We start from the raw sequence: 72,089 nt of genomic DNA, 5'->3' as shown, positions 1-72,089 counted from the left end.
CAAAGCTTTTACAACCTTCACCAATTTGAGACTCAAGATTGATCCCAAATTAAAAGCACCATGTCAAGCTTCTCGACGTTTGTAAACTTATTTGTCCACTCTTTGAGACGATTTTCAAAGGAATCCATAATTTTTTATTTTTTTCTATGAAAAATAGGAGAGTTTTTGTGAAATAGAAGGAAGAGAGTTGGAGGCATTATTAGAATAAAACCTTCCCCAACGTCTCTGTTTATACTAAAAGTTGTTTCCTAATTTCCGTCAGAACTGACCAACTGGGGAAATGGCGTAGCACCTGCTGCGCCTCTTCGAAGGGTCGTAGACCTTGCAGCGCCTCTTCGAAGGGTCGCAGCTCTTGCTGTGCCTCTTCCCCAGAGGGATTTCTGTGATTTTCCGCTTTGGATCATTCCTTTATTTTGGCCATAATTTCCTATTCCTATAGGTTATTATTTTGGTAATTCCGTCAAATTATCAACTTTTATGTTTCCAAATCTTTGTCGGGCACGCTTTTCGAGACAAAATCGACATTCTCGCCAAAAGAGCACACTTACCCGTTTCATTTTATTTTATTTCACTCCTCATTTCACATTTTATTTCAAACTTAAACATTTCTTTTTTACATTTTTTAGGGGGTAGCCTTCCCTACCGTCCGGTCATTTTTGGGCACTTTTGTCATTTTCGCCCATTTCTGGGCATTTTTTCGCATTTTCCGGCCATTTTTCGCTAATTAAAGCCATGTGTACGTTATGTTTATGCGTATAAATTATGTGTAAATTTCGGCAGCATGACGGCGTAAACCGTCATCTACCAAACCTGTTTCTAAGCTAACCTGCATGAACAACATACAACCCAGCAGCAAAGGCACTCAGGCCTCTATATATACAACCAAAGTGCAACAAAGTACAACCAACTAGGGGCTTTCCCCAAAAACCGGTCCGAAAATACAAAACAAAGTCCGAAATGTTCAAAGTATATACAAGACGACAAAAAAAAAGGGGAAAGAGCAGCTACTCTTGGCCGGCACTCAACTCAGCTACGATTGCCTCGAGGGTGGCAATCTCAGCATCCCTGACCTCCAACTGAATCAGCAGGCAAGTTGTCTCCTCCTATGACCGCGCCAGCTCGCGCTCCAAGTCTCGCTCCCTCTGCAAGTGATAAATAAATGCCTCATTTCAATCATTTCATTCAACCATTTCAAACAAATGCGAGAAATTACAACAAAGCTCAAAGTAACGAGAATGGGAGGTTCAAACCTGTCGTCCTCGGCCACCAGCAAGTGCCTCAGCAGCCGTGGCCTGCGGCCGGTTTCCCACCCTCCACAACGCCACATGCTGAGATGGTGCCACCTGTAGTTCAATAAACAAAATATTTTTAATAAAATGAACAAATGTATTCTTATACAATAGCAAAAGTCAACCGAAACTAGGGCTTACCCTCTTAACCAAGTGCTGCCACTCCTCCAGGCCAGCATCGGTCACCTCCTCGCCGAAGTCACGGAGCTCGGAGATCGTCGTGTCAGTGTACTCAAAGGTCTCATGGTACGTTGGGGGCTCGAGGCCCGCCACCTCGATCTCCAGCAAAATTCAAATGAATTCTTTATTCGATGATCATTCGTCAGTTTATCAAGACAGTTCGAAAGAGGGGAAGTAGAATACTTACCATGATCGGCCAGTACGCCAGCCTCTGGCGAACAAATAAGTACTCCTCGCCAGGAAGGAGAAGAGAGTCACCACCAACACTCGCCAAATCAGCCTCCCTCTCAGCATCAGAAGGCTCCCTAGACATTGTCTGAGGAGGGTCGATGGGAACCGTGAAGGCGTCCCGAGAGCACTGACGAGTCAAACGCTCGCCCAGGTACCACAGTGGTCGTCCTCAGCAGCAACCGACTAGAGCTCCTAGGATGAAAGACCTCGGCCACGAAGGCCGGAGCGCCTGGGTAGTCCACCCAAGGCCTAGGCACCCACTAAAGACAAATAAACGAAGGGGTCATTCTTATGATCATTTCTGAAATCAATAAAGTAAATAAGGAGGAAAGTGATTAGAGAATACTTACGTCACTCAGCTTCAGGGCGTTCACGCCCTGTCAACAAACATCGTACAAGAGCGCTGACTCTTCCTACGACGCACCACGTAGTCCCTCACAACTGGGTAGGCCCTCGGCTCAGGCTTCGTCCTCTTGGGCGCGAAGCCCGGAAAGTAGGAGTACAGCCACGCCAGGAAAACAAGATAATCGATAATGATCTTTCAGAATTCAATAGCAAAGAAGAAGTGATGACCTTTCATGATACGAATTGAAGGTTCATACCTACAACAGCAGTTCTGGACCGACAGTAGCAGGAGAAGTCCCCTTCTCCATCAGCTCAGGACGGACCATGGCCCTCATGTAGCGAGTGAGGAGCGCAAAGCCCGGAGTAACCCAGTCCCAACGGCCTAGGTCACTCAGGTTAGAAAGGAACGAGAGAAGCTTCGTCGACAGCGTCTCCCCCTTCTCTCTGAGGTAGAGCGAAGACAAGAACCACCAGAGCCACAGACGAGCCCTCTACTCCGCAGTAGAAGTAGGAGGAGCCACCTTCCTCCCAACCATCGTCACCAACGCCGGGGTCCTACCCGCAAAGTAGTCCCTGACGTAGTTACTTGGCACTAACACGGGAACCGCGGCAGCACCCTCTGTCAGGTTCCAACCGATCAGCCGCCTGGCCTCAGCCGAGTCCACCCTCATTGCCGTCAACGGCCACACCACAGCCTCCTCTCCACACGGCAGACCAGAGATCATGCCGTAGTCCTCCAACGTGACCCCGACCTCCCCAAAAGGCATGTGAAAGATCGAAGTCGTATCCCAGTCCCGATCAAGGAAGGCTCGAATCAGGCAAAGGTTAGCCCGAAGCTTCCTTTCCTTGATCGCCCTCCACGCTCCCACCAAGGCTCCAAAGGCTCCTAGCTCGATGATGGCCCTCTCCTCCTCCGTCAAAGTTCCATAGGCCTCCATAATGTTGTGTAATCAGAGAAGGACCTCAAGTTCCCGGCCTCCTGTATCGATTCAAGAAAATGCTATCTTAGCACAAAGCAAATGAGAAATGGAATAAAGAAGGAAATTAGTAAAGAAATGGCAAGTCTAGTCTACCAAGCTCCTCGCCGTCCTGTAAGACAGGTGGCTCTCCGCTGCCCAAATGAGATGTCGACCATCCCATTTCTCAGCCCACTCTGGCGCCCCCGCTAGCTGGCGACCACCTCGTCCTACGTTGGCCCGCCTCGGGATCTCCTCGATGACCTCCTACTCGAAAAGCTCCTCGAACACCTCCTCAAGAGTAAGAGAAAGGTCGAAGTCGGTGTCTGGATCCATGGGAGCCCTCCCCGATTTAGAAGCCATGTCACCTGCAAAATTGGAGTAGATTAGGCTGCGTCAAATGACGACGAGCCTCGGTAATGGTGATTTCCAGCCCTTTCAAGCCTCGAAAACGGCCTTTTCTCGCTATCTTTGGCCGTTTCTTTCAAAACCTGGCCGCTCATGTGATAAATTGGGTCAAGACAAGTCTAAACTTGAGCCTAGTTATAGGTTTGAGTCGAAATTTTGGCAGAATTTCGCTATAACAACGATTATGCCCTAGAAAGTGTCCTGAAAAAGTCATCAAAAATCAAAAATCCGAAATGGTATGAAGTTTACCCATCACACAAGGATTCCAAAATCCCAATTTCATCAAAATTTGGCAATCCTAAGGCCATTTTCGAAGCGATTTTCGAAACAGCTGAGAAACCGTCTCAATTTCACTCAAATGCTCAATATTCAGCGAAAATTCAAAAAGACTACATGGTTATGTTCCTAATATTACCAATTATCCATTTCTAATGTCAATTTAACAAGACAAGTCCATTTGGGGGAAAAGCCCCAAATTTTCGAAATAATTGGGTGGAAAACCCTAATTGTTTCAATTCAATTCCAGCAAAATACGGATATTAAAGCAAGAATGAGACACATACCTCTATTAGTCATGATTAATGGGAGGTTTTGATCAAATTTTGACGGAATATCATTGGAATTTGGGAGAGTTTAGAGAGAATTTGTGTTTTGTTATAATGAATAAAACACGGGTTCTGTCGAGTTTTTACTCAGACAGGGACGAACCCAGAAAAGGATGCAGCAGGTGCTGCACCTCTTCCAAGAGTTTCAGCTCTTGCTGCGCCTCTTCCCCAGCTTCCCTCCAGCTCAATTTTCAAAAGTTTATTATAAGTTCGTTATTTGTGGGCCCGTCTTTGGCGCGCCTCTTCTTCAACACCATATATCACCCGTATTTCGAGCAGACTGTGAACTGTTGCAGTACTTTATTTTGAGCAGAATGTGAACTATCGCAGTACTTTATCTTCGAGCGGACTGTTAATCGTCGCAGTACTTCATCAAGCTCAGCAAGGATATTTCATCAGGACTTCGCTTGCAGCAACGAGCAGATTTTCAACGGTGTTTCAACACACCTTTATCGATACCCTATTTTACCAAGCTAGAGTTCATGACAACCGATTATACTTCTCGATTGATGGAGTTCGCTTGAGACCGACTCTAGCAGATTCCCCCAGCAGTTTCTACCGACGTTTTGATGTCCTCAATATTATTCGTCTTGAGAAAGAAGTCTCAGGTATGGTTTCTTCTTATGGCTGGTGAGCTTCCTTACGTAGTCTAATGGACTTTAATTGACCCTCCTCGACAGTCGACAATCTCTAAAATGTTTCCGATGACGGGTCATTGGCTCGGACCCCTTGAGCCGCCTCGCGTCGCCATAGTCGTCAAGTTGTAATCTTCGATTGACCTGATGGCTATACTTTGACTTTCGCCTTGTCCAAGCCTCAGTCAAAGTGGGGGCTCTGTAGATACCTCATTTCTGCACCTCCCGCAAACCACCCGGTGATGATTGGGCCGCATGTTTGGTATAGGAATGATTTATGGCAGTTCGTAAGTTTATCGTCAAGTGATAGCTCAAATACTTGTGTCTACCCCTTGGTTGTCATCTACGCGCCATTACGGTCCTTTTGACAGTAATTAGAGTTCATTTGGAGTCCGGGTCAAAAACCGCTTCGTTTTCTAATAAACTGTTTTAAAATGCCGAGTCGGAATTTTCTTGATTATTCCGGATATTGTTATTCCATGATTTTAATCTTTTTAAACTTTTGGTATAATATTTCCCGAAAATCATATTTTAAAGAATAAGGAAGTCGAGATCTACCGCAATTCCCTAAAAGAAACGCGGAAAATCTTTCTTCCGCAGGAGGAAACCTCCGAGGAAATGACGCACCACCTGCTGCGCCTCTTCGAAGGATCGCAACAGCTGTTGCGCCTCTTCCCCAGCTCTTTTCTGCGTATTTTCAAATGTTTTCGAGATTTATTTCCAAAGTTTTACCTTAACCCTAATTCCTCCGCGCGATTAGTATAAATAGGGACCTTCGTTCCTCATATTTCTCATGCGAGTGTCCACCCTTCTCTTCTCCCTTTGCATTCTAAGACCGTGCTCTAAGCTTATTGACGTCTAAGTGCTTGATCAATCGACCACGTAAGCTCAGATCCTTCTGAGTACCATTCACGTTTGCATAACCGACCAATTTTACCAACTCCACCTCAATTAATCAATCAATTTAATCTAAATCCTCTAACGAGGGCACTTTCAACATACATTCGAGTCGAGCAATCATTAATCGTAAACTTAGTTAATCTCGTGTCGTCAAACATGTAAGTCTGAGGGTGTAAATCCCATCTTTTATTATTGTACTTTATTATTGCATCAATTAATGTAAGGTTTACGTAAAAAATATGCTTAAAACCGATTTATAAAACCTTTTATCAAACCTATTTTTACGGATTAATAGCAGACAGACGTCGAGAAGAAACGCAGCAACAGCTGCGCCTCTTCGAAGAATCGCAGTATCTGTTGCGCCTCTTCCTGAGGCTGCCGCTGTGACACCCGCGAATTTCCCATTTTGACATTTAAAATTTATTAAACCGTTTGATTGCTTTATTTTATACTTTTGAATTATTCAATTTAAATAATTTTATTTAAAATACGATTTTTATAAAAGTAATATTTTAAAGCTCATTTATATAAAAATACGTATTTTTAAATTATATTCTTGAGGCATAATTTGTGTAAGAATAAATGTATACATATTTTTGGTCGGGTAATAATAAGAGTTACAGTAATAATAATAATTCCCGTCTTAACTTCCGTCTAGCTATAGATCGTCACATTTCACTTGTGAGACTAATCTTTTGTCGACCTATCTTGTAGCGAAAACACATCCACCTACTCTCTCACACCCTACCTCTAAATATCTCTTTTATATATTATTATATACTATCATTATATATTATTATTATTATTATTATTATTATTATTATTATTATTATTATTATTATTATTATTATTATTATTATTATTATTATTATTATTATTATTATTATTATTATTATTATTATTATTATTATTATTATTATTATTATTATTATTATTATTATTATTATTATTATTATTATTATTATTATTATTATTATTATTATGATTATTATGATTATTATTATTATTATTATTATTATTATTATTATGATTATTATTACTACTATTACTATTATTATTATTATTATTATTATTATTATTATTATATATTGTTATTATTATTATTATTATTATTTATTGTCCTTGTTGTACACCGTGACTCCCACCCCCTCATTTCTTCTTCTTCTTTTCTGAAAAACAACAACAATACGCAGCAGCAACAACAAAACAAACAAAGCCGTACAATCACCATTTTCGTCCCTTTCAAACCAAGATCCCTCCTCCATTTCTCAACCAACCTCCTTTATTTTTGTACCATTAGCTTCCTCGTCCCTTCCTCGTTCTTTTAAGGTAAGAAAGTCTTGATTTTGTAGTAGTTTCGAAAGTCGACGTCTTATGAAAGTATTCGTTTTCTAGCCTCTTTATCTCGTTTTCTTGCCCTTTAATGTAGGTTTCGAAGACCCGTGTTTGGTTAAAGGCTTGCTAGAGGATTTAAAGCGTTTCCCAGGTAACGGTGATAGGTTACTCGACAAAATGTCGGGAAACTCGCCCTTTCTTACTCGGTTTTTAACTTGTTTAACATAAAGTTTAAACCTTTATATGTTTCCTCATGTGTGAAATCGATTTTTTTATACTACTTGTGGTTAGCTTACCTTAGTGTTGTGTCTCACGGTTCAAGGCTCGAAAAATGATGGTTGCTAGTTTTCCTTCTAAGTAAACTATCCATATGTGTTTGCTGGGTTTTTTATGAGTTGTATATGCAAGAATTTAATGGTGTATATCCATGATTCGTCTATGCTATTACCCGTCCCCAAACTTGATTTAGTTCCGTATTAAAATGGGACCAAAATAGAGCTATTAAAGACGGTTTAGCTATGCTGTTTTCGTTCTCTGTTTGGGACGGGCAAGTCAGTCCTTCAGATTGGTTTTCTTGCTTGTTTTCCTCATATTATTGTTGTCACTTGTCTGCTCGATTTTCACCGCTTGGAAAACTCGGGTTTTGGCATGTTGGAGCTCGGTGTTATACCGTGTCTAGTGCTACCCGATTCTCTGTTTGGGACGATAAACCCAAGCCCTGCATAATCGAAATTTGGTGAGTTGTTACACGAATTATGGCCTGCAGTTTTCGTCTTGTATCACATCTTATTTCTCGTATTTGGGACTGTTTGTTTCTCGTATTTTGGTATGCAGTTGTCCTCCCTCTTGCGTTCCTCTTTGTTTACCGTAGAATTATTTTTGTGAATTACACTTTTTGGGACTCTTTACTACTTGTTGTTGGACCCATTATAAGTTGCATATTGGACTTGAATTCTTATGACCTTTGGACCTGAATTCGTACAACATTTGGACTTGAATTTCTATAACTTTTGGACTTGAATTCTTATAATATTTGGACTTGAATTCTTATAATATTTGGACTCGAATTCTTATAATATTTGGACCCGAATTCTTATATTATTTGGACTCGAATTCTTATATTATTTGGACCTGAATTCTTGTATTATTTGGGCTCATAAGTGAGTCATTGGGCTTGGTCATATTTTATTCCGTAAATTTCATATTTTGTAAATTATTCATTATCACACATATATTTTATTTAGTCGGCGTGATAAATTATAAAATGAAATGTTTATTTTATATAATACAAGTATGAGATATTTATTATAAGTACTTGTAAGAGTCATATTCTTGATAACGTCTTGTATTGTTCGGTTGTGTGAGTCCTGGTTCTACCAGATACTAGGAGTGAGCCAGAGGCCCTCTAGTTGCGATATGATTCGTCGAGAGTGATGTTCCCATCCGTACTTATGGTGATGCAGGCCATAAGTATGAATGTGACATTAATCATCCCGTCCCTGAGTCTCGGTTCTATCGAATACTAGGGGTGAGCCATAGGCCCTCTAGTTGCGACAAGGTCGTCGGGATTGATGTTCCCATTTGTACTTATGGTGAGATGCAACCATAAGTATGAATGTGACATTAATAATCCCGTTCTATGTACTTGTTTGTTGTGCTTGTTTGTTGTACTTGTTTGTTGTATTTGGCGATGTTTTAAAGGTAACCGCTGAGCCAGATACTTGTTTGTTGTGCCTCGGACATGTTTTAAAGGTAACCTCTGAGTCGGGCACTTTTTTTGTTGTATTTGGCCATGTTTTAAAGGTAACCGCTGAGCCAGATACTTGTTTGTTGTGCCTCGGACATGTTTTAAAGGTAACCTCTGAGTCGGGCACTTGTTTGTTGTGTTTGGCCATGATTTAAAGGTAACCGCTGAGCCAGATACTTGTTTGTTGTGTCTCGAACATGTTTTAAAGGTAACCTCTGAGTCGGACACTTGTTTGTTGTATTTGGCCATGTTTTAAAGGTAACCGCTGAGCCAGATACTTGTTTGTTGTACCCCGGACATGTTTTAAAGGTAACCTCTGAGTCGGGTACTTGTTTGTAGTATTTGGACATGTTTTAAAGGTAACCGCTGAGCCAAATACTTTATGTGTTGTGCCTCGAACATGTTTTAAAGGTAACCTCTGAGTCGGGCACTTGTTTATAGTATTTGGACATGTTTTAAAGGTCACCGCTGAGCCAGATACTTTAGAGGTCGTGCCTTGGACATGTTTTAAGGGTAACCGCTGAGCCAAGGTACTTAAGGACTTGTGTCTCGGACATGCTTTAAAGGTAGCCTCTGAGCCGGATGCTCTGCTTATTATGTGATGTTAGTAGTCCCATTTCATGTATTGTATGTTGTTTGGTTTTCAAAGTTGGATGTATCATATGCCTTATCTATGATTGACTACGCATGTTTTGAATGTTAGTCTCATGTTTGAGTGCTTGCATCAAATAGTTATATTCATGATGTTGTAATATGTTCTTGTTTATCTGTGTTTCGACATTTTGTGGCTGGGAGAACCTTGAGTTACTCCCCACTGACTGTGGCGTTCATGTTTACATGAATGACAGGTTGTGAAGACACTTACGTGGGGAAGACGTGTAGGCTAGCGAGAACTAAACCCTTGGACCTTAGTTTGCTAGTTTAGAAACCCTTTATTTGTTTCTTCGTGGGATATCTTTTCCCCACCTTCTAGACGTGGGTTGTAATAACCTAAGTTTGTCTATTGTAGTACTTGTTTCATTTCATTTTTGGCACCCGCGTGTTAATCATTAACTAGTAGTAAAATGTTTTAAAAATATCATAAATTTCCGCTTTAATTTATTAGTTATATTTTTCGCTTTATCGCGGGGTGTCACAGTTGGTATCAGAGCCTATGTTGCTCCCGACGCACACACGTGTACCCCAAATTTAAATGTGAATTTGACCTTGAATAATGAATGAGAGATGGGTAGACTTAAGGACCTTGTCTTTCTTGCCGAACATCTTTCTGCTAACTGCCACTATAATACTAGCTCTTATTTTAGATGAGTACACATCTATGCACTCGACTGACAAGGAGAGGGCTAAGCCCGTGGTTCGCCCCTTGTTTGGGCAAGTTTCCAACATGCCGAGTGTTACAATTCGTCTCCCGGGGGCAGGGACCCGCCTTTTCAAATCTCACCTCTTAAACTAAGGTGGTAGTCTGTAGTGTGTTTGCTTTTTGTTAGGTCCTAACATGTTTGTTGATTGTCATTTAATAATTGTTGTGCCCTTTGATCAATGACCGTAAACCTACCAATGCGGTGATCAAGATTTGGTGCCTATTGTCGGGAATTGAAGATTTGTTCAACCTTTGAAGAATGCTTTTACTTCCTCGAAGATATTTCTCATTCCTTGTGTACCTTGCCTTATTCTTCATCTCTTGGTGCTTATCCTTCTTCTAAACTCTCTTCTATTTACCTTGAAAGCTACTCTTATACCCCTAACTTGTCCTTTGTTCCTTATTTATCCTCCTTTTACGCCTTTTGATGATACTCCTTCTTTTGAGGAATGTTGACCTTGGTTGGAAAATTTGACTTTTGAGGAGATTGTTTGTGTTTGACCCGTAACCCGGTTTCGAGAAGTTGTGATGTTGAAAGGACTTAGGTAGTGTGGTGAGACATACTTGGTGACTCTTATACCTAATTCCTTGGTAGAGTGAGTATAATTAATCGGTGGAATTCTGTGTGTTAAGTGTGAGTTGCCTATGATACTAAGATTATGGAACTTGCCTTGTTTATACTTTGAAGTTTGAGTTGAGCTTGAGGTTAGCATAGTCGGTATACTTTTGTGAGTGTTGTGATGATTACATAAGAATCATGTTAGGCAAGAGTTGTTGTTAGTTTTGGAATCACATTTAGACATTTTCTTGGCGATAATGAGGATTAGTAGCCAGATGTCCTTGGGATGATAGAATGTGTAAAGGAACTTTTGAATTTGGATTTTTGATTGATGGTTTACCATTTTGAGAAACTTATAGATGACACCAGTTGGATATGAGTATAGCTTTGTTGGAAACTTTGACTTTGATCTTGTGGAAGTTGTTTGTGGATATTTGAGGATTTGGAGTGATGAGATTACACTCATATTGGAGTACCTTGTTTCATGGAATAGATTAGGATGAAGTAACATGAGTGATTTGAGGAAATTCTTGGGAGTGTTGTGATTATAAGTTTTGTTACTAGGAAGTTTTCAGAATCGTTTGGGATGATGTTGTTGTTTGAGGTTTAAGTACTTGGCGTTTCCTCCTTGTCCAATTCCCTTCTCCTTGACCATAAGTGTTACCGTTCGTACCACTCTTTCTCGCTTCATCATGCTCCTCCTTTAGGTTTGGTACTCGTAATATGTGAAACTCTATCTTTGACATCCTTGTAAATTTGACTTCAATTCTTACCATATAAAGTTATCATAGCTCTCTTGTTGGTTAAGTTTGAACCCTCTTAACGTACTTTGGTTTTATGCTATCTAAGTTACATTCGTTTTTGTACAATTTCTAAACATTTCAAGGTACCAGTTTTGATCCGTTGTTAAAAGTTTATGTTACTTTTGCAAAACCTTACCTATTTAAAAATTTGAAAATGAAAATTTGATTTAATTCCATATTTATTCCTTGAGTATAGACTTCTTTATCATGATTTTAATGGCTAAACCCGAGATTTCTTTAAATTTTACCCAATTTATGTTAACTTTGATCTATTTTTGACTTCTTTGCCAAGTATCAATTTACATTTTCAGGAATTAGATTCCCTTTTGACTTTAAAAGTGAAACTTTTATCTCCAACCTGGCTTTTGCAAAAGGAAATTTGAAGTAGATAATCTTTTTCTTCTGATTTTGACGTTGATCGGATGTTAGAACTCGTTATTGGAGACGTTTTATAGCTTGTTCTACGCTTGTCGGCGAATGATTTATGTTTTAAATTCGTCTTTGACTTGGAAAGTGAGCGTTCTTGTGTGCAGGACAAGAGCAATTTCGTTCCATGAATGAGACTTATACTTTTGAAAACTCTCCGTTAATGTTTTTGAAAGTGTGTTGATTTTGATTCATACAAATGATTTGCCTTTCGACTTGGTTCCGTCGGAAAATTTTATTTGAAACTTTTGAAAGAATTTTTGGTTATTACGATAAGTAACCTTTAAAATGTTTTGGTTACCGATTCCAATTCCAGTTTTATTTTTATAACCTTTCATTTCTACTTTCAAGTTTTGAGGACGAAACTTTTTAAAAGATGGGGTGATGGTAACACCCGCGAATTTCCCATTTTGACATTTAAAATTTATTAAACCGTTTGATTGCTTTATTTTATACTTTTGAATTATTCAATTTAAATAATTTTATTTAAAATACGATTTTTATAAAAGTAATATTTTAAAGCTCATTTATATAAAAATACGTATTTTTAAATTATATTCTTGAGGCATAATTTGTGTAAGAATAAATGTATACATATTTTTGGTCGGGTAATAATAAGAGTGACAGTAATAATAATAATTCCCGTCTTAACTTCCGTTTAGCTATAGACCGCCACATTTTCACTTGTGAGACTAATCTTTTCTCGACCTATCTTATAGCGACAACACATCCACCTACCCTTTCACACCCTTCCTCTAAATATCTTTTATATATTATTATATACTATCATTATATATTATTATTATTATTTTTATTATTATTATTATTATTATTATTATTATTATTATTATTATTATTATTATTATTATTATTATTATTATTATTATTATTATTATTATTAACATTATTATTATTATTATTATTATTATTATTATTATTATATATTATTATTATTATTTATTGTCCTTGTTGTACACCCTGACCCCCACGCCCTCATTTCTTCTTCTTCTTCTTTTCTGAAAAACAACAACAACACGCAGCAGCAACAACAAAACAAACAGAGCCGTACCATCACCATTTTCGTCCCTTTCAAACCAAGATCCCTCCTCCATTTCTCAACCAAACTCCATTATTTTTGTACCATTACCTTCCTCGTCCCTTCCTCGTTCTTTTAAGGTAAGAAAGTCTTGATTTTGTAGCACTACTACAAATCCAGGCAACTACAAATCCCCTTTAACAACGATTATTCACGAAAATCACAATAGACGTTGTAGAATGTATGGTGCGAATTTTACTAAAATTAATTACAACGGGTATGGTTATATAACCGTTGTTATAAGTTTTAACAATGGGTCACACGTGCACAACCGTTGTTAATAATTTGGCGCAAAATTGACGCAAAGTTAGTGAAAAGTAATCACAACGGTTACTTTTGAAACCCGTTGTTAAAACTTATTTGACAACGGTTGTTGTTTTACAACCGTTGTTAAAACGTTTTAACAACGGTTTTTGTTTAATAACCGTTGTCAATACTTTCCATACTATAAACCATACAAACACAAATCAGCTACAGCCACAAAACAACCTTAATACACAAACACAAACACAGACAAACACAAACACAAACACAAACACAAAACACACACTTTCTCATCGTCTCTTTCTCTCTTTCTCATCGTCGCTTTATCTTCTCGCCGTCACTGTTGATTCTATCGTCTCTTACTTTCTCTAATTATCAGGTAAATCTCGCCGTCACTCTTGGTTTCATCGTCTTTCATCGTCATTATTTTCTTTTTCTAATTATTTCATTTGCATGTATGTGTTTTTATCGATCATTATATTATTTCTTTAAGTATTATTCGCTTAATTAGCTAGAAAAACAAATGAAATAAACTAAAACAAAGAAGAAGCAAGATGATAGAGAGGAATGCGTGATAAACATAATATATATATATATATATATATATATATATATATATATATATATATATATAAATACATAAAGTAAAAGAAAAATTACATTAATAAAAATGCAATTCTTATATTTTCATAGAGAGTCTTATTCTCTTCTATGATATCCGTCCTCTCCTCCTTTGCTATTTGGAGGTTCCGTTCAGCAGTTGCTATATCGTCATATAGCCGCAATCGCTCGCTTTGCTCTGTCAAGCCATCTTTTTTGGCATCCTTCAGTACGGATCGAGCATCCACAAGGTAGCTCCTGAAACTTTCCTCAATGTGGAGCAACCGGCGGATGAAACTGTTGTTGTTCTCGATCATAGTAAGAGTCTTAAGGATGATATCATTCATTTTGTTGATGGAGTTTTTAGTTTGTTTGAAAGATTAATTAGGGTTTATTTGGAGTTTGTTTTAGCAGTTAGGGTTTGAAGATGTATAGTGAGATAATGGAATGTTAGTTGAGATAATGCATGTATTTATACTAAGCAATGTGTGGTTTGAGTTGTTTTTTAATTAATATATATGTTAGAAAGTTGTGCCATAATCATCATCATATCTCTCTCTGCTGCTTCAAATCTTATTATAACCCTTCTCATTCCATATTGTCCATTCATATGCACATGGATGGCAGTAATAATGCATGCATTGGAATTTAACGGGCCGTAATTATGCATGCATCTAGTAATATATAATTTGATTTTTTTTTATTTTTTAAAAACAAACAACAATGGTTATTTATAAACAACCCGTTGTCTTTAGTTATAACAACGGTTTTGTATTTTACAACCCGTTGTTATAACTTTCCCCCCAAAATTGAGTCACACTTTCCACAACGGGTTTTATACTTAAAACCGTTGTTAATTGTTTTATCAACAGGTTCCTTAAGAAAACCAACCGTTGTTAAAACCTTTTACAACGGACGCTTTAACAACGTCCGCTTTTTTATATAACAACGGTTTTTAACCGTTGTTATAGCCTGTATTTGTAGTAGTGTAGTAGTTTCGAAAGTTGCATTCTTATGAAAGTATTCGTTTTCTAGCCTCTTTATCTCGTTTGTTTTCTTGCCCTTTAATGAAGGTTTCGAAGACCCGTGTTTGGTTAAAGGTTTGCTTGAGGATTTAAAGCATTTCCCAGGTAACGGTGATAGGTTACTCGACAAAATGTCGGGAAACTCGCCCTTTCTTACTCGGTTTTTAACTTTTTTAACATAAAGTTTAAACCTTTATATGTTTCCTCATGTGTGAAATCGATTTTTTTTATACTACTTGTGGTTAGCTTACCTGAGTGTTGTGTCTCACGGTTTAAGTCTCGAAAAATAATGGTTGCTAGTTTTCCTTCAAAGTAAATTATCCATATGTGTTTGCTGGGTTTTTTCTGAGTTGTATATGCAAGAATTTAATGGTGTGTATCTGTAATACCCTATATTTTTATATTATTAGGAAATTACTTCCGCAACATATGTTAATATTATTACTTGATGACACCTATTCAATATGTATTTCATAACATATAGTGGGGTAGCCTTTATTTATTTATTTATTTATTTTATATATAATTAGGAAGTTCCTTATTGTTGTAGTGATAAAATAACGTAAAGGTATACCTCATAGGATAATAATAATAATAATAATAATAATAATAATAATAATAATAATAATAATAATAATAATAATAATAATAATAATAATAATAATAATAATAATAATAATAATAATAATAATAATAATAATAATAATAATAATAATAATAATAATAATAATAATAATAATTTTGTGGTGCCCACACATCTATATTCTATAAATAGTACTCATAGTAAATAATCACCTACCCTTCGTACCTCCGTGTCCTTGTTTGAAAAGAAAGAAGAGAGAGAGAGAGAGAGAGAAAGAGAGAGCGGCGGCAACGTGTATTAGCGTGATAGCGGGACAGGTCACACGACACCACCGTCTATTCTTCATCGTTCTTTTGTCCATCGTCATCATCCTCTAGACGAGTTAAGGTAAGCATATGATTTTGTTCATTACAACAATTGATATGAGACCGTTTTAAATCGAAATTTCTTAGCTTTGTTCCTATAAGCATTTCGGATAGGATAAGTAGATGTCGGGCTGTCGGGTATTCGGAAATTAGGAGTTACATGGTGGTCTTGTATGAGGAGTCTGTTAGCGGGTTTAGAGTTGTCTAGCGGATGCGTGCTTGTTGTGGGTTTAAAGAGGGTGCCGTAAGCTCTGTTTATTGCGGTTCGATGGACGTTCGTCGAGACCGTGCATCATGTATAAGTCGAATTATTGCACAAAATTAATGTAGCCCGTTAGTATGAGGTCGGGTCTTATAATGGTAGTAATTTATGGCTAATTCATGGTTGTCGCGGCGATGCCGTAGGCTACTCTGTTTTGGAACAAAGGGTTGCCCGTACTGTTGTCCGTGGGGTTTGTGTGTGGTGCAGTTGGGTTGCTTAACTGGTGTTTAGTTGTTGCAATGTAGTCGGGTTTTGACGTGGTGTTGCGGGAGAACAAGGGTCGGGCGTGTATGTCGTGGGTGTCATATTGTTTATGTAGGTTCTAGGCGTGATAAGTATGTATGGGTGGTGTAGTGGTCTGACTTGAGCATGAAGTTAGTAGTTGCTAATCAATTACACATATTCCGTATAATTTAACGAATGATTAGGAAGTGGGTTTTGGTTTGTAGTCAGATTTGATTATTCTAACTAGTGATTTGATAGTAGATTAATAGAAAAATTAATAGTAGATTTAATTGTATAAGTTACATAGTGATTGTATGTATCGTGTGTTGTAGGCAAACAACGTTTTTGTAGAAGATCACTATTAAACTGGTGGGCGCGGATTTGTGAAAAGGTAGGGATTATCCTACTCAACTTATATTTATGTGATTGTAAATTGTTTATATATATGTGGTTGATTTATTTATTGAGATTGTGATTACGAATATGGAATTGAGAAGATGGGGTTGGGTTGTTTATGAATATTGGTGATTATTGTATTTTGATTGAAGGGACCGAACTGCTAGTCCTTGTGAGTTATTTGTTGAAGGGACCGATATACCGCTAGTCCTTGGTTATTATTTGAAGGGACCGATATACCGCTAGTCCTTGGTTATTATTTGAAGGAACCGGTATGAGCAACCGCTAGTCCTTGTAGCGTCAGTTGATCACTGGCCGCCCCTCAGAGTCTCTTCTCTAGTAGGCTCACTACTGGGGAGATGTGCACATTCGGAGCTGAGGAAGCGTTAAGACGGAGTTTGGGAGGAGTAGAGGTGATTGGAGTATAACACAGATGGTTGAAGGTTATGGGTGTTACCATAACATGCGATTATTTTGGCTGAGTTGGATATATTATTATTGTGCGTTGTTTAGTTAGTCCCTACTCAACCTCGTGGTTGACCGTGTATTCGTGAACACCTGTGATGAACCATAATGGAGAGCAGATTTGACAGGTACTAAAGATTAGCTGACTTGGGAGCTATGGGATGCGTGAGGACATGGCCAGTCTACCTAGAAGTCTAGACAACATAGAAGATTTTTTCACTTTATTTATTTTCCGCTGCGAGTTGTATTTATCTTATATTAAGTTTAGTTGGATAATTTGTAATAAACATGTAATCATTTAAGTTTTAATTTAAAGTACTTTGGTATTGTTGTACTTTGTTATTCACTACCTCGGGAAACCGAGATGGTAACAGTCCTATTTATTTGGGAATGTCTAGCTAAAGGCTCGTGAATAAATGGGGGTGTTACAAAGTGGTATCAGAGCAAAACGATCCTCAGGCCTAACCAATGAACATAATATTGAACATAGGATGTGTCTAATAAAATGAACCCGGATAGATACTGTTAGGAGCCCACTTAAGGCTTGGGATGAGTTAGGGGCCCCCTCACACCAAACTTATGGCCCTTTCAGTTTCGAACCGGTTCCCTTGAGAGAAATCAGAGTGGGATAATTTAAAATGAATATTGTTTATTTTGTCGTAGGAGTTTTGGTTGCCTTGTTTGGATATTGTTTTCATTGATAACTGAGGTTACGGGACGTAACCTTTATTTTAAGGAGAGTGAAACGGATGAAATGAGGAGTTGATGTTGAATTGTTTTGATCATGAGCATGATAACAATTATAAATTGATATTGAATTTGTGGTTGGATGTTGTGTGATATTAGAATCATGTCTAGTGATATGCGGTTTTGTGAATCCCAAAGCCATGTTATTTACAATATATTATGAAATGATTAAAGTTGTGATATAAATGATTTAGAGTAGATACTAGTCGTGTGTGAAATTTTATCGACCAAATTGTGTTGATATAGGAGTAGGAGGGTGTTAATAAGGGCTTGTGACCTAGTAGAAAGGAACCTAGAGCTGAACTTTATTCCGTCAGATTTTACCCCTAATTGATTTAGTTGCTATTTGACCTCCGTTCATCATACAAGGTTGAAATATTTATGAGTGATAACCCAATGAGTTATCTTTCTAATGTCGTTGGTCTCGTGTTAAAAAGTTTTATGGTTTGAGAGAAATAAATAATTTAGTGGACAGTGGTCAGAATGTTCCTGTGCAGTTATGTTTTCGACAAACAATTTTGTAAAATTTCTCATTTAATACCTACATAATCTTTTTGCTTAATTCCAACTCCACTGTTTAAAATATTAAATTATATGTCCAAATTGATAAGGCACGTTGCAAGGTAAATTAATGACAATTAATAGTGATTTTTACAAATTGACTTTAGTTTTTGACAAATTGCTGATCGGTTTTTGTTTGGACCAACTGGATTGTAAAAATCTTTATAAAATGGTTGAATGAGATTTCGGTTTTATACTTTTTCTCATGGTTTGATAATTTCTTATATTTTCTGGAAAGTATAAAAACTCAATGTAGAATGTAACGGTTATTTAATGGTGATTTTTGAAAGTTACAGCTTTACTTTGATTTCCGAAAAAATGCGAGTTTACCATAAGTTTAATATAAATGTTTTGTCGATTCCTAACCTATGGTAATTGGGAGGTAGCAGTGATGATAGGAGGACCTAAAGAGGGGTGAGAAAGGATAGAATTGAACAAACCTTGTTTTGTAAGTATAGAATATTTAAAAATGTTGAGCCATCTTTACTCGGGTAGAAACTTACGTTGTCTTGTTTTTCTTTTATAGAACCATGCCTCCAAAGAGATCTACACCTACACCCTCTACCATGTCCCAAGAGAAGATAGACCGTTTGATATCTATGAATGAGGCTTTGACTGCGGCACTAAAGGCTAAGGGGTCAGTTCAGGATCCAGCAAAGATGAGTGCTAATATTGCAAGACACAACCCGATGAAATATGACGAATTAGGTGAACCATCTTTACTTGGGGATTGGCATAGGGAGTTTGATAACCTTTTTGAGTTGCTGGGTTGTCCTGCGGAGTTGCAAGTAGATCCAGCTGCTTATTATTTGAGAGGAAAAGCAGGTTTGTGGTGAAATCGTAGTAAAGAGGTCTTAAGGGAAGCTTGAAGGGAGAGTGAGGAACCTTTTATCACTTGGAAGGGTTTTAAGGAGACTATGAGAGCTGTATTTGTACCATAACATATTAGGAGTAAGATGAGAGCTGAATTTGATTCTTTCAAGATGACTGAGGAGATGACAGTAGAAACTTATTATAATAGGTTTATGGAATTGCGTAATATGTGTCCGATTTAAACTTCGGTGAAGAGATGTTAGCATTAAGGTTTGAAAAAGGATTAACAACCACTATTAAGAAGAGGCTTGCAATGGTCAACCAAGTACCATGGATGATGTTTATCGGCGAGCCGGACATGCTTTGAGAGGATCGATATGTTTGAAGGAGGAGAAGAAGGAGAAGGGGGAGAAAAGAAAGAATGGGTGTAATGGTGAAATGAGTGGGAGCGGTAAGAAAAAGGGAGGTGATAATAAATCTCGAATTAGCTCACCAGGAAGGTTTGGGAATGAAGGGGAAACGCGTCAGGGCACTAGTTGGAACCGTGGGTCGGAGGTTAGGATATATAATTTTAGGGTGTGTGGGAATAATCATCCAGGTAAGGAATGTGAGGGGAAGTTAGTGAAGTGTTATGCATGTAACCGGATGGGGCACCGAGCATATGAATGTAGGAGTACTCGAGGAATGACAATGGGAGTCAGGGAAGAATCATCAAACTAGTATGTCAGGGTATAGGAGCAACCCGAGAAATTTCAGTAACAACTATGCTAATCAGAGTCGCAACAACCAAGGAAATGAGGGTGACCGGAACAATGATGGGAAGTCAGCAGCTACTACAGTGCAAAGGGGGAAGGAATACCTAGTTATCAAGTGACTTAGAATTTTTTTTTTTTTTTTTAATAATATTATTTAGGCATTTTCTTTATTTTGGTAGCACCTTAATAATTATTTAATGAGAAACTTCGGGACGAAGTTTGTTCTTAGGAGGGTATAATGTAATATTCCTAAGTTTTATTATGTGTGTTTAGACTATGTGTGTTAATTGTGATACGTTAGATTTATCCTGAGTAAAAATGATGGCAAATTTATTGGAATTTATGGTGTACTTTGAGTAGTGTGGGGTGAACTTCGGGACGAAGTTCATTTTAAGGGGGAAAGACTGTAATACCCTATATTTTTATATTATTAGGAAATTACTTCCGCAACATATGTTAATTTTATTACTTGATGACACCTATTCAATATGTATTTCATAACATATAGTGGGGTAGCCTTTATTTATTTATTTATTTATTTTATATATAATTAGGAAGTTCCTTATTGTTGTAGTGATAAAATAACGTAAAGGTACACCTCATAGGATAATAATAATAATAATAATAATAATAATAATAATAATAATAATAATAATAATAATAATAATAATAATAATAATAATAATAATAATAATAATAATAATAATAATAATAATAATAATAATAATAATAATAATAATAATAATAATAATAATAATAATAATAATAATAATAATAATAAAAATAATAATAATAATAATAATAATAATAATTTTGTGGTGCCCACACATCTATATTCTATAAATAGTACTCATAGTAAATAATAACCTACCCTTCGTACCTCCGTGTCCTTGTTTGAAAAGAAAGAAGAGAGAGAGAGAAAGAGAGAGCGGCGGCAACGTGTATTAGCGTGATAGCGGGACAGGTCACACGACACCACCGTCTATTCTTCATCGTTCTTTTGTCCATCGTCATCATCCTCTAGACGAGTTAAGGTAAGCATATGATTTTGTTTATTACAAAAATTGATATGAGACCGTTTTAAATAGAAATTTCTTAGCTTTGTTCCTGTAAGCATATCGGATAGGATAAGTAGATGTCGGGCTGTCGGGTATTCGGAAATTAGGAGTTACATGGTGGTCTTGTATGAGGAGTCTGTTAGCGGTTTAGAGTTGTCTAGCGGATGCGTGCTTGTTGTGGGTTTAAAGGGGGTGCCGTGAGCTCTATTTATTGCGGTTCGATGGACGTTCGTCGAGACCGTGCATCATGTATAAGTCGAATTATTGCACAAAATTAATGTAGCACGTTAGTATGAGGTCGGGTCTTATAATGGTAGTAATTTATGGCTAATTCATGGTTGTCGCGGCGATGCCGTAGGCTACTCTGTTTTGGAACAAAGGGTTGCCCGTACTGTTGTCCGTGGGGTTTGTGTGTGGTGCAGTTGGGTTGCTTAACTGGTGTTTAGTTGTTGCAATGTAGTCGGGTTTTGACGTGGTGTTGCGGGAGAACAAGGGTCGGGCGTGGATGTCGTGGGTGGCATGTTGTTTATGTAGGTTCTAGGCGTGATAAGTATGTATGGGTGGTGTAGTGGTCTGACTTGAGCATGAAGTTAGTAGTTGCTAATCAATTACACATATTCCGTATAATTTAACGAATGATTAGGAAGTGGGTTTTGGTTTGTAGTCAGATTTGATTATTCTAACTAGTGATTTGATAGCAGATTAATAGAAAAATTAATAGTAGATTTAATTGTATAAGTTACATAGTGATTGTATGTATCGTGTGTTGTAGGCAAACAACGTTTTTGTAGAAGATCACTATTAAACTTGTGGGCGCGGATTTGTGAAAAGGTAGGGATTATCCTACTCAACTTATATTTATGTGATTGTAAATTGTTTATATATATGTGGTTGATTTATTTATTGAGATTGTGATTACGAATATGGAATTGAGAAGATGGGGTTGGGACCGAACTGCTAGTACTTGTGAGTTATTTGTTGAAGGGACCGATATACCGCTAGTCCTTGGTTATTATTTGAAGGGACCGATATACCGCTAGTCCTTGGTTATTATTTGAAGGGACCGGTCTGAGCAACCGCTAGTCCTTGTGGCGTCAGTTGATCACTGGCCGCTCCTCAGAGTCTCTTCTCTAGTAGGCTCACTACTGGGGAGATGTGCATATTCGGAGCTGAGGAAGCGTTAAGACGGAGTTTGGGAGGAGTAGAGGTGATTGGAGTATAGCACAGATGGTTGAAGGTTATGGGTGTTATCATAACATGCGATTATTTTGGCTGAGTTGGATATATTATTATTGTGCGTTGTTTAGTTAGTCCCTACTCAATCTCGTGGTTGACCGTGTATTCGTGAACACCTGTGATGAACCATAATGGAGAGCAGATTTGACAGGTACTAAAGATTAGCTGACTTGGGAGCTATGGGATGCGTGAGGACATGGCCAGTCTACCTAGAAGTCTAGACCACATAGACGATTTTATCACTTTATTTATTTTCCGCTGCGAGTTGTATTTATCTTATATTAAGTTTAGTTGGATAATTTGTAATAATAATGTAATCATTTAAGTTTTAATTTGAAGTACTTTGGTATTGTTGTACTTTGTTATTCACTACCTCGGGAAACCGAGATGGTAACAGTCCTATTTATTTGGGAATGTCTAGCTAAAGGCTCCTGAATAAATGGGGGTGTTACAGTATCCATGACTCATCTATGCTCTTACCCGTCCCCAACCTTGGTTTAGTTCCGTATTAAAATGGGGCCAAAATAGAGCTATTAAAGACGGTTTAGCTATGCTGTTTTCGTTCTCTGTTTGGGACGGGCAAGTCAGTCCTTCAGATTGGTTTTCTTGCTTGTTATCCTCATATTATTGTTGTCACTTGTCTGCTAAATTTTCACCGCTTGGAAAACTCGGGTTTTGGACTGTTGGAGCTCGGTGTTATACCGTGTCTAGTGCTACCCGATTCTCTGTTTGGGACAACAAACCCAAGCCCTGCATAATGGAAATTTGGTGACTTGTTACACGAATTATAGCCTGCAGTTTTCGTCTTGTATCACATCCTATTTCTCGTATTTGGGACTAGTTGTTTCTCGTATTTTGGTATGCAGTTGTCCTCCCTCTTGCGTTCCTCTTTGTTTACCGTAGAATTATTTTTGTGAATTACACTTTTTGGGACTCTTTACTACATGTTGTTGGACCTATTATAAGTTTCATATTGGACTTGAATTCTTATGAGTTTTGGACTTGAATTCGTACAACATTTGGACTTGAATTCCTATTACTTTTGGACTTGAATTCTTATAATATTTGGACTTGAATTCTTATAATATTTGGACTTGAATTCTTATAATATTTGGACTCGAATTCTTATAATATTTGGACCCGAATTCTTATATTATTTGGACTCAAATTCTTATATTATTTGGACCCGAATTCTTGAATTATTTGGGCTCATAAGTGAGTCATTGGGCTTGGTCATATTTTATTCCGTAAATTTCATATAACATAAGTTATTCATTATCACTCATTATATCTTATTTAATCGACATGATAAATTATAAAATGAAATGTTTATTTTATATAATACAAGTATGAGATATTTATTATAAGTACTTGTAAGAGTCATATTCTTGATAACGTCTTGTATTGTTCGGTTGTGTGAGTCCTGGTTCTATCGGATACTAGGGGTGAGCCAGAGGCCCTCTAGTTGCGATATGATTCGTCGGGAGTGATGTTCCCATCCGTACTTATGGTGATGCAGGCCATAAGTATGAATGTGACATTAATCATCCCGTCCCTGAGTCTCGGTGCTATCGGATACTAGGGGTGAGCCATAGGCCCTCTAGTTGCGACAAGGTCGTTGGGATTGATGTTCCAATCTGTACTTATGGTGAGATGCAAGCCATAAGTGTGAATGTGACATTAATAATCCCGTTCTATGTGCTTGTTTGTTGTGCTTGTTTGTTTACTTGTTTGTCGTATTTGGCGATGTTTTAAAGGTAACCGCTGAGCCAGATACTTGTTTCTTGTGCCTCGGACATGTTTTAAAGGTAACCTCTGAGTCGGGCACTTGTTTGTTGTATTTGGCCATGTTTTAAAGGTAACCGCTGAGCCAGATACTTGTTTGTTGTGCCTCGGACATGTTTTAAAGGTAACCTCTAAGTCGGGCACTTATTTGTTGTATTTGGCCATGTTTTAAAAGTAACCGCTAAGCCAGATACTTGATTGTTGTGTCTCGGACATGTTTTAAAGGTAACCACTGAGTCGGACACTTGTTTGTTGTATTTGGCCATGTTTTAAAGGTAACCGATGAGCCATATACTTGTTTGTTGTACCTCGGACATGTTTTAAAGGTAACCTCTGAGTCGGGTACTTGTTTGTAGTATTTGGACATGTTTTAAAGGTAACCGCTGAGCCAGATACTTTATGTGTTGTGCCTCGGACATGTTTTAAAGGTAACCTCTGAGTCGGGCACTTGTTTGTAGTATTTGGACATGTTTTAAAGGTAACCGCTGAGCCAGATACTTTAGAGGTCGTGCCTTGGACATGTTTTAAAGGTAACCGTTGAGCCAAGGTACTTAAGGACTTGTGTCTCGGACATGCTTTAAAGGTAGCCTCTGAGCCGGATGCTTTGCTTATTATGTGATGTTAGTAGTCCCATTTCATGTATTGTATGTTGTTTCGTTTTCAAAGTTTGATGTATCCTATGCCTTATCTATGATTCTCTACGCATGTTTTGAATGTGAGTCTCATGTTTGAGTGCTTGCATCAAATAGTTATATTCATGATGTTGTAATATGTTCTTGTTTATCTGTGTTTCGACATTTTGTGGCTGGGAGAACCTTGAATTACTCCCCACTGACTGTGGCATTCATGTTTACATGAATGACAGGTTGTGAAGACACTTACGTGGGGAAGACGTGTGGGCTAGCGAGAACTAAACCCATGGACCTTAGTTTGCTAGTTTAGAAACCCTTTATTTGTTTCTTCATGGGATATCTTTTCCCCGCCTTCTAGACGTGGGTTGTAATAACCTAAGTTTGTCTATTGTAGTACTTGTTTCATTTCATTTTTGGCACCCGCGTGTTAATCTTTAACTAGTAGTAAAAAGTTATAAAAATATCATAAATTTCCGCTTTAATTTATTAGTTATATTTTCCGCTTTATCGCGGGGTGTCACAGCCGCAGTTCCTGGTTTTCTTCTTCTTCCTCCGTCCTCTGTTAATTCGTCCTTTGTTTTCTTTTTCTTATTTCCTTTTTATTCATTCACATGTAATAATTATAATTCGTTGTTCTTAATAATTTACCTTTAAATTTCGACTTAAATCCCTCATAGTCAATATTTGCGGGGTTTCGTCATTAAAATCAAACCCAGTTTTTGGAGATTCGATTTGTTTATATCAAATCTCTGAAATTCGACTTTTGTATATGTTTTTGTCTGTTTATCACAACCTTCTTAATAGGTTGACCTAAATAAACCTAATAATTTTGCCTAATTAGTTATAATTCGCTCATAATTCGTTTTAATTCGTCTAAATTCATTCTTATTAGTTTAAATTCGTTTTAATTCGCTTTTACGACCCATTCACATGTAAATAACCTGCTAAATCACTTTCATCCAAGTTAAATATCAATAATCAATCGTTAAATCCATCAACGAACATTAACAATCGCAGTTCTGACTTCACAGCCAGAACTCACCTCAGGAACAGACGTAGTGACCACTGCGCCTCTTCCAAGAGACGCAGCATTCCTGCGTCTGTTCCGGGTTGAGCTCTGTCTCTAAACTTCCGTTCTTGCTTTGACCTAATTCGTTAATTATGTATTAATTGGCTATTAATCCTAATATCACCTAGAACCTGTCCGTGTTTTCTAACCTAGTTTATTTCCTCTTTCTTTTCTCAAATTATCCGTCTTAAATATATTTTTGACTTAAATCAATTAATCCGTTGTAATTTATTGTAGTTTTAATTATCGCAATTTATTTATTGTATCTTTTTTGTATGGTTTATTTATTTGTTCTCACATGTAATTAATTTTAAACCCTACTTCGACATTAATGAGTGCTAAATTACATGTTCACCGAATTAGTTAATTCACATGCTAGGATTAATCTATTGTTTGTTGCACTACATACATATAATCGACGACATATCGAGTATGAATAACTTCCCTAATCATTAGTAGAGGCCTCTATTGAGGTGGGCGGGATTAGGTGTTCAGTAAAAGGACTTCCTAATACGTACCCTTATCCCTTACTCCAGATCTCTATGAACATCCTCTTAGATATCAATAATCTCATTAGTTTACATATTCATATATGAAATAATTTATTTAGTCATAAAATAAATACAAGATCTTATGCATGCAAACTTAATAAAAAGAGATGGAAAAATCGATTTCTCACCATCTTATTTTCGGCCATTTGGGCACCAACAAGATCTCCTTCGTGTTAGTTCTTGAGCTTTCCAACAATGGATGAACAAGGTTCAAATTAGAACCTCTCCCAAAAGCATATACCCAAGGAATACTCTTAATAACCAATACTATTATGAACTAGTTATAATATTAGTCTTTACTATTAATTTTCTTACACTAGAAAATATAAGGTAAAATAGTGAATGAAAATTAGAGGAATCCATTTGGTTCCTCATAGTGGAAAACCGGTGGGAGGGTGGTAGAGGGGAGCCAATGCATGATGCTTATTTTCTTTCCAAGAAAATAGGTTTGAATGGCTACAATTAGGTGAGTAATCATTTTGTTTTTAGTCATTTAAAATATAAAAACACAACCCCACTATTCCCTTCAAAAAATCGGTTATCCCATAAAATGGTAGTCCATTTTATTTTTGTCATTTGTCAATTGTGACACATGTGACATGTTACATGACATGTTACATTATAATGCATTTTTAACATATTAAAAATCATCATATTAATTAAATATGTCACATACAAAAATAATTGGTAATTCACAATTACTTGTACCAAAATGGGTCATACAATTATAAACTACAACAACTTGTATTTATAATAAATTATTCATTCTGTTTCAATTGTTTCGTAAACAATAATTTTATCCAAGTAATAAAAAAATTCGATTACTCTGACCGTATCTAATTTAATCGAATTACAATAAGACACGTTAACTTTACTCACAAAATCATCTGTCAATTTTAAGCAATTTTAATTAACTCGTATCGGCATACGATTAATTAAATAATCAATTAAGAGTATTTTCCTATAGGTATGACCTAAGGAGATCAACTGATCACCACCGTCGCACGACAGTAATGTCAAACTCTAGTCAGCCAATCATTATCGATATGTGTGGACCAGTAGACTGTAAAATACTACATCCCACATGTATTCTTAAAATGAGATTTAAACATGTGATCATTATGATCGACAGTTGTGATCTCATTATTGTCGGAGGACACTTATTCCAACAATCTCCCACATGTCTTTGATAAGTGTGGGTCACCAATTCTCTTGTCCTATTAATATCTCCCACTCAATGCAAGGTGTCTTTCAGGTCGTACTTGCAAGTGATCATATCGAGAGTGGTTTTCTCGATCTGGAGAATAACTGATTGACCAGAATTATCTACCATAGATACCTTCCGAGCGTGGACATGCATTTCCAGTTCATTACTCCTCGAGTGGCCCTGAGATATTGTTTTAACCCTAACAAGGGGTGGACAATTCCTATCGCACTATCCCCTTCTACTAGCCACAACCATCATAACCCAAAATATGCCCATTTGACCCCATTTACGAAGGTAGTAGTAACATAAATCAAAGTTAATCAGAAATTGTGCCACCTTAGGTGAACAGTCTTTAGTCAAAGAATCGACTCATTAGAATACTATAGTAGCTCTCGCCACGACCAGGCTAGATAAATTTGCCAGAACTCTATAAGCGGTCATTAGCCCGACATAGTGTTCCTAATAGTCTGCCTATGTGATCGACTAGTCGTTCTCATATGACTCTATGGCACTTGAACTTGCCATCAATCGCATCACATTCTAGTCACTTTGAGACGTCACCTCATACAAGTGACTATGGGCGATTACTATGTCAATTTAGTTCACGTTAATGGGGTTCAATCTTGTCTCCACAACCCATTTGAATATGACAAAGTAATGGAAAAATAAAAGACAAATGTAATTATGCATATGAGCAAATAAAACAACTCTTTTATTTCATATCAAAATCTAACATAAAACTGGCATGCGTTTAAGTCCCATGGACGCAACATGTCCATCATGCTTAGCCTGCGATAAAGGCTTGGTGAGCGGATCAGCTATGTTATCATCCGTTCCAACCTTACATATCGCAATTTCCTTTCTTTTAATGAAATCTCTAATTACATGATATTTTCTAAGTACATGTCTAGATCTATTACTGGACTTTGGCTCTTTGCCTTGGAAGATCGTCCCACTATTATCACAATAGAGAGTGATGGGATCATTGGAGGTAGGTACTACTCTTAGACCTTCCGTGAATTGCCTGATCTATACGACTTCCTTGGCGCCTTCGATGCTTTGCAATGTACTCAGCCTCCGTTGTTGAATCCGCAGTCACAGCTTCCTTGAAGCTTCTCCAGCTAACAGCACCACCATTGAGCATGAAAACAAAACCAGCTTGTGATTTCATGTCATCTCAATCCATTTGAAAACTTGAGTCCGTGTAACCATTAACACGGAGCTCGGTGTCTCCTCCAAATACTAAAATAGAATCCTTAGTTCTTCTCAAGTACTTAAGGATGTTCTTGATGGCTATCCAATGACTCTCATTTGGATTTCCTTGATATCTACTCGTCATGCTCAAGGCATACGAGACATCAGAACGTGTGCATATCATGGCGTACATGATTGATCCAACAGCAGAAGCATAAGGGATCAACTTCATGCGTTCAACATCATGGGGTTCGGTGGGCGATTGAGACTTGCTCAATATTGTCCCACTTACCATAGGTACCAATCCCCTTTTGGATTTGTCCATGCTGAAACGTGGAAGAATCTTATTAACATAAGATTCTTGACTTAGTGCCAATATCCTCTTGGCTCTATCTCTTTGGATCCGGATACCTAATATGCGTTGTGACTCTCCTAAATCCTTCATTTAGAAGTGGTTACCTAACCACTTGTTAACCGAAGACACCATCGGAATGTCATTTCCAATGAGTAGTATGTCATCGACATACAAGATTAGGAACACAACATTGCTCCCACTAAATTTCGTGTATAAACATGGTTCCTCAACACTTCGAGTGAAACCATTATCTTTTATCACATGATCGAATCGATGATTCCAACTTCTTGATGCTTGCTTAAGTCCATAAATGGATCTCTTAAGTTTGCATACTTTGTTAGGATTTTTAGAATCAACAAAACCTTCGGGTTTTATCATGTACACCTCCTCTTCTAAATTCCCATTTAGAAAAGCGGTTTTGACATCCATTTGCCATATTTTATAATCATGAAATGCGGCCATCACTAACAAAATCCGTATGGATCTTAGCATGGCTACGGGGGCGAAGGTTTCATCATAATGAAGACCTTGGACTTGGGTAAATCCTTTTGCCACTAGCCTAGCTTTGTAGACATCATCATGTCCTTCTATGCCATTCTTGACCTTGAAAATCCATTTGCATTGAAGAGGTCTTGCCCCTTTAGGCAAATCCACCAACTTCCAAACTTGGTTTTAATGCATAGAATCCATCTCGGATTTCATGGCTTCAAGCCATAAGGAGGAATTGGGACTAGAGATTGCGGCTTTGTAGGTGGCGGGCTCATCACATTCTAAAAGTAACACATCGAGTGTTCCATCTTCTTCGATAAGTCCCACATATCGATCGGGATGACAAGTAACTCGGCCCGTTCTTCTAAGTGGAGGAGGGACAACCGCGCTAGACGACGAAGGAACATCATCTTGCGTCTCTACCTCGGTTTGTGGCTCTTGAACTTCATCAAGTTCAAAATTTCTCCCACTCTGTCTCTTAGAAATAAATTCTTATTCTAAGAAGATAGCCTCGCAAGACACAAACACTTTGTTTTCTTGAGGTTTGTAGAAGTAATATCCTCGCGAGGTGACGGGGTAACCTACAAAGATGCATTTTTCGGATCTTAGGGCAAGCTTGTTATCGGTCTTTGCCTTGACGTAAGCATCACATCCACAAATCTCCATATAGGATATATTAGGAAGCCTTCCTGTCCACATCTTATATGGAGTCTTTTCGGTTGTTTTGGTGGGACTATTATTCAAAGATCTAATTGCGGTATGGATTGCAAATCCCCAAAACACGTTTGGTAGCTCGTTTTGACTCATCATTGATCGAACCATATCAAGTAGGGTTCGATTTCTCCTTTCGACAACACCATTGAGGAGTTGTGTTCCGGGTGGAGATAGTTGTGATATTATGCCACAACCTTTCAAGTGTGAATCGAATTCATGGCTAAGATATTCTCCACCACGATCGGATCGTAGTGCTTTTATCCTTTTGTTCAATTGGTTCTCTACCTCATTTTGAAATTCCTTGAATTTCTCAAAATTTTCACTCTTATGCTTCATTAAATAGATATACCCATATCTACTCAAGTCGTCGGTGAAGGTTATGAAGTAGTCATAATTTCCTCGAGCAGTGATACTCATTGGTCCACACACATCGGTATGTATGAGTCCCAATAGTTCACTAGCTCGTGTTCCTTTACCGCTAAAAGGATTACGAGTCATCTTGCCAAGAAGGCAATATTCGCATGTTCCATATCATTGATAATCAAATGGTGTAATCACATTAGTCGAAATTAATCTTTTGATGCGATTCTCGTTTATGTGACCTAATCGACAATGCCAAATGAACGATTAAATTTGGATCACTTGATTTGAGTTTCTTTGATTGAATGTTGTAGATGTCATTAGTTGGATTCGAGGTTTCTAAAATGTAAATTCCATTAATGGAAGGAGCTTGGCCTATAACCAAGTCGTTCCTAGAAATAATACAACGATTGTTTTTAATGACAAAATAAAAACCGTCCATGTCTAACATGGCGATTGTAATAATGTTTTTAGAAAGTATAGGCACATAAAAACAATTATGTAAATACAACTCAAATCCATTAGGCAAACCCAATACATAAGTTCCTTTGGATTCGGCCGCTACTCGAGCTCCATTTCCAAGGCGCAGATCCACATCTCCTTTGCTAACCCTCTTCACGTCTCTTAACCCCTGTAAATTATTACAAAGGTGAGAACCACAACCGGTATCCAGTACCCATGTCGTAGTGGAAGTATAATTTACATTAATAACATAAATTTCCTTAGGAATTTTACCTTTTGGAACGATGATTCCTTCCCTTATATTTCGCAAATATATGGGACAATTCCTAAGCCAATGTCCCATGCCATAGCAATAATGACACTCATCTTCAACTTGCTTGAAGTTTTTCCCTTTCTTTCCCTTCTTCTTGTACCTTTTGCCCTTAGAAGCAAGAGCTTGATTGCTTGAGCTCCCACTAGTTTTGGCATCTTTCTCTTCCAAAGATAAAGATACTATAGATTTTATAAGGCGGTCTTCCTGAGATTGGCTCACAAGAGATCTTGTAGTACTAGGTGGTCTAGAAGAAGTGATGAAGTTTTTGTTTCCATCCGAACCTATCCCAAAATGAAGTTCTCTAGTGGTGTCGAAATCATTGTTGAAGCAAACGTCGTCAAAAACATTATGGCAAGACTCAATAGTTATCGGTGTAGTAGCGTTCGATGGATTCATTGTAATGAACTACAAGTATGGAGGAAAAGGAAATATTAACATTTGTCTTTTTAATCATACTTGTAAATAATTTAACAAGATATGAGCATTTATATAGTGACCTCTACCCAACTATTATAAATGATTCCATGATCCAAATTCATATTAACTTGGGCACGGTGTAGCCGATTCATCCCTTATCAATATAACTCCGTGGATTAACTCTTTAATCGATTCTACTTTTAGAACTCTTGGTCGATAAAATTACATTAATATTTATCTTTAGCCCAAAACACATCCGGCTATGGTCGAGAATACTTCCGTTAAATTCAATCCAAATTTCGAATAAATGTGTCCATGATCCAAATCCACATCAACTTGGGCACGGTAGGGCCGATTCATCCCTTATCAACATGAATTCGGTGGATAGACATTTATCACCCACTTCCCCTACGTAACAAGGTTTGTACCCCGGTAGGGCCGAGTGCACTCCCTCATGAAATAGGTTTTCATGGTTTCTACTTTTTGGTAAGGCTAAGTCTCAATTGTTTATTATAGCGAGAAGTCATGTCAATTTATTATCTATCACGTTTTAAGTGAACTAAAGCGGTGAACTACGATAATTGTAATTGACACGGTCGATAAACTCGATTTAAAAATGCATGTTTAGTTATGGCGATTTAGCGATGCATGCAACATATAAATAAAATGCAAAGCATAAAAATAAAATCCTAGTATGACCTTCCTAAAATAGTAAATCTAATAAACTATTACAAATTCGGAAACGAACTCCTTTGGTCCCTTGAACTTCGGTCTTGGCACGCATCTCGAGGTAACACCGTCTTGATGGACCGCTTTCTCGAATGGTACCGTCTTCAAGGAACTCCGGAATAATTAAATTACAAAATGAATTACATAATTTCCTATTATACATTTGTAATTAAAAATAAAAATAAATCTATTAAATTACAAAACGGTGATACGAGATCACAATAATTACAACCGAATCGATATTCCCATACATTTCGGGTAATACCAAATAAAACTAAGGCCATACTAAGTAAAATTACATAATTCAAAAATTACATAAAATTAAAATGACATTCATAAATAAAATGCAGCATTATAATATGTATGAACATGCTTAATTTTATGCTAAATCGCCATTAAAGAGCCAATATCGTATATTAATTGGTTTTTATGGATTTGTGTGATTATAACTTATTAAAATCACAATAATTACATAAATTCATATTTATGTACAACTTAATTACCCTAACCATCTTAGGAATCAAAACTTAGTCTTCACTAATATTTTGACAATAAATAAACTTGATTTCTTAATATTGTTCATAAATGGACCCAAAAATACAAAATTGTGCTATAAACTTCAAATTAAATTATAAAAATTTCAAATAATTTCGAAATTTGAAATTTAAACTCACGAACATTCTGGAAAAATACCATGACACTCATAATGTTCAAAAACTTAGGTTAAAAATTTCGAAAATATATCGAGGTAAAACAATGTTGCGGTTTATCGGTTTTAACAAATATGACCATAAAAATATGAGAAAAATTATTTTCATCAACTTTTCACTTTTAGATCTGAAATATATGATAAAATGCAACATGTGACGTTTTTCCTTTAGTCATGAAGTATGTTTTAGCATTATTTCTAATTATAGTCACTATTTATCTGATTTTTCATCAAAAATTCATAAATCATGCAAAAAGACTTCATTATAGCCAAATATTTTACACACATTTTGTAAAATTGCATGTGACAACATACTAAATTTCCATGACCAGATTCGAAATATAACTCATATTAACCTATTTACCCTTTTAAATACGATTTTAAATTATAAAATTCATATTTCGAGCAAAAGAACTTTTTTTATCATGAAAATTTACAGGCCATCAGTAGATACTATATGTGAAAACATATCCAAAAACCACTGAAAAATTCAAAGTTTAGCTATTTTTTGTCCAAAAATGACATTTTTATCTTAAAAATAACATTTTAATGCCAATAATATATAAAATGAACAATAAAATCCATAAATAAACCAAAATGTCCTAAAAATCACTTAGGACCAGAAAATTTTAACTTGATAAGTTATTTTTAGGTTTATCTTCATAAATCCAAATTAATTAGTTTTGTATGTTAATCTTATAACTCGGAAAAACCATAAACCGATTAGCATGCAAACAACCTAAGGCTCATGATACCGCTTGTTAGAAATAAATAATTTCATTAGTTTACATATTCATATATGAAATAATTTATTTAGTCATAAAATAAATACAAGATCTTATGCATGCAAACTTAATAAAAAGAGATGGAAAAATCGATTTCTCACCATCTTATTTTCGGCCATTTGGGTACCAACAACATCTCCTTCTTGCTAGTTCTTGAGCTTTCCAACAATGGATGAACAAGGTTCAAATTAGAACCTCTCCCAAAAGCATATACCCAAGGAATACTCTTAATAACCAATACTATTATGAACTAGTAATAATATTAGTCTTTACTTAAAAATGACACAAAAATAATTTGTAATTGCTCTTCAATAATTCGGTTTAAGAGGGAGTATTTGTGATGTTTTATTTCTCTAAGATTTTCACAAATTGTAGAGAGAATTAATTTTCTTACACTAGAAAATATAAGGTAAAGTAATGAATGAAAATTAGAGGAATCCATTTGGTTCCTCATAGTGGAAAACCGGTGGGAGGGTGGTGGAGGGGAGCCAATGCATGATGCTCATTTTCTTCCCAAGAAAATAGGTTTGCATGGCTACAATTAGGTGAGTAATCTTTTTGTTTTTAGTCGTTAAAAATATAAAAACACAACCCCACTATTCCCTTCAAAAAAACCGGTTATCCCATAAAATGGTAGTCCATTTTATTTTTGTCATTTGTCAATTGTGACACATGTGACATGTTACATGACATGTTACATTATAATGCATTTTTAACATATTAAAAATCATCATATTAATTAAATATGTCACATACAAAAATAATTGGTAATTCACAATTACTTGTACCAAAATGGGTCATACAATTTGAAACTACAACAACTTGTATTTATAATAAATAATTCATTTTGTTTCAATTGTTTCGTAAACAATAATTTTATCCAAGTAATAAAACAATTCAATTACTCAGACCGTATCTAATTTAATCGAATTACAATAAGACACGTTAACTATACTCACAAAATCATCCGTCAATTTTAAGCAATTTTAATTAACTCGTATCGGCATACGATTAATTAAATAATCAATTAAGAGTATTTCCCTACATGTATGACCTAAGGGGATCAACTGATCACCACCGTCGCACAACAGTAATGTCAAACTCTAGTCAGCCAATCATTACCGATATGTGTGGACCAGTTGACTGTAAAATATTACATCCCACATGTATTCTTAAAATGAGATTTAAAAATGTGATCATTATGATCGACAGTTTTGATCGCATTATTGTCGGAGGACACTTATTCCAACACATCCATGTTCATTGGCATCCACGAGAGTCATTCTAGGCATATAATGCTAAGGGTAACAAGTTCTTGGAGTCTATGTCCTTACTTTGTGTCTTGACATGACGCGAAGTATTCGAACGGTTTCCAATTTTCCACAATAAATAGGATTAGTGTCCACAACATCAAACTCCGGTCTTGTAAAACACTTCACGCATTGACTTATGATCAAATACGGAAAGCTCTTTGTTGGAGTAGTGTCCTCCACAATAAGTGCGTTTACATATTAAATCTCGTAAAAGGAATATCAGGGATTTATCTTTTTATTTGTCAGTTGGTCATCGTTAATTGGTAATGATTGGCTGACTAGAGTTTGACATTACCGTCGTGTGACGGTGGTGATCAGCTGATCCCTTTAGGTCACACCTATAGGATGACGCCCAAAAGAATGAATTAATTGTTTGTATGAGATACAAGATAATTAATTTCTTGTATTATTTGACTTTTAATTAGTCGCGTAAATGTATTATTTGATGACGGGTTACGAACTCGGGACAAGGGGATTTGTTATTTAATTATGTGATATTTAAATAATTATTTACCGATTAAATTGTAAAATCGTTTTAAATAAATTTTAAAACAAAAAATTTTCACTTGCATGTCATTTTTGGTGTAATACCAGAATGTTCATGTCCTTGAAATTAAATTTTTCAGAAATTTTATAATTAAATGGAATTTGTTTTTCATAATAATTGTGAATTGTTATGTCTTTTGGTCATAATTTATGTTTTATTCCCATATTAATTCAAAATAATTAGTGAGAATAATTATTTTGACATTAGACCAGATTAGTATCATTAGCATATCTTAAAATTGTTTTAAGAATTGATTATGAATTTTTATTGGTAAAAATTCCGTCAAAGCAAGCTCAAATGATTGTTGTTGGTGAGTTAGACGATTGGCCATGACATATTTTCATAATGCATTTTATTATTCATTTAGATGAATGGTTTTTAGCATTATAATTATGTAATTTTTCCTAATATGGTCATAGGTAGAAGTTGGTATTTACCGTAATGTAAGGGAATATCGACTTGTTTTGTAATTAATTGCGATTTCGTATCACCTAATTTGTAATTAATTAATAGTTTTATTTTAATTTTATTACAAATTGTAGAATAAGATATTGTTATGTAATTTAATTATTAGTAGTTATATGAAGAATCTAAAGACGGAGTTTTCATGAAGACGGTGTTTTCGGAAAGGCGTTCTGAAATCCTAAAGAAGAAGGTCATTTTTATGAAAATTCAAGGGACCAAGGAGTTGGTTTCCGAAGTGTAATAATTTAAGTTAATTAGATTAACTAGGTGGCCATATTAGGACTTGTTTTTTTTTTTTTTTGTAATTTTTATATGCATTCATGTCAAATCGTCATTACATGTTTTATTTTGTTGTTATCAAATTAATCGTCTAGCAGTCACCAATTTTGTTCACTTAATAGTGATAGACATTTTGATTGATAAGATCTCTCACATTTGTTTAAAATTAAGATTAAGCCTTACCAAATAATAGCACCTATGAATCCCTTCTTCATTAGAGGTAAGTTCGTATCACCGAGGTACACTCTTTTTACGGTGGGTAAGTAAGGTAATAAAATTTATTACGCGTGAAAATTGGTTGGACTCAATGGAATAAATATGGGTTGAATCGGTCCATCGTGCCCATATTTATTTCTGGGGCTAAAAGATAGATTTTAAGAAAATCCGTCAGCCAAGAGTTCTAGTAGTAGAATCAGTCAAAATGTTGACTCGCCAAATTTATAAAAATATGGGTTGAATCGGTCCACCGTGCCCGTGTTACTATAAAATTGGATCTTGGAATCCTTTATATAATTCAGTGGGAGATCATTATATAAACGGGAACTTATTAAAAATGTTTCACAAGTTAAAATATTTAAGACGATAAATGTTAATATTTCCTTTTATTTCCTTTATAGTAATCACGATGGCTTCGACTAATCAAACCGTCACTATAGCTAGAGATTCATGGCTACGTTCTTTTATGGACAAATATGTTTTAAAAGCCGACGATAGTAATTTTAAAGATTGGTAAGAACAACTACAATTAGCTGCCGCAGATGATGGCAAATTACGCTACCTTGTTGATCCCTCTCCCCCTTCACCTGGTACTAGGGCCACTGCCGATGTAAGGGAGGCTTTTTCAAATTATCAAAAGGAATCCGCTGCAATTAAAAATGATTTGATTTTTTCAATGGATCCTGCTTTACAAAGGCAATGTGTCAAGTTTCGTGATGCACATGAAGTATTCTCGAGGCTTTCAACTATGTTTTCTCAAGCCCCGAGAATAATTCAATATGACACCGCAGTTCGTTTCTTTGAGGCTACTCTCAAAGATGGTCAACCTGTAAGTTCACACGTACTTAAAATGATTGAGTACGTGGAAACTTTAGAGGGGTTGGGATGTAAGATCCCCGATGAACTAGTGGTGGACCGAGTGCTCCACTCTCTCTCTCTCTCTCACGTCAAAGGGTTTACCCAATTTAGGGTAAGTTATAATATGACGAACATGAGAAAGAGTTTACATGAGCTCCATTCTCTGCTTGTGCAATCAGAGAAGGACATGGGATTGAGTGGGAGTATAAGGAAAGATGTGCTTGCAATTAATGTGAAGGGGAAGAAGTAATTTAAGAGGAAAGCAGGTAAGAAGCTCGTTCAGGTGGAGGGCAAAGGTAAAGCTATTGTGAGTTGCTCTACCAAGCCTAAACCTATAAAGGGTAATCCTCTAAAAGATACTTGTAATTATTGTAATAACAAGGGACATTGGAGGCGTAATTGTACGAAATACTTAAATGACATCAAAGCTGGCATTGTGAAGCCAACATATAATTTCTCAACCGAATCTTTTATGATAGAGATAAATTATGCTTCAAATACAACTTGGGTATTAGATACTGGTTGTGGTTCTCATTTGTGCAATCATTTGCAGGGCCTAAAAAGCATAAGAAAGCTAAACAAGGGTGATGTTAATCTCCGAATGGGTAACGGGTCTAAAGTAGCTGCCATCTCAGTAGGAACTTATGTACTTAATTTAGCTTCGGGGTTGCAGTTGTATCTTAATAATTATTATTTTTTACCAACATTGTCTTGAAATATAATATAAGTATCTGTGTTAGACACAGAAGGTTTTTCTTTTGTAATTAAAGAAAAAAGTACATACTTTTTCCCTTAATGGGATTGTATATAGCAACACTATTTCAATCAATGGTATTTATATTCTAGATAGTTGCAACGATGTTTATCATTTATATAATAAAAGAATCAAAACAGGTGATCCTGAGAAATCTTATTTATGGCATTGTCGATTAGGACACATTAACGAGAAATACATTAAAAGACTAGTGTCGACTAGTATTATTAAACCTTTTGATTTCGAATCATTTGGTATATGCGAATCTTGTCTTTTTGGCAAGATGACTCGTTCACCTTTTCTAGGAAAAGGATCTCGAGCTGGTGAGTTGTTGGGTTTAATACACACCGATGTGTGTGGTCCAATGATAGTCACTGCTAGAGGTAATTATGACTATTTCATTACATTTACCGATGACATGAGTAGATATGGGTATATCTACTTAATGAGGTATAAAAGTGAAGCTTTTGATAAGTTTGAAGAGTTTCAGAATGAAGTAGAAAACCAATTAAATAAGAAGATTAAAGCATCACGATCAGATCGTGGTGGGGAGTATTTAAGAAATGGCTTTAGATATCACCTTAAAGACTGTGGTATTGTATCCCAGTTAACTCCTCCTGGCACACCACAGTTGAATGGTGTGGCTGAAAGGAGGAATCTAACTTTATTAGATATGGTCCGATCAATGATGAGTCAAAGAGAGTTATCTAAGTCATTCTGGGTTTTGCCATTTCATCTGCTATACGCTCACTTAATCAAAGTCCCACTAAAGCAACTGACAAAACTCCATATGAGATATGGAAAGGGAAAGTCCCGAATTTGCGATACTGAAAGTATGGGGTTGTGATGCTTATGTCAAGAGCAAGTCGGACGATAAGCTTGCACCTCGTTCTGAAAAATGTATTTTTGTAGGCTACCCTAAGGAAACTTGTGGATATTACTTCTACACAACAGTAACGAGAACAAAGTGTTTGTGGCTCGTGAAGCTGTCTTTCTAGAAAAAGAGTTTATTTCTAGAAGACAGAGTGGGAGAAAATTTGAACTTGATGAAGTTCAAGAGCCACAAACTGATGTGACAGTACAGAAAGATGTTCCTTCTACATCTGAATCATTTATTGTTCCTTCTGAACCTAGGAGGTCAGAGAGGGTTAGTCGCCAGCCTGATAGATACCTTGGTGTTATCGAGGAAGATGGTGACTATGAGGTTTTACTTTTGGAAAGTGATGAACCCAAGACCTACAAAGCAGCTGTTACGAGTTCTGACTCTAAGCTATGGCTCGAGGGCATGCAATTCGAAATGGATTCCATGTACGATAATCAGGTATAGGACCTGGTTGACTTACCTAAAGATGTTCGACCTCTTCAGTGTAAGTGGATATTCAAGATTAAAATCAGCATGGATGGACATAAAGATGTCTACAAAGCTAGATTATTGGCAAACGGTTTCACCCAGGTTCATGGTTTACATTATGATGAAACGTTTGCACCAGTTTCTATGCTTAGATCTATTTGGATAATGTTAGCGATTGCTGCATTCAATGTTTATGAGATATGGCAAATGGATGTCAAAACCGCTTTTCTGAACGGGTTTCTAGAAGAGGAAGTGTTCATGACACAACCTGAAGGTTTTGTGGATCCTAAAAATCCTAACAAAGTATGCAAACTTAAGAGATCCATTTATGGTCTTAAGCAAGCGTCAAGGAGTTGGAATCATTGTTTTGATCATGTTATCAAACAGAATGGTTTTTCTCGAAGTGTTGAGGAACCATGTTTATACAAGAAGTTTAGTGGGAGTAAAGTTGTTTTCTTACTTCTTTATATGGACGACATATTACTCATTGGGAATGACGTAGATATGCTTGCTTCTGTTAAGAAGTGGTTAGGAAATCACTTCCAAATGAATGATTTGGGAGAAGCTCAGCGCATCTTCGGTATCCGGATCTATAGGGATAGATCCAAAAGGATATTAGCATTGAGTCAAGAAGCCTATATCGATAAGATTCTTGACCGATTCAATATGAAAAACTCCAAGAGAGGTTTTCTACCTATGGGCAGTGGGATCACTTTGAGTAAGTCACAGTGTCCTACTGAGCCTAAGGATATTAAACGCATGAAATCGATTCCCTATGCTTCCGCTGTTGGATCGATCATGTATGCTATGATGTGTTCTCGTCCTGACGTCTAGTATGCTTTGAGTATAACGAGTCGTTTTCAGAAAACTCCAGGTGAGAGTCACTAGATAGCCGTCAAGAATATTCTAAAGTACTTGAGAAGGACTAAAGATTCATTCTTAGTGTTTGGAGGAGAATCTGAATTACGTATAAGAGGTTATACGGATGCCAGTTTCCAAACCGATAGGGACGATTTGAAATCCCAAGCTAGTTTTGTCTTTTTGTTGAACGGAGGGGCGGTTTGCTGGAGAAGTTTTAAAGAGTCTGTGACTGCTGATTCTACAACGGAAGCTGAGTACATTGCAGCTTCCGAAGCTGCAAAGGAAGCTGTTTGGATTAGGCAATTTTTAGAGGGACTAAAAGTAGTTCCAACCGCCGAGGATCCTATCACTTTGTATTGTGATAACAGTGGGGCTATTTTTCAAGCAAAAGAGCCCAAGTCTAGTAACAAGTCTAGACACGTACTTAGGAAATTTCATGTAATTAGAGATTTAATCAAAAGGAAAGAAATTACAGTCTGTAAGGTTCGGACATCTAACAACATAGCTGATCTTTTAACCAAGCCATTGTCTCAAGCTAAACATAATATTCATGTAGTTTCGATGGGGTTGAGACGAATGCCAGAACTGTTGTAAATTATATGATATGTAATAATTAAGATATTGTATTTATTATTTCATATATGATAATTACATTTATCGTTGTATGCAGTTTTATATCTGAATTTTAAATACTTTGTTTTTTTATCCAAATAGGTTGTAGTGACAATTTTGAACTCTATTAAAGTGACATGGATTAACATTGTATTTTGTCCCTAGTTACTTAATAAGGTGACGTCATAGAGTGACTAGATTATAAGGCGATGGATGACAAGTTCGACTGTCATATGGTCATAGTGATGGCTGATCGATTACATAGGCAGATTGTGAGACAATTTGTCGGACAGTGACTGTTTATAGAGTCCTTTTGTTGATAGGTGTGGCGGGGATTTCTATTTATTCCTTCGAGTCAATTCTTTAGACTGGTGACTATTTGTCTGAGTTGGTGCGGTTTTCCGTTGGCTTTGGTTTTTGTTCTAGGTCATGCAGTACAAGGAGGCCGATGAGCATTTACTGGGTCATTGTGATCTATATCGAACGAAGAAGATAGGTCAACGGGATTGTCCATTTATTTCATATTTTATCTCAAGTTCACTCGAGGAGAGGTGACTGGAAATGCGTGGCCACGCTCGGATGAGATCTATAGTAGATTATCCGGTTAGACAGTCATTCTCCTGATCAAGGAAACAACTTTATGATATGATCATATGTAAGAACGACCTGAAAGACATCTTGCATTGAGTGGGAGATATTATTGGACAAGAGAATTGGTAACGCACACTTGTGTCGGACAAGTGGGAGATTGTTGGAGTAGTGTCCTCCACAATAAGTGCGTTTACATATTAAATCTCGTAAAAGGAATGTCAGGGATTTATCTTTTTATTTGTCAGCTCGTCATCGTTAATCGGTAATGATTGTCTGACTAGAGTTTGACATTACTGTCGTGTGACAGCGGTGATCAACTAGTCCCTTTTAATTAGTATGAGATACAAGATAATTAATTCATTGTATTATTTGACTTTTAATTAGTCGCGTAAATGTATTATTTGATGACGGGTTACGAACTCGGGAGAAGGAGATTTGATATTTAATTATGTGATATTTAAATAATAAATTTATAAATTTGAATTTATTTGTTAATTGTTAATTAATAAATATTATACGATATGTGTATATGTTTTGAGGTGGAATTAATTAGCTATTTAATTTTACAAGAGGTTGTAAAATTAGCTAAGTGGGATAATATTGACACATTGTATTTTGATAAAATGGTCTTATGATTACTAAATGGTTAAGTAGTCATTGGTAGTTAATTTGTATTATTTAAGTGTTAAATAATTAAATTAATATTTAATTATGTAAGATAATTAAATATAAGATTTATAAGCATTTGTGGGGCAAATGTCGAAAACCGAAATGGACCCAATTGAGTCCACTATAACCGGTTTTTTGAGGAGTGAACAAATGTTCACTAAGTGGATTTTTCCACTTCTTTTTGTCTCCCATTTTTGCCTATAAATACCCACCTATTCACACCATTTCATTATTTGAAAAAATTTGAAGAAAATTTGGTCTTAAATAGGAGGCTTGGTCGGTCCATATACATCTCCTAGAGACTAATTTTTCTTTTTATTTTGTTCATCTTGTTCATATTAAAACACATAAAAATACTAACTAGTAATATTATCAAAGTAATAATATTAATTAGTACATCAAATATACAAATTACAAGGTTACTACTACTATTATGTAGTTAGTAATTTTAGTAGTATTTTGGGTTGAATCTTGGGTGCCACCTTAGGAGATTACCTATCTTGGTAATTTTGGTGTATTTGGCATCCACATTCATATAGCTCAATAACTACAAAGGTAGGAGACCTTTGTAGTGCCCTTATTTGCCTTAAACCATTGTAAGGAATTTTTGTCTTAAGATGGTTTTATACCATCTCTTTTATTTTTGACTATGCAGGCCTGTAGATTTAGACCACCTAAAATTAATTTATAATTTTGATATCATAAGATGAGTATTAATTTTGTTTAAATAACTAACACTCTTCACATCACCAAACTTCCCGAACCAATCGCCATGAACAAAGCCAGGGTAAATGCCTTTTGGCTGGCGATGCTAGGGATAAGAATAGTAAGAACACCAACATTCCTCATCCCGTCCTTCGGAACGTGATTCGCCACATAAACACAAATTACCTTGTGCAAACCGAACCCGCAAAAATGTCCGTATCAAATTTGCAATGTTTGTGGACAATGACTCCGTAAGGGAGTGAGGTCCCAGATTGGGCCAATTTATTTGTTGAGGGATGTTTGGGGCTTCAAAAGAATCCCACGGACACCATTTATATTGGTGGAATGATTGAAAAGTTAGTTTGTGAGTTGGAGGTCCCCCTTATGGAGGGCACTTCAGCACTTGTGGGTGATATTTTGATGGATACCGGATGCTATGAGAGAACGGGTAAGATTGAGGTTGTGAAAAAACACCCCCTCCAAGTCATATGGAAAATGGGTGGAGGCTTTAAGGCTAAGCGGTACATGTACCTTCCCCGACCCCATAACTCTCCTTTAGGGTGGGGAATAGCCTTTGATTTCTACATGCCCCCGGATGACGACATTGCCTCTTTGTGGATTGACCGAGAATATCTTGACCCGGAAGCGGGGGTGCAAGAGGGTGAAGGTGGGGTGGAAACGTAACACCCCCATACACCAAGGTGCCTTACCAAGGCCACCTAATGCATGAAAGTGCTACCATCTCGGTTACCCCAGGCAATGTGTATCAAAAGGGACCATAAAAGAAAGTACTTTATTATATAAGTTTAAAGCGATACATAACCAAAACCAAAACTGTGTGGACATGGGCCACCCGCGCGTTGTTTGGTTTTTGAGGCGGCGACACTTATCCCATGGAACCTTGGTTTGCCAAAGCACGCCATGGGCCGTTACCGATTTGTGAGGCATTGAAACCGGTGAAAGGTTGAATAAGCCTGCATTTCTGGAGTCGCCACCAATATATTGTGGAAAAAATTGGAAACCGTTCGAATACCACGTGCCAAGTCAAGACACAAAGTAATGACATGAACACTAAGAACTCGTTACCCTTAGCATTCTATATCTAGAATGACTCTCAAGATGCCAATGGACACGGATGTCCAAAGATAACTGGAATAAGGGGTGAGGGTACGTATTAGGAAGTTCTTTAATTCGAACACCTAATCCCGCCTGCCTCGATAGCGGCCTCTACTAATGATTAGGGAAATTGTTCATATTTGATATGTCGTCGATGTAATGCATGCAATGCAACAAACATGGAATAATCCTAGCATGTGAAATTAGACTATGTCGGTTAACACGTGTTTTAGCAAACAATTTGGTCGAAGTAAATGTTAGATTCAATACATATGAATGCCATACAATTAAATCCTAGATAATAATAATGAAAACTAAATTAGAATTATTAAAATTACAAAAATTACAAGCTTTATTTGATCTACATCAAAAGTACGCTAAAAGACGGGATTTCGTAGATGAGAATAAAAGAAAAATAAAATTAGAATTAAAATATGAAAACACGTCAGATTAGAGGTGATAATACGAATAATAGTTGATTTAAACCGTAATTAGGAGCTACATCAAAGCGAGAAAGAGTTCAGAGGCAGAAACCAACCCAGAATAGGCGCAGCATCTGCTGCGTCCTCTGGAAGACGCGCAACACTTTATGCGTCTGTTCTCAAGCGGGGGCTGGTTGTGAAGTTAGAATCGCAACACCGTTATCGTTCGTTGATACATTTAAGATGAATTGTCTATATTTAGACTCGGATTGAAGTGTTTTAACCAATTATATATTTCTGGATAAGTCATAAAACGAATTAAAATGAGAAATAACAGCGGTTTACATGTTTATGATGATACGATGAACTCGTGTCAGAAATACAAAAAGGCAAAACTTGAGGTTAAATTAAGACGAAACTAGACAAATAAGATTCGGAAGAAAACTTATGAATCAAATTAGGATTCCAGAACCTCGACATGAACAAGCCGAAACCCCAAAGAATCAATTTGAATTAAGACGGCGAAAACCCGCAAGTACTTAATTACTCGGGATAAAGGACGAATTAAGCATTGTAATTAAAGGGAGTTATTTAAATATGATTTTTGTACTGAAATAACAAAAAGAACGAAGAAACATGAAAGAATAAGAAAAGGAGGAAACTTGCAGGAATTCGAGGAAGAAGAAGAAGAGCAGGAGCAATAGGCAGGCTCCGGAAGAGGTGCAGCAAGGCTGCGATCCTTCCTGAAGGCACAACTGCCGCTGCGTTTCTTCTCGACGTCTGACCTCTGCTGTTTCGTAAAAATGGCTTTAAAAGGTGGATTTTGAATCGGTTTTCGAACGGGCTCTCGATATAGATTTACATTAATTGATACAAAATAAAAGTACAATAATAAAATGGGATTTACACCCTCAGACTTACATGTTTGATGAAATGAGATTGACTAAACTTATCGTTTAAGTGATTGCTCGACTCGAATATGCGTGGAAAGTGCCCTCATTAGAGGATTTAGTACATTGATTAAAGGTGAAGTTGGTCAAATTGGTCGGTCTATGCAACGTGACTGGGACTCAGAATGATCTGAGCTTACGTGGTCGATTGATCAATCACGTCGGCGTCAAAAGGAAATAGCGTAGTCTAGAATGCAAAGAGAGAGAAAGAAGGGGCGGAACAATCGTGTGCCAAATATGGAGGCCGGAGGCCTCTATTTATACTAAACATGTGGAAGAGTTTAGGAATGACACGGATATGGAAACAAATCTCGAAAATATTCTTAAAAATGCGAAAAGAGGGCTGGAGAAGAGTCGCAGCCACTACTGTGATTCTTCGAAGAGGCGCAACATTTGCTCCGTCGTTTCCCCGGCCCAGAAGTTTCATCCTCTACAAGAAAGATTTCCGCGTTTTATTATGGAATTTCGGTAGATTCACACTTCCTTATTCCATGAAATACAATATTAAGGTAGATATTTACTTAAAATATTAATTTTAATTAGGAATAAATATCTAGAGAATTCTAGAACATTCCGGAATATTCGTACTCGGCATTCAAACGGTTTTAGAAAATGAAGCGGTTTTTGACCCGGACTCCAAATGAACTATAATTACTGTCAAAATTACCGTATCGGTGCGTAGATGAGGTGTTGACTCGATTATTTGAGGTATCACTTAACGATGAACTTACGGACTGTCATAAATCGTTCCGCGTATCAAACATGCGGCCCAATCATCACTGGGTGGTTGGCGGGAGGTGTAGAAATGAGGTATCTACAGAGCCTCCACTTTGACTGAGGCTTGGGCAAGGCGAAAGACAAAGTATAGTCATCAGGTCAATCGAATATTACAACCTGACGACTATGGCGACGCGAGGCGGCTAAAGGGGTCTGAACCAAGGACCTGTCGTCGGGAACATTTTAGAGTCTGTCGACTATCGCGGAGGATCGTTTAAAGTCTATTAGACTATGTAAGGAAGCTCGCCAGCCATAAGAAGAAACCATACCTGAGACATCCCTGGGTGAAGGATTCGAAGGTACTCTTCGGAGAATTTTATCTTAAACTCCGTGAGGAAGAATCATACGTTGAGTCGACAACGGCTTGCCCTTGGCACCGCTGAGGAGAAAGTAATAGATCAACAGCGACGTGTCCTTGGCATCATTGAGGAAAAGTGTTTGATCGACAATGGCGCGTCCTTGGCATCGCAAAGGAGAAAATTCGCTCGAGTTGTCGAAAGCGAAATTCCGATAAAGAGGAGAAGGCCATGAACTGTATTTAATGATCATGAATTCTCGCTGGGGAACCAAAATGTCGTGGTTGTCTGTAGTCTGTTGATAATAAAATGCCGATTCAGACGAAGAGAACGCCAAAAAGGAGCCATATGTTCAAGATAAGATGTCGGGGAAGAGGCGCATGAAGCCCGGGCCCACAAATAACGAACTTATAATGAATTTCAACGAACCTCGCTGGAGAATCACTTAGGAAAAGGCGGGGCAACAACTGCGACCTTTGGAAGAGGCGCAACAGGTGTTGCGTCTTCTCCCGAGCTCCCCCTTGTCTGGGTAAAAACCTGACTTAATGTCGTGTTTATTTGGCGTGGATTAAAACTCGTCGTCAAAAGCTACCAACCAAAACAATATTTATAACTTCATAAACTACTCTTGTAAAGAGGTAAGTAAAGGTCGGATCCTAAGGGACGGGTATTGATGTAGGATTCTCAATTGTAAATAGCTATCTCTTAGGGTGTCACAATTTGGGTTGAGATGATGTGTAATCTAAACTAATCAACAAAATGAAAGTAAATTAATGAAAACAAAGCAAAGTAATTAAAGGGGTTTGTAAACAAATGATTAAAGGCACTAGGGTGTCATGGGTTCATAGGGGATTCATGGGAGTTGATCATACGAACATGTTTTCAACTAGATGCAAGCACTTATTGGTGTCATGGGATCGAATTATTGTATATCTTACAATCCCCAAGAAGGTTTGGGTCCCGGAGCCGAGTCGTCTAGACTGTACAACACCTACAAGTCGACTTAATACTTTCTATTCAACTTTATGCATGGTCTAATAAGATTCGAGTTGGTTTATATCTTACAAGCCTCATTGAAGAGATAAGAGATGGGTAAAAAATGAAAGGATTCATAGGCTTGCATTTCATCAGACATAACATGTGCATAAGTTGAAATCACAACAAGCAAGCAAAGTAATTATGAAAACATATTAGATTAAGCATAGATCAATCCCCATGTTTGTTTCCCCTAATTCCCCATTAACCCTAGCTAAAGAACTACTCACTCATGATCAAGTTTAGCATGCTAATAAGGTTGTCAATTATACTAAGAAAGCAAAACATGATGAATAAATGAAAGTGATTAACAATAATTAAACAAGGGTAAAGCGGAATTATACCTATGAAGATGATTCCCAATAATAAAGGAAAGAATAATAGAAGTAATTGTTGATTGATGGAGGGTTGTCAATCCTCCAAATAAACCCAAATAATCTTCTAATTACCCAAATAAAAGGAAGTGCAATAGAGAAATTAAGGAAAGATTAAGATATGATTAATATTGAGAATTGTATTACAACTAAATTAAGACTAATTTAAGAGTATTAAGAGATGATTAAGAGAGCATAAGAGTCCATGCTAATATAGGTAGTAAAAGGGGGTATTTATACTAAAGATTAGGTACAAGGATTAGGGTTACTAAGGGCTTAAATGACTATTAAGACCCTAAGAAAACTTGAGGAAATGCTACTCCCGAGGGAAATGCGCGGATCCTCCTTGCTAGTCCTGCCTTGATCCGCTCGTCCCGTGCTGGGGCACGGGCTGTTCTGACTTGGGATCCGTTCGGATCAGGGGAGGGGACGCTCGGATCATGCTTCACAGTTCGCTCGTCCTAGGTACAAGCCGCTCGAATCCTGGTGTTCTGGCACGCGCGGATCGTGCTCGGGCCGCTCGTATCCTTGGGCAGAGTGCTTCCCATGTTTGGCTCCTCAACAATCCGCAAGGATTATGTTGGGGATGCAAGGATCCTTTCATCATGGCCCATTTCACTTTATTTATCAACTTAGGCCTCTAATGTTGGTCTTCTCTTTGATGCTTGGTCATTAGATGCGATCCATTTAGCTCCATTTCTCCTCATAAATGCAAGGTTAGCAATCCTTTCCTACTAAGGAGACAAAACCTCAAAATATGCAAAATGGGAAACTAAAGATAGTAAATGACCCAAATAAGTGCTATAAAGCATAGGAACGAGGTTAATTCGGGGACTAAATGTGCTCAAATATGAGTCACATCAAACATCCCCAAACCGAACCTTTGCTCGTCCCGAGTAAAGAGGTGACTAAAACTAGGACCTTTATTTAAACTAGCCTACTAATATAACCAATATGAGACAATTAGCGGGTCTCACTCCGCCCCTTCAACTCACAACAAGACAACCATGAGGTAGGATGCCTTCTTGCAAGGCAAGGTGGGGCTTGCCAAAATGGCGATACATCCAAGCATTAAGCACACAAAAGCAAGTAATGGATGCATCTACAAAAATGAATATCTACTTTCCTCATCTAAGTGGCGGAAATTATCTACAAGGGAAACGATCTAGAGGTACACACTCCATTATAGATATGGTTTCTTCAAGCTACTAAGCCTAGGAGGATACTAATAAATCACCTACATGTTGTGTCAAGCTAGGGTACCTTTGTTTTCAATCGTTAAATGCTTTTGTCAAGAGTATACTCCTTATGGTGTTAGAAACACTGTAGGATCGTGGAATTCCCTTTCTTGCCTAGACAAGAAGAAGGATCGTCCCCTCTCTACCATGCACAATTTATATTTATGAGAGGAAATATGTATCTTATTGTAATGTGATTAAATAAGATTCAATTTAGTGAATTAATATGTTAATTTACTAAATTATGTTGAGGTTTTATAAACATTTCGAGGTAGAGGTAATTAGTTATTTACATTTTGATGTGACCATTATTTGAACATATTTAGTCCCAAAATTAGCCTCGTTCCTATGCTTTTTAGTGCATATTTGGGTCATTTACTATCTTTAGTCCTTTGTTTTGCATATTCTTTGAGGTTTTGTTTCCTTGGTAGGAGAGGAGTGAAAACCTTGCATTTTCATGGAAAAATAGAGCTAAATTGATCGAATCTAATGACCAAGCATCAAAGAGAAGACAAGACTAGAAGGCCTTTTGTACATATTATAATAGATGGGCTATGATGAAGAAATCCTTGCATCCCCGACTAAATCCCGGAGGATTATTGGAAGAAGAGAGGAAGAAAAAGAAGAAAAAGAAAAGCAGTGAGGAGATCCGCTCGTCCAGCATAGAAAGACGCCCGTCCAGGACTCCAAAGATCCGAGCGTCTTTTCCATAGGGATGCCCGTCCAACCACACCCCAATCCGCTCGTCCAGCCATCAAGACGCTCATCCAGCCACCCCAGAATCCGCCCGTCCCAACCCCTTGGACGCTCTGATTGTCTTACAGGACCATACGTCCTCTTCTTCCCTCCATGAAAGATGCGCATATTTGTGAAAGACCGGCAAAAAGGAGACTCGCTTCTTTTCTGAGAGGAGCGATTCCTCAAGGACTTAATCGTCATTTAAGCCCGTAGTAAACCCTAATTTGTGTACCTAATCCTCACTATAAATACCCCATTAGTCTAATTAGATTAATCATGTTCTTCTTATCAATCCTTAGTGTAGTTTATATCATTCTAATCTCTTCTGAATCTTGTAATCAACTTCTAATCAAGTCTTAATACAAATCTCATTTCCTTAATTTCTCTTTTCATCTTTTATTTTGGGTAATTGAAGATTATTTGGGTTATTGTTGGGAGATTGACAACCTTCCAATCATTCATCAAGTACTTCTATTATTATTTGCTTTTTTTTGGAATCATTAGTAGGTATAATTCTCTTAATCCCTTTTTAATTATTGTTAATCATCTTCATTTATTCATCATGTTTTGCCTTGTTAATATGATTGACAACCTTGTTAACATGTTAAACTTGATAATGATGAGTAGTTTCCTTAACTAGGGTTAATGGGTAATTAGGGGAAACCAACATGGAGGATGATTCATGCTTAATTTAATATGTTTTCATAATTTGTTTGCTTGCTTGTTGTTATCTCAACTTATGCAGATGTTATGTTTGATGAAATGCGAGCCTATGAATCCTTGCATTTTCTACACATCACTTAACTTTTCAAAGAGACTTGTAAGACATAAACTAACTCGAGTCTCATTAGACCATGCATATAGTTCAGTAGGGAGGATTAAGTTGACTTTAGGTGTTGTAGAATCTAATCGATTCGGCTTCGGGACCCAAACATTCCTAGGATTATAAGATATAAACCAACTCGATCCATCACAATAATAATTGCTTGCTTATAATTTGAGAATATGTTTGTATGATCAATTCCCATGAATCCCCTATGACCCCATGTACCCTAGTTCTTTTAATCAATTCTTTACATCTCATTTTAATCATCTTGCTTGTTTACTTTTATTGCTATTTAGTTTAGTGATCTTCTCATCTCAACCCAAATCATGACACCCCTAGACACCGCTACTTGCAATCGAAAATCCTACATCAATACCCGTCCCTTGGGATCCGACCTTTACTTGCCTCTTTATTAATAGCAGAGTTATTTGTGATGTTATAAATATTGTTTTGGTCTTGGTGCTCCTAACGACAAGTAACCGAAAATTAAGCTCCAAGTGAGCCCGACCAAAAATGGCGCCGTTGCCGGGGACGGTGTTAACTTGATTTGATTTTCTTAGATTGTTATTAGTTGTGTCTTTCTTTGCCTTGGGGAAGTAAAACTCCTCAAGGTTTGTTCTAATTATTTTCAAGTTGTTTGATATTTTGCATGTCTGGAAGATAACAAGGTAACTTGTTACCCATTGATCATGAAATTGAAAGGACTTTGACAACCAATAGAAGACTTGCTATAGGTACTTTTAGAGGTATTGGTGAGGTTATAGATAATCAACCAAATACTATTGAGTTCATCAACCCTTTTGCAAGAGAAGGTGAGGAGAACCCAACACAAAATCCAACACAAAATCAACCCACAATGCCTAAATTTTCATCACATTCCGTACCAACCGAGGAGAACCTACACAATGGTACTCCTACACCACAACACTTAACCGGGAATTTCATTGCTAAATCCGCATTTATCCAATTAGTCGAAAGAAGCCAATTTGGGGGAATGCCTAGTGAAGACCCTCACTCCCACATGGAGACTTTTTGTGACTATTGTGATACGATTTCACAAACCGGTGTGACTCAAGACCAAATTCGATGGGTCTTATTTCCTTTTTCTCTAATCGGCACCGCAAAACAATAGTTGAAAAGCCTGGATAAGGCTACTCTTGGAATTGACTCTTGGAAGAAGTTAGCTTCAGCTTTCTAAAAAAAATTCTACCCTCAGGAAAAGACTAACATGCTAAGAGCTCAAATTACGGGTTTTAAGCAAAGGGATGAAGAATCTTTGTATGAAGCTTGGGAGCGGTTCAAAGGAATTTGTCGGTCCTGTCCTCATCATGGACTTAACAAGTTGTTCTTGGTATAACAATTTTGGAATGGTCTTAATGAAGACTCAAGAAACATTCTCAACATGGGATCAAATGGTATGTTCACCGAAGTTGACGATAATCAAACTTGGAACAAGATTGAGGAAATGGCGGTCCATAATTCACAATATAGTAGACCTCGCAAGGCTACTAGAAGAGGAAAGCGTGAAGTGGACTCTATTACTCAATTGGGTGCTCAACTTAGTGCTCATATTGACACAATTAACTTGAAGTTTGAAAAGGCTATGGCTAAACTTGAAGAAACCTCGAAATCACCAAAGCATCATGTTAATGCCATGGTAGCATCTTCATCAATCCCAAGTGGGATATGTGAGAATTCTGGAACTTTGGCACATGACCAAAGTGAATGTAGTGGAACAAATGAACAAGTGAATGCTTTTCAAGCATACAAGAGTGGTACCCCTTATTCCAATTATTACAATGAAAACACCAAATTCCACCCAAATCTCTCATACAAAAGCCAAAATGTTCAAAACCCTCAACAAACATACACCCCACCTCCCATGAGAAACCAAAATCAAAGACTCTTTTTCAACCAAAACCAAGGTTATCAAAATGAAACTTCATACCATCAACAAAATGACCAAGGTTTTGATGTTCAAAAAGCGGTCCTCCAAATGCAAAAGAATCAACAAGAGTTTTTAACTCAAATGCAAAAGGATAGCCAAGCAAAGGACATCAGCATCAACAACATCCTAGCTGATAAGACAAGAGTTGGTCGTCACACATCCATCAAACACATTTATAATACTCAACATACAACTAGTTAGTGGTAGTCGAGGTCGATCCATGGGGCGGTGTGTTTGGGTTCTAAGTCTATCTATCTCAATTTATGCTAGTGTCACAATTTATGGGGTTTGTAGTTGTGTTCTAGACTAATAAAAGCAATAAAGTAAAACAAGCAATAAAAGGAAGGATGTAAGCAAATGATTAAAAGTGCTAGGATGTCATGGGGTCATAGGGGATTCATGGTGTTGATCATACAAACATGTTTACAAAGTTGCAAGCAATTAATGTTGTGGAGGAACCGAGTTGGTTTATGTCTTACGGTTCTTAGGAAGAGTTGGGTCCCAGAGCCGAATCGATTGGATTGTACAACACCTACAAGTCGACTTACTTTCCTCCTAATCAACTTCTATGCATGGTCTAACAAGACTCGAGTTGGTTTATATCTTACAAGTCAAGTTGAGTAGATAAGAGATGGTAAAAATGCAAGGATTCATAGGCTTAACATTTCATCAAACATAACATGTGCATAAAGTTGACATCACAACAAGCAAGCAATTTAATCGTGTGAACATATTAGATTAAGCATGAATCAATCCCATGTTGGTTGCCCCTAATTACCCACTAATCCTAGGTAAGTAACTACTCACTCATTATCATGGGAAACATGTCATTAATGGTGTCAAACATCACAACAAGTATAAACATGATAATAGAATGAAGAAATGAACAATAAAGATTAAAGGGTAAAGGATTTATACCAAGCTTGAGATGGTCCAAATAATAATGCAAAGAATAATAGAAGAAACTTGATGATTGATGGAAGGTTGTCAATCTCCCAATAATAACCCAATAATCTTCAATTACCCAATAATAAACTTGAATAATAAACTTGAACAATAATTATGGAAAGATTAATGTGTAATTTGTGGAAAGATTAAAGATTAATCTATTCTAATCTACTCCTAATCTAATCTAAGAGGAATTTCTAATAAGAGAGCTTGATTATATTCTAATAAAACTTGATTCTAATCTCAAAACTTGATCAAAGAGATTATTACAAATGGGGTATTTATAGTGGAAATTAGGTGGATGCATTTAGGGTTAACTAAAGGCTAAACTAGTAATTACACTTTTTAAATGGAACAGGGAGGAGCCGGTATTTCTCGAAGGAAGGGCTTCTTTCTTTGTAGCTTGGAGAAGACGAAATTATGCTGTGAAGAAATCCGTGCGTATTGGGGTCGGGACGGGCGGATTCTGTTGATGGAAGACGAGCGGATTCGACGGAATCCGGGCGGATTCTGGCGGGGCAATCCGAGCGTCTTTGGTGGAAATCCGCTCGGATTGTGTTGTGAGGAGACGGGCGGATTGGAGACAATCCGCTCGGATTGTTCTTCAGCAATGATACTTCTTCTTTTCTTCCCTTTTGCTCACTTCCGTTTTATTCTTGTGGGATTGATTTTTAGTCCTTGCTTCCTCTTCATACTAGTCCATCTAGTATCGTCAAGTAGCTTCCAAATATGCATGAAAGACGGAGATTTCCGTCTTATTATCTCCTTTTCTACAAAACATATGAAATGCGATAGAAAAGCAAATAGGAAGGTTTTGACGGATAAAATGGCCATAGAATGTTATAATAGTATGCAAAATAGGCTCAATTAGGGGACTAAATGTGCGCAAATAATGTTCACATCAAATATCCCCAAACCGAACCTTTACTCGTCCCGAGTAAAGAGGTGACTAAAACTAGACCTTTATTTAAACTAACCTAATAACATAACCGATATGAGACAATTAGCGGGTCTCACTCCGCCCCTTCAACTCACAACAAGACAACCATGAGGTAGGATGCCTTCTTGCAAGGCAAGGTGGGTCTTGCCAAAATGGCGACACATCCAATCATTAAGCACACAAAATAAAGTAATGGATGCATCTACAAAAGAATAGCCACTTTCCTCATCTAAGTGGCGGAAATTATCTACAAGGGAAGCAATTCAAGGGTACACACTCCTTCATAGATGCAATTTCTTCAAACTACTAAGCCTAGAAGGATACCAATAAATCACCTCCAAAATGTGTCAAGCTAGGGTACCTTTGTCCTCAATCGTTAAATGCTTTTGTCAAGAGTAGACTCCCTATGGTGTTAGAAACACTGGGGGATCGCGGAATTCCCCCTCTTGCCTAGACAAGAAGAAGGGTCGTCCCCTCTCTACCATGCACAAAAATGGATACGATGGATAAAGGGATCGATAGAATTTGAGTTTCATTTTGGGAGTTTGCTTTTGTTTTTGTTTTTTCCCCCAATTTCTTGTGGCATATAACATTTGAGAACACTTTCTTTTTGCCATTTCTTTTCATTTTTGGCTTTTCAACACTTGACAACTTTTCACTTTTCTTTTGAACATTTTCAAAGTCACCCCATATGTAGTGAGGGTGGCTTATATTTGAAGCTTTAGGAGTTCTATTTTTGCTCCTCTTTTCATTTGATGCAATTTTGCAAACTTTCTTTCATTTTTCATTTCATTGAACTCAAATTGATTTCTTTTTGTGCCCATTCCCTTTGATGACAAAAATGTGGTAGAACATGGATGATGGATGGATGGATGCATGGTTTCAAGGGTCACCTTGGAATAAACGGTAGCCAAGGAGTTATCACACCACAAGGTACTCTTGACTAGGCCTTAATCCATGGGTCAAAGGATACTAGCATGACACATCCTAGGGTGTTTTATAAGTATTCTAACAAGCAAAGTCTTAAGAAGGAAAAGCATCTACTAGGGCCTATATACACTTGTCAAGCTTCCGAAGTAGACGGTTTCGCAAAAAATTTTCTAACATGCAAACTACATGCCATGATGCAACTAACATATATACATCCTAATGCAAATGATTCTACCAACTAATATGCCATATAAACTAAATGCAAGTCCTAAGTTCACATTGTTTTTACCGCATCAATCAAAATAAAGCCACATAGTCATTAACATAAAGAGGAAAAAGGAGATTGGAAAGATCATACCATGCGGTCTTCAATATCCTCATGTCTCGGATGTGGCGTAGTCAATCAATGTGAAAAAGGATAGATAAACACAATATATACAAACACTATATACAAGACTACAAAAGGAAATAAACATGTTTTTGGATTTTTCAATTTTTCAAATTTTTATGGTTTTTGTTTTTATGAAATTAAAAGACATATTTTTGTGATTTTTCGAAATTTTTCAATTATTATGCATTTTTGGAATATAAGTTCTCATCCCCCACTTTATTTTGGACATTGTCCTCAATGTACATGTAGGAGTAGGAATGAAAAAGAAATACATGTTTTTGGATTTTTGATTTTTTTGAAATAAAGTACAAATGCAATGATATGGTATGAATGAATGCATGCTCTAACTAAATGCAATTCTATATGACATATATAACAAATGAATGCAATCTAACCTATACTATATGATGCATGTTTTGTAGTAGACTATGGTCACCTATGATCAAACCTCCCCAAACCGATTTAAACACTATTTCTAGTGTAGAAATGAATAGGATTGGTCATTAGTGATTATGAATTATAGTCTATATGCAACTATCTACATGAATCATGCGGGATAAATACAATGCAAGCTAATCTATATGAACTAACTAATATAAATGCAATATGAAATATAATACAAATGCATGCAAAAACTACACTAAATGCAATGTATATACAAAAGAGAGAGAGGGAGAGGTGGGTATCATACAAATGGAAGTGGTGAAGTAGGCCTCTTTCACTCGTCATCCTCATTTTGATCATAGCCATAACCATGAGAGCTTCCGGCTTGATCATATCCGGGTGCTTGGCCCCAATATCCTCCTTGGTCAAATCCTCCTCCTTGACCCGAGTACCCTCCACCTTGGCTAGAATGCCCTCCGTCTCCTCGACCCCAAGCTTGGTCCCCATAATTTGGGAACAAGAGCTCCGGTTGTGCCCAAGAGGGTTTAGGACCATCGGGGTCAATGTACCCTTGTTGAGCCATATTGTAGTATTGGGGGTAGAGGGCCAAGTAGTTGTCTTCCCTCCCTTTATGCACCCCAAGGTCCACTCTATTCATGAGTGCCATCAAATCATTAATACCCGGGGTATTGGGGATTGCTTAGGTTGAAATTCGGTATAAGGAGTAGGGTATGGCGGGATAGGTACGTAGGAAGGTGGGCGAATATGTATTCCCGGCCCTCCACGAGGTGGTTGACGGTGTGGCTCTTCCCTTTGAGGGGGATTATCAAGAATTTGGATATCAAGGAGGTAGTTTGGTGGAGGAGAGTATGGACTCAATCTTGGGTCAATGCCCGGTATCTTCCATCCCTCAAGGATCATTGAAGTGCATCCCTTGGTGTGCCACTCCACACTCCCATCTCGAGTGTAGTTACACCATCGGTGACTGTGGAAGATGGTGTGCTCATCAATTAAAGTCCTCCCCTCAAGAGGAGTATAGGTTCCTCGGGTATTGAACCCGGGACAAAGGTGGTGGGCCAAAATGGTAATTAGACCTCCCATCACGAAGGTTTTGAGTTGGGTGGTCCCTTGAGCAAAATCATGGAACCTAGTAAGTATCTCAAGTGGCGTATTAAAGTTATAACGCCTCACCGCTCGAACATTCAAATAGGACTCGAGAAAAGTTAAGTCGATGAGAGTGCACCTATCTTGCTCGTACCTCCCATTGATGCAACCGGCTACAAAGCGTTCGGTGAATCGAATCACCGGATGTTGGATGGCAAAGGTATAGCAACGCTTTATATGGGTAAAGTCCCTCCCGGAGATAGCCTTCCAAAGAAAGTCCACACCAAAATTATCGGGCTTCTCGGTATGGTCGGTGGGTACTTCAAGACCGAAAACATAGGCAAATTCCTCAAGCGAAAGACTATGGTCTAGGTTGCATAACCTAAACTCCATGCCTACATTGTTGTGGGTATCCGCCACAATGCGAAGGCTACTCAAGAATTCAAGGGTGAGACTAAGGTAAGTCTCTTCATGGGCATGGAAAAGTTTCCCGATGCCAAGGCCATTAAAGAACATCTCGGTAAGGTACCTTATCTTAAGGATTTCCAACACCCTAGTGTCTACAAATTGAGTAGGTTCGTACTTCTTACCTAGTAACTCGACAAATTTTTGGCGGTGATCGTCGGATTGAAAGAGCACTTCTTGGAAGTGGTTGAGTTGTTCAATGCCTCCCCTCATTAAGGGTTGGGTGCTCCTTGGTAGTACTACCTCTCGCGGTGTTGAAGAGGTTGATCCCTTGCGCTTCTTCCCGAATGATTCAACCAATTTCTTGGCCTTTCCTTTGGTGTTTGTCAATGGTGCCATTTGGATGTTGGTGATGGGGGTGTTTTTGAGTATGGGATGGTGATTTTGAGGATTGAGATGAGTGTTTTAGGGTTTGGTAAGGTGAGGAAATGAGGGAGAAAGGGGGGTGATTATATAGAAGGAGTAGGGAATCCGAACGGATAAGGTTGGGTCGGACTCGTTTTATCCGCAGGAACAGGACAATCCGAGCGGATTTCAGTCGGGACGGGCGGATTCTCGGAGAAGAAGACGAGCGTCTTTGCTAGAATCCGCACGGATTCAAACACAGCAAACTTCCTCGGCTGGGAAGTGGGAAAAGTCGGGCGTATTGTGCCTAGGACGTGCGGCTTGATCGGGACGGGCGGATTGTGAACAATCCGCACGGATTCTTTCACAGCTTAAAATCTGGCTTCTGGATGACACACGGGACGGGCGTCCCGTGAAGAAGACGGACGTATTGTCCAGGACGGGCGGATTCGCTCGAATCCGCACGGATTCTCCTTCAGTTTTAGCTTTTTCTTTTCCGCGGGTCTTGGTCGGGCGTCCTTCTCTCGATCCAGGCATCTTCTGTTCTTTTCCTTCTTTTTCTTCCTTTTTCGCGAAACAACGCACCCCTTTTCACTGATTTTCTCTTTTTCCTTATCTTTTTCTGAAATTTGCTCATGAAACATGTAAGATGACTCTCTCTCTCTCTTCTCTCTCATGCAAGAAATTAAATGCAAATGGAAATGTACAAAAATAAAGGGGTCCAAGAAATATCTTACAAATGGTGGTTTGAGATAGGACTCCACCAAACTAGTTCAATTTTAAATTCTTATCCATAGAGCTCAAAGCTCTTAATAAAAGATCAAAAGCTTGTGAACAAGCTCCAAATAAGCACAAGTATGGGTTGCTCAATCCGAATATGAAATTTGGCCAAGGAGGCTTGTAAAATGTTCTTTTCCTTGCCTTCTCCTTAGTGTTAGAGCTTTCCCGATGTTTCAAATAGGTAAACCCATGATTCTTGTCAACACTAAGCATGAAGTGTGGTTCATTTTCATCCGTGGACTTCCACTTACCAACTTCTTCTTCAATTTTGGTGATGATGATAGCATTTTGATTTTTCAATCCTTCCAAGGTGGAAGGAGAATTTTCATGGCTTTGATGATTGGATACCATAGGAGTTGAGATTGTGGGTACCAAATCTTCACAAGTAGCCTCACGGGCAATTTTCTCTTTGAGCTTTTTCACCAAGTAGCTCTTGTAAGAAACTTTGGCCTTTTGAAGAAGGTCTATCATATCCTCTTCAATGATCATTGGCTCCATGATAGGTGCCAAGTGGTCTTCATGAAGAATAAAGGAAGGACGTTCTTCTTCATGATAGGGTATCTCAAATTCCTCAAGGATAGGCTCCTCAAGCAAGGTGATATTGAGAGTCCCTCCTCTAGGTTCATCATCATTGTTGCTATCTTCACGTGAATAATAAATGTGGGCTTCATGTAACTCTTTTTCCAACACCTCAACGTTCATATCAAAAGACACACCCTCATACTCACAAAGGTTAAGAGTATTTGGTTTGCTTAACCTCATGTCTTCTTCATCGAACACAACACTTTCATAGTCACAAGAGCTCAAGGAACTTGGCTCCTCCCACTTCTCATCTTCCATGTCAAAGGTCATTACTTCAAATTCGCATTTATGCTCAATGTCCAAAGAACGGTGGTATGTGATTGCTTGGGATTCTTTTAATTGGGCAATTTGAATCCTCAATTCCTCTCTTTGGATAACAATGTTTTTAAGAACATTATCTTCTTTTTGGCTCTCTTCTAGCATTTGTTTGAAGAAGTTTTGTTGATCTCCCATCATTTGGAGAATCATGTTTTGAATGGGTTCATCTTTTTGTTGTGGGTGGGTGTGAAAGTGGTTGTATTGTGGCAATTGAGGCTCATTGTGAAATGGGTATTGGGTGGGTGGTTGTTGTTGATATTGGGTGTGGTGATTTTGGTGGGAAAAATTGAGGTAGTGGTTAGGATTTTCGTTGTATGAGTAGTAAGGTAGGTTTGTGTTGACTTGCTCCTCAAACTCCCCATACCCATAGTCATACTCAAAGAATCTACCACATACTCCATATGTTAAGTCTTGGGTCATCATCATAGTTAAGACAAGTTAACAACTACAAGCATGGAAACTACACAAAAATGGTAAGAACAATCCTTGAGGAACAAGTTCCTCAAGGTGAAAGCAAAATCAAAATAGACAAACAAGTAAGAACTTAATCACATAGCACCATCCCCGGCAACGGCGCCATTTTGATAAGACAAGAGTTGGTCGTCACACATCCATCAAACATATTTATAATACTCAACATACAACTAGTTAGTGGTAGTCGAGGTCGATCCATGGGACGGTGTGCTTTGGGTTCTAAGTCTATCTATCTCAATTTATGCTAGTGTCACAATTTATGGGGTTTGTAGTTGTGTTCTAGACTAATAAAAGCAATAAAGTAAAACAAGCAATAAAAGGAAGGATGTAAGCAAATGATTAAAAGTGCTAGGATGTCATGGGGTCATAGGGGATTCATGGTGTTGATCATATAAACATCTTTACAAAGTTGCAAGCAATTAATGTTGTGGAGGAACCGAGTTGGTTTATGTCTTACGGTTCTTAGGAAGAGTTGGGTCCCGGAGCCGAATCGATTGGATTGTACAACACCTACAAGTCGACTTACTTTCCTCCTAATCAACTTCTATGCATGGTCTAACAAGACTCGAGTTGGTTTATATCTTACAAGTCAAGTTGAGTAGATAAGAGATGGTAAAAATGCGAGGATTCATAGGCTTAACATTTCATCAAACATAACATGTGCATAAAGTTGACATCACAACAAGCAAGAAATTTAATCATGTGAACATATTAGATTAAGCATGAATCAATCCCATGTTGGTTGCCCCTAATTACCCACTAATCCTAGCTAAGTAACTACTCACTCATTATCATGGGAAACATGTCATTAATGGTGTCAAACATCACAACAAGTATAAACATGATAATAGAATGAAGAAATGAACAATATAGATTAAAGGGTAAAGGATTTATACCAAGCTTGAGATGGTCCAAATAATAATGCAAAGAATAATAGAAGAAACTTGATGATTGATGGAAGGTTGTCAATCTCCCAATAATAACCCAATAATCTTCAATTACCCAATAATAAACTTGAATAATAAACTTGAACAATAATTATGGAAAAATTAATGTGTAATTTGTGGAAAGATTAAAGAGTAATCTATTCTAATCTACTCCTAATCTAATCTAAGAGGAATTTCTAATAAGAGAGCTTGATTATATTCTAATAAAACTTGATTCTAATCTCAAAACTTGATCAAAGAGATTATTACAAATGGGGTATTTATAGTGGAAATTAGGTGGATGCATTTAGGGTTAACTAAAGGCTAAACTAGTAATTGCACTTTTTAAATGGAACAGGGAGGAGCCGGTATTTCTCGAAGGAAGGGCTTCTTTCTTTGTAGCTTGGAGAAGACGAAATTATGCTGTGAAGAAATCCGTGCGTATTGGGGTCGGGACGGGCGGATTCTGTTGATGGAAGATGAGCGGATTCGACGGAATCCGGGCGGATTCTGGCGGGGCAATCCGAGCGTCTTTGGTGGAAATCCGCTCAGATTGTGTTGTGAGGAGACGGGCGGATTGGAGACAATCCGCTCGGATTGTTCTTCAGCAATGATACTTCATCTTTTCTTCCCTTTTGCTCACTTCCGTTTTATTCTTGTGGGATTGATTTTTAGTCCTTGCTTCCTCTTCATACTAGTCCATCTAGTATCGTCAAGTAGCTTCCAAATATGCATGAAAGACGGGGATTTCCGTCTTATTATCTCCTTTTCTACAAAACATATGAAATGCGATAGAAAAGCAAATAGGAAGGTTTTGACGAATAAAATGGCCATAGAATGTTATAATAGTATGCAAAATAGGCTCAATTAGGGGACTAAATGTGCGCAAATAATGTTCACATCACTAGCCCACACAAAAATGTTGGAAACCCAATTGACCCAACTAGCATCTTCAAACTCTCAAAGACAAAAGGGGCAATTACCACCTCAAGGTAATCCCCCAAGATATGAAACGGTTAGTGCCATTCACTTGAGGAGTGGTACGAGATATGAAGGACCAAAGAAGCAAGTTGAGGATGAAGTTGTGGAAGCTAGTGACAAAGAAGAAGTTGTGCAAAACTCTAAGGAAGATGAACCAACAAAAGAAGAAGTTTGAAAGAAAAATCAAGAAAAGGCCAAGGAGAAGGAGCCCATTGTGATTAGACTTCCATTCCCAAGTCGTCACGCTAAGCCTAAGTTTGATGACCAACTTGGAAAATTCATGGAAATTGTGAAGAATTTGGAAGTCTTGATTCCTTTTCCGGAATTAATCAATCACGTGCCGGCCTATGCAAAGTACATGAAGGACATCCTTACGAAAAAGAAGTCGATCCGGAAGCTTGAAACTATCGCCTTCACTAAGGTGAGTAGTGCAATCCTTCAAGCGAGTTCACCTCCGAAACTTAAAGATCCGGGAAGCTTCTCAATACTGTGTACCATTGGCGACACCACGATCAACAAGGCTTTGTGTGATCTAGGAGCAAGCGTGAGTGTTATGCCGTATTCGGTTAGTAAAAGGCTAGGGATGGGAGAGCTTAAATGTACCAAAATCACACTCCAAATGGCCGATAGATCGACGAAGACACCGTTAGGGATATGGGAAGATGTTCAAGTGAGAATCGGCAAATTCTTCATCCCGGTGGACTTTGTCATTGTTGACATGGAAGAAGACTCGAATATTCCGATCATCCTTGGTAGACCTTTCTTGCACACCACGGGTGCGGTGATAGATGTGAAGCACGGAGATCTTACTCTAGAAGTGGGAGACGAGACCATAACTTTCAATCTTGACAAGACCATAAGAGCTCCCCGTTTGCATGAACCATGCTTTATGGTTGATCACTATAGCCGGAAGGATGATAGGAAGAAGTCGGAATTCCAATGGAAAAAGAAAGTTGATGATGCTCCATCAAAAGAGCAAGGAAATAGCAACAGAGAGAACTTGAAAAGCTCACCCATGACAAGTGAAGAGGATGGCCTCATTGGCTAAAACAAGAAAGAAGGAGAGTTGTCCCTATCAACTCAAGAAATTTTTAATGATCAAGTAGATGAAGTTTGCGGTCTTTGGGATGATGAGTTCGAAGGGATATTCAATCCCTACATTGGTAATGCTATGAACCAAGACCATCACGGAGAACAACAAGTGCAAAGATGTATTAAGGACCTTTATCATGACAATGAACAAGCTTTTGACTACTTTTTCAAGGTGTTGAGTAACATCAACAACACCTTGAACATGCCCCCTTGACATCTCACATTGGATGAGAGTTTGGTGGAGTCCTCCCTAAACCACCGTTTGTAAATATTCTAACTCCCTAACTTGCATTTCAATTTTTACATTGCATTTTTGTCATTTTTGGATTTATATTTTTGTGCCTTGATCAAGATATTCATCATTTTTTAGAGAAGTAAGGGAGAGACTTATGATTTTATTAATGTGTAGTGCTTTGACTTAGTGTGGGGATAGAAATTGCCTAGGCTATTCATGTCTTTGTAGTGCCCCCACAATGAAGAACACGAGAATTGAAGAATGAAAAATGTTACGGGTTATGCAGTACCCACGGATGGACCTGAATCCGTATGGACAAGAAAGAATCCGAGCGGCCAAAAAGGGAATCCGCTCGTCGTCAAGGAATCCGAGCGTCCAAGATACAATCCGCACATCTGGCAGAGCTGCAGAATTCAAAAAATGGTCTGTCACAGAATCCGAGCGTCTCAATTGAGAATCCGCTCGTCTGATTCAGGACGCTCGTCTTACCGAGAAGACGCTCGTTTTTCTGCTGTTGAAATTTAAAAAATCACCCTGTAACAGAATCCGAGCGTCCGTTCAGGAAGACGCTCGTCCCAAATTGAAAAATCAACTTGTCTTTGCTGAAAGACGCTCGTCGTGCGGCGTCATTTCCTGAGGCAAAACACAAAGAATCCGAGCGTCCCAACCCTTGGTCCGCTCGCCCCCTGCTGCTATTTCAAATATAACGGGTCTCTTATACCCTTATCCCTCTTTCATTTTTATTTCTTCTACATTCAAACACTACCCAAAACCCAAAAACCCCAAAAACCCTCATCCTCTACATCAACAAAACCAAATTTCCTCAACCAAATTCAACAAAATCAAATCCAAACTTCCTCACAACAAAAATTAATCACTCCTTCTACAACAACAATTGATTTAAACACCAAAATCTTCAACTTTTGACTCAATTTTTAAGATACAAAGCAACATTCTTTCATCTTAAATCGATTTGGGCATAACTAAAAATTGGAGATTTCAATCTTTCTTTCGTGTAATCAAGAATGGCAAGAACTAGATGAGGTAACAAGGCACCCTCAAAGAAGACACTTTCAAAAAGGCAACAAACTCTTCAAGCAAAACAATTGTCAAAGGCATTGGTAGTCCATGAGGCAAGGTTGGAGGTTCAACAAGGTCCCTCTACGGAAGCTACAACATCAACAACTCCGGTCATTGAGCAATTATCCAATTATCCGGAGGTAATTTTCACTTCCGACTCTCATAGGGATAAATTTGTTCTCTTTGCTAAGAAGACCATTATGCCTACAAAATTTATTTGTGAAGATGCCTTGACAAAGTTAGGTGTTCTTGAACAAACCAAAACCTTCTTTGAGGCTATGGGATTGGGTAAATTGTTTACCGTGAAAGAATTGACATACCCCTCCCTCACCTTGGAATTTTTGAGTTCCTTGAAAGTCACAAGGGTGGAAACTAGAACCCACATCGAGTTTCATCTTGCAAATGTTGATAGACGTATCACTTTTGGTGAATTGAGTAAGATTTTAGGCCTTAGTGATACCCCGAAATATACGAAGATCCCTGACAAGTATGTTCTCGCTTCTCTTTGGGAGGCAGTTTACGGAAAGAAATTTGTGCGCTTTCATGATTCTCGTGCTCTATTAGTCCACCATTCGGGCATTAGAGTGTGGCATACGGTTATTGGGAATACTTTGATAGCAAGAAATTGTACTAATCATCTTACCAAGCTCGATCGTGTTCTTCTTGAGTCGGCCTTGAACATAGGAAGGGAATATACTAAGCCATATAATGCTCTAAGGCTTTTGGTGGAACGATGGCTTAATGTCGATTGTAGTAAAGAAGGCACCGCTTTTATTGTAAATGGAGGACTAGTTACCCATTTGGCCAAGCACTTTAACCCAAATTTCAACAAAGACAACACTTATGTGTCGGTTAAAGGAGGTCAGCTCATTGACATGGACACCATGATTCACAAGTTTAAGCGGGTCAAGCATGATTCTCTTGACACCAAATATGAGTGGTTAACCAATGAAGCTAGATCCTTCACTTTGCCTTCAAAGATTTGTTGATTGAGTGTTCACCGACCAAACTACCTTCTTCCACTCTCCGAGGAGACCGAGTATATTATTCAACAACAAAGAGGCGAGATTGACGAGCCCTCCTCCTCCATTGTCACACCACCCTACCCATTTGAGTATCACGAGTTCAAACCCAAGGATGTCGAGGTAGGAAATGATTACATGACTCTACTCATGAGGGAAATGCACAAGCAAGCTTACAATGATAGAGTGGATGCTTACAAGGCCCAATATCCGCCCATCCTACATCTAGCTAGGCAAGGACTTCTTGATCCATCATGTCCTTTGCCTAGTTGGGCGGATAGGGAAGTTTTCTTTCCTAGCACCTCTAGTGGTGGAAGACCGGGTGGAGAGGAGATTGTTGATGAGGGTGTTGATGAAGAAGGTGAAGAAGAAGAGGTTCAAGAGAATGTTGAAGAAGAAGAAGCTCAAGAAGAGGAAGAAGAAAGTGAGGAAGAGCAAGGAAGTAAAAGTGGGAGTGGAGATGATTTCACATCTATGGAGGAAAATGATGATAATGATGATATGATGGAGGATTAGCAAACCTTGGAGGCTCCTACACTCTTTCACCCCTCTTATGGTTTGTCTAATTCTTTTATTTTCTTTATTTTATTTTGATCATTTGTTTGTGGAGTCCTAGCAACATGAAGGACTAACACCTTGGCTTCATTAAGGTGTTCTTTTTAATGTTCCTAACTTGTAAAATCTAAAATGACAATTTGTAGTTTCATGCATTGCATTCCATGTGCATGAACTACCCCGAAATTCAAGACATTAGAAATAATGTCTATATTGGTTTGGGGAAGTCCATGCATATGCATCGGGAGCTAATTTAAATTATTCTCTCGGCCATAACAAAAACCCATGTATCATGTAGTGTAGCTTAGTATAGTTTGCATTTAGTTTAGAAATCATGCATCATGCTTGCATAATTTCCTATCGTATTTGGCATTGAGGACAATGCCCATACTAGTGTGGGGATGGGAAATTCTAACTTGACTTTTATTCAAAATCCAAAAAAATCAAAAATTTCGAAAAACCCAAAAAAATTGAAAATTTGAAAATTCAAAAAACATGTTCATTTCCTTTGTAGTGTTGATGTGACCATAATTAGTGCATATTTAGCCCTCGAATTAGCCTTGTTCCCATGCTTTTTAGTGCATATTTGGGTCATTTATTATCTTTAGTTCTTTGTTTTGCATATTCTTTGAGATTTTGATCCCTTAGTAGGAAAGGAGTAAGAATCTTGCATTTTCATGGCAAAACGAGACTGAATTGATCGAATTCAATGACCAAGCATCAAGGAGACAAGATTAGAAGGCCTTTGTATATATGATAGTAGATGAGCAATGTTGAGAAAGGATCCTTGAGTCCCCAAAGAAATCCCCAAGGAATTTATGAAGAAAAGGGAAGAAAAGAAGAAGAAGTCTTGCTGAGGCACAATCCGTGCGGATTGTCTACAATCCGGCCGTCCTCCACCTGCACAATCCATGCGGTTTTCCACCAAGACGCTCGGGTTTAGCCACCACAATCCGTCCGGATTCTCTTGAATCCGCTCGTGTTCCATCGCCAGAATCCGCCCGTCCCGACCCTAATCCGCTCGGATTCCTCTACAGCGCATTTTCGTCTTCTCCAAGCTACAAAGAAAGAAGCCCTTCCTTCGGAAAATACCGGCTCCTCCCTGCTCAATCTAAAAAGTGTAATTACTAGTTTAGCCCTTAGTTAACCCTAATGCATCCCCCTAATTTCCACTATAAATACCCCATTAGTCTAATTAGAAGAGTATGTTCTTCTTATCAATAATTAGAGTAGTTAATATCAATCAAATCTCTCTTATGTTTTGTAATCAACAATTAATCAAGTTCTAATACAAGTTTTATTTCCTTAATCTCTCTTTTGTTCTTCCTTTATTTTGGGTAATTGAAGATTATTTGGGTTATTATTGGGAGATTGACAACCTCTCAATCAAGCATCAAGTACTTCTTTTATCTTTGCTTTATTATTGGAATCATTAGTAGGTATAATTCTCTTAATCCCTTTTTAATTATTGTTAATTACTTTCATTTATTCATCATGTTTCATTTTGTTGGTATGATTGACAACCTTGCTAGCATGATCAACATGATAATGAGTGAGTAGTCTCTTAGCTAGGGTTAATGGGTGATTAGGGGAAACCAACATGGGGAACGATTCATGCTTAAATTAATATGCTTTCATGTTTTAGTTGCTTGCTTGTTTTGATCTCAACTCATGCACATGTTATATTTGATGAAATGCTAAGCCCATGAATCCTTGCATTTACCACCATCTCCTATCTTTTCAATGAGACTTGTAAGACATAACCCAACTCGAGTCTCATTAGACCATGCATGTTGTTGAGTAGGGAAGATTAAGTCGACTTGTAGGTGTTGTACAATCTAATCGATTCGGCTCCGGGACCCAAACTTTCCTAGGATTGTAAGATATAACCCATTTCAATCCATCACAACAATAATTGCTTGCTTATAATTTGAGAACATGTTTGTATGATCAATTCCAATGATTCCCCTATGATCCCATGACACCCTAGTGCTTTTTAATCAATTGTTTACACCCCTTTTAATTCATCTTGCTTGTTTATTTTCATTGCTATTTTAGTTAGTGACCTTGTACATCAACCCAAATTGTGACACCCCTAAGACACCACTAGTTTCAATAGAAATCTCATTTCAATACCCGTCCCTTGGGATCCGACCTTTACTTGCCTCTTTACTAATTGTAGAGTTGTTTGTGAAGCAATAAATTGTGTTTTGATTCGGACGTGACCCAACGACCACATCTTTAATTGTGAACACGAAACGGACCGATCAAGTGTAGTCTTGTATATATTATTGTATATATTGTGTTTGTTCATCCTTGTTCACATTGATTGACTACGCCACATCCGAGACATGAGGATATTGAAGACCGCATGGTATGATCTTTCCAATCTCCTTTTTCCTCTTTATGTTAATGACTATGTGGCTTTATTTTGATTGATGCGGATAAAAAATGGCGCCGTTGCCGGGGACGGTGTTTACTTGATTTAGATTTCCTTTTATTGTTATTAGTTGTGTCTTTATTCGCCTTGGGGAAGTAAAACTCCTCAAGGTTTGTTCTAATTGTTTTCGAGTTGTTTGATATTTTGCATGTCTAGAAGGTCACAAGGTGAGTTGTTACCTTTTGACCGTGAAATTGAAAGAAACTTGACGAACAATAGGAGATTTGCTAGGAGGAGTTTGAGAGGTATTAGTGAAGTTGTTCAACCAACTATTGAGTTCATCAACCCTTTCGCAATAGAAGGAGAGGAGAACCCATTACACATTACCCCACAAAATCAACCTACAATGCCTAAATTCTCGTCACATTCCGTACCCACAGAGGAGAACCTACCCAATGATACTCCTACACCACAACATCTAACCGGAAATTTTATTGCCAAATCCGCCTTTATCCAATTAGTCGAAAGGAGCCAATTTGGGGGAATGCCTAGTGAAGACCCTCATTCTTATATGGAAACCTTTTGCGACTATTGTGATGCAATCACTCAAACCGGTATGACTCAAGACCAAATTCGATGGGTCTTATTTCCTTTTTATCTAATCGGCACCGCGAAACAATGGTTGAAGGGCCTTGACAAGGCCACTCTCGGAATAGATTCTTGGAAGAAGTTGGCTCTAGCTTTCTACAAAAAATTCTACCCACCGGAAAAGACTAACATGCTAAGAGCTCAAATTACGGGTTTTAAGCAAACGGATGAAGAATTTTTGTATGAAGCTTGGGAGCGGTTCAAGGGAATTTGTCGCTTATGTCCTCACCATGGACTTAGCGAATGGTTCTTGGTACAACAATTTTGGAACGGTTTATATGAGGATTCAAGGAACATTCTCAACATGGGATCAAATGGAATGTTCACCGAAGTTGATGACAATCAAACATGGAACAAGATTGAGGAAATGGCGGTCCATAACTTACAATATAGTAGACCTCGCAAGGCTACTAGAGGAGGAAAGCATGAAGTGGACTCCGTTACTCAATTGGGTGCTCAACTTAGTGCTCATATTGACACAATCAATTTGAAGTTTGAAAAAGCTATGGCTAGACTTGAAGAAGTCTCAAAATCACCAAAGCATCATGTTAATGCCATGACGGCATCTTCATCAATCCCAAGTGGGATATGTGAGAATTGTGGAACTTTGGGACATGACCAAAGTGAATGTAGGGGAACAATTGAACAAGTGAATACTTTCCAAGCATACAAGAGTGGTACTCGTTATTCCAACTATTACAATGAAAACACCAAATTCCATCCAAATCTCTCATACAAAAGCCAAAATGTTCAAAACCCTCAAACAACATACACTCCACCACCCATGAGAAACCAAAATCAAAGACCCTTTTACAATCAAAACCAAGGTTACCAAAATCAAAATCCATACAATCACCAAAATGACCAAGGTTTTGATGTCTAAAAGGCGGTCCTCCAAATGCAAAAGAATCAACAAGAATTTTTCACTCAAACAAGAATTTTTCACTCAAATGCAAAAAGATAGTCAAGCAAAGGAAACCACCATCAACAACATCCTAGCTCACACCAAGATGTTGGAAACACAATTGACTCAACTAGCATCATCAAGCTCACAAAGACAAAAGGGGCAATTACCACCTCAAAGTAATCCCCCTAGACATGAAACGGTTAGTGCCATTCACTTGAGAAGTGGTACAAGGTATGAAGCACCAAGGAAGCAAGTTGAGGATGAAGTTGTGGAAGCTAGTGATAAGGAAGAAATTGTGCAAAACTCCAAAGATGGAGAATAATCAAAAGAAGAAAGTTCAAAGAAAAATGAAGACAAGGTCAAGGAGAAGGAGCCCATTGTGATTAGACTTCCTTTTCCAAGTCGTCAAGCCAAGCCCAAATTTGATGATCAACTTGGAAAGTTCATGGAAATTGTGAAGAATTTGGAAGTCTCAATTCCTTTCACGGAATTAATAAATCACGTGCCGGCCTATGCGAAATACATGAAAGATATCCTCGCAAAGAAGAAGTCGATCCGGAAACTTGAGACTATCGCCTTCACTAAGGTGAGTAGTGCAATACTTCAAGGGAGTTCACCTCCAAAACTAAAGGATCCGGGAAGCTTCTCAATACCGTGTACCATTGGAGACACAACGATCAACAAAGCCTTATGTGATCTAGGGACTAGTGTGAGTGTCATGCCGTACTCGGTGAGTAAAAGGTTGGGGATGGGAGAGCTTAAATGCACCAACATCACACTCCAAATGGCCGATAGATCGACGAAGACACCATTAGGGATATGGGAAGATGTCCCCGTACGAATTGGGAAGTTTTTCATCCCGGTGGACTTTGCCATTGTTGATATGGAGGAAGATTCCAACATTCCAATCATTCTAGGAAGACCTTTCCTACACACCGCGGGTGCGGTGATTGACGTGAAACATGGTGAGCTCACTCTAGAAGTGGGAGATGAAAGCATAACCTTTAATCTTGACAAGACTATGAGAGTTCCTCGTTTGCATGAACCATGTTTCATGATTGATCATTATAGCCGAAAGGATGAGAGGAAGAAATCGGAACTCCAATGGAAGAAGAAAATTGAACATGCTCCATTCAAAGAGCAAGTGAATTATGACAAGGAGAGCTTGCAAAGCTCATCAAAATCAATCAAAGAAGAAGAGAATGGCCTCATTGGCCAAGAGAAGAAGAGAGTTGTCTCCATCAAATCAAGAGATTTTCAATGATCAACTTAATGAAGTTTGTGGTCTTTGGGACGACGAATTTGAAGGGATTTTTAATCCCTACATTGGTAATGCCATCGATCAAGACCGACAACAAGGGCCAAGGTCTATTGAAGACCTCTATAACAATAATGAACAAGCTTTTGATTACTTTTTCAAGGTGTTGAGCAACATCAACAACACCTTGAACATGCCCCCTTGACATCTCATCAAGAATGAGAGTTTGGTGGAGTCCTCCCTAAACCACCATTTGTAAATATTTCTAACTCCCTAACTCGCATTTCAATTCTTGTATTACATTTTTGTCATCTTTAGATTTTTATTTACTTTGATCATGATAATTGTCATGTTTGAGAGAAGTGAGGGAGGGACTAATAACTTCAATTGATGTGTAGTGCT

The 72,089-nt window shown here is 37.7% G+C and overlaps 2 non-coding genes across 2 annotated transcripts; both read right to left on the bottom strand.

Annotated features, from left to right (window-relative positions):
* Window positions 1–52,222: 52,222 nt before the first annotated feature.
* LOC141624311 (small nucleolar RNA R71) lies at window positions 52,223–52,329 on the bottom strand. Its single transcript, XR_012534118.1, has one exon. It is a non-coding gene; the product is annotated as a small nucleolar RNA R71 (small nucleolar RNA).
* Window positions 52,330–69,652: 17,323 nt separating this feature from the next.
* On the bottom strand, window positions 69,653–69,759 carry LOC141625567 (small nucleolar RNA R71). Its single transcript, XR_012535339.1, has one exon. It is a non-coding gene; the product is annotated as a small nucleolar RNA R71 (small nucleolar RNA).
* Between the last annotated feature and the right edge of the window lie 2,330 nt (window positions 69,760–72,089).

This window comes from Silene latifolia, chromosome X (assembly GCF_048544455.1).
Source record: "Silene latifolia isolate original U9 population chromosome X, ASM4854445v1, whole genome shotgun sequence".
Taxonomy (NCBI): domain Eukaryota; kingdom Viridiplantae; phylum Streptophyta; class Magnoliopsida; order Caryophyllales; family Caryophyllaceae; genus Silene; species Silene latifolia.
The sequence above is the reverse complement of the archived record's forward strand: the minus strand, read 5'-3'. Positions and strand labels throughout refer to the sequence as shown.